The sequence below is a fragment of the Lygodium microphyllum genome, chromosome 23, assembly GCF_053477565.2.
Source record: "Lygodium microphyllum isolate KBCC chromosome 23, Lygodium_microphyllum_v1.1.10, whole genome shotgun sequence".
In the NCBI taxonomy this organism is placed as follows: domain Eukaryota; kingdom Viridiplantae; phylum Streptophyta; class Polypodiopsida; order Schizaeales; family Lygodiaceae; genus Lygodium; species Lygodium microphyllum.
The window spans coordinates 81,848,211-81,920,299 of NC_141157.1; the positions used below are offsets into that span (position 1 = coordinate 81,848,211).

Sequence of the window (72,089 nt, forward strand, 5' to 3'; positions counted from 1 at the left end):
TTAATGATGGTCTCATTGGCACATATTAACTTATCCTATCATGAGGAACATGTATGCATAGGACTCTCCATCATTGATTTCATACTTGAGTGTATATACTTGGAAAGAAAAAGTGGTGTATGTTTGTCAACATAACTGCATACACTATCATCACCATATCTTGGGAGGATTTCAGTTTATTTAGGCTATATATGATTTTGTCAAAAAAGAAGAAGAAGCAAAACAATATCTGTGACTCTAGTGCTAGCTCATGGGAATAGGCCTTAAGGAAATGAAAATTAATAAAAAAAATTAATCATGGAAATTATAAATTATATAATCCTTAATAGACAATGCCAAAAGCATAAAGATAAAGATGCTAAGCAAGACACCACCCATTGTATGACAATAGAAGTAGTGATGTCCAAAATGTAATGAAATTTGCCATAATGTCTTGAGTGCCTCAATTGTAGGTTGCCATGAAGAACAGTCTCTCTCTCTCTCTCTCTCTCTCTCTCTCTCTCAACCTCAAGGTCTCTACTTTCATGATGATAATATAATCTGAGAACCTTATACTTGTCTACCTTGAGAACATCAAGAGTTGTCTTTGTTTCATCCTTTTCAATCTCAACATCACCATACAGTCTACCATGAATTGGAAATTACTATCTCAAGCTGATCAAAACCGCCATTTCTACCTTGAGACCATACTTTGATGAAAGGCAACATGCCTAGCTGAGGTGAGATCCATGAGGCAATCTCTCTTATGAAAGGAGAGGTTAATAGCCTACCCATATACTACATACACCATACCCATACATTTTCCACACACTATCATCATCCATACTAATCATTATCATATCATATGTTATCATTATCATCTCATAATCACCTCTTTTGTCACTACACTATTGTTATCATCACTGATTGAATTCTCATTAACATCTATGTATTTGTGTGTGTGTGTGTGTGTGTGTGTGTGTGTGGAAGGGAGTACATTATGAAGGGAGAAGCTTGAGTGAGAGCACAAGCAAGCGAAAGCACTAGAGGTGTGAGCTATGGTAGATGGAGAGAGAGAGAGAGAGAGAGAGAGAGAGAGAGAGAGAGAGAGAGAGAGAGAGAGAGAGAGAGAGAGAGATGTGGGAACTCCAACACTCACAATGTGTGACTGGCCTTCCCTTATTGAAATGCCATTGAGAGAATAAAGAATGAAGTGACAGTGATGGGCATCCACCACCTGCAGTATACAGGTGTGTGAATACTGTGAGTGTAGTGAATAGACTGGCAATTAGGCATAGGTGCCTTAACCCCCAACAACCTCCCACTTAAAGGAAAATGTGCCCCTAGTGAGGAGAGAACTAGAAAAAAGTGACAAAGTACAAATGTACATAAAGTACAATGGGATGAGGAAAGATGTCATCTCATCCAACGCTCATCAACATCCTAACGAAAGCAAAATGCTCGCTGAGAGACTTTTAGTGAGTAGATTTGCATGATTTTGGTCAATTGAGATCTTGACAAGCTTGATGGACTATCCTCACAACAACCTCTCTAATAAAGTGGTAATGCACCTTAATGTGCTTTGTCTTCATATGGAAGACCAGATTCTTAGCCAACTGAGTAGTACTCATAGAACCCAAAAGCAATGCAAGGACCACATTAGTAATACCAAGGTATACGGCTAGACGGCCTAACTAGAGAGTCTCCTTGCAAGCCTCAGTTGCTACAACACACTTTGCCTCTGTAGTACATAGAGCCGTGCATTTTTGCACCCTGGACATCCAAGAAACAACACCTCCAACAAAGGTGAAGACATAGCCAAAGAGGTGGACTTCCTACTCTCTGCATGCCTTGCATAATTAGAGTTAGTGTACCCTATGACTCATGTATCATGGCCACCATAACATATGTACATATATGTAGTGCCCTAAAGGTACCTCATGCTACCCTTTATGGCACCCCAATGCCACTTGCTAGGTGTAGCCATATAGCCTGCCACAACTCCCACTACAAATGCTATGTCAGAATGAGTGGCTATCATAGCATACATCAAACTACCCACTACAGATGCATAAGAGATCTTGTCCATCTCAGATTTCTACTCATTAGATTGTGGACAATCGGCCTGATGAACCTTCACATGAGAAGTTAAAGGACATCCAATATGCTTAATATCCTGCATATGAAACCGCTCAAGGACCTATTGGATGTACTCCTTCTGCAACAAGTAAAGGAGCCCCTTAGAGCGATCGCAAGTGATGTGCATCCCAAGAATGCAGCAATGCATATTCCATGTCCTTCATCTCAAAGCTCTTCTTGAGTTGAATTTTCAAGGCATCGAGTTCATCTCATGAGAGCTCCCAGCAATCAACATATCATCCGCATAGACCAAATCGTAAGGCTGCCATCATGGGCCTTCTTCATGTATAAACATGGATCCAAATCACTATGGTATATCATTGTGAATACATGAAAGCATCAAACTTGTGGTACCATTCCCTAGGTGACTGTTTAAGTTCATGAAGGCTCTTTCTCAACTTGCACACTAGATGTTTCCTGCCTTTTTCCTTAAAGCATTTAGATTGTTACATATGAATCTCATCATGCAAGTCCCCATGTAAGAAAACCGTCTTGACATCCATCTAATAGAGGTCTCCAAAACCAAAACCAAGCATAGATTAGTCATCTTGAGACTACAAAAGAGAAGACTTCATTGAAGTCAACACCATGCTCCTACTTAAAACCCTTAGCAACCAATCTAGCATTATAGGCTTGGCTTGGGTGTCCAACAATGGTAGTCTTCAACTTGTACATCGACTTGCATGGCGAAGCACACTTTTTACTAGTGTAATGTCCTCATGGGTGCCTTACCTTCCATGAGCACAAAAGTTAGGAAAAGCTCAATTAACCTTCTTAGCCACCCAACATGGTAGCCTCTTTTAGCACCACATTATTGGTATCTTTAGGTAGATGCATGGACTATTTTTAGGTAGATCCATGGACTATTTTTTAAACCTTACTTTTAGTGAGTCTATTCAAACTAATTGCCTATCCTTTGACCCTTTGGTCCATATGCCCTTATGCCCTAATGTAGGCTATCTCTTGACCCCTTAACCTCATCAAATCCTTAGCATATTGGTCCATTACCTACTATTAGTGCTATGGTCAAGCTATCCTATGGACCATGTCTACTTAGGACCCTTGTCCTGACATTGCTCCCCCCTTTTGGAAGAGTTTTTATCCTCGAAAACAAAAGTGGAAAATCGCTTCTTGAGTACCATAATGTTTTCTTAAGTAGAACCTTCTTCAAGTCTATCTTTCCACTTAACCAAAACATGTTTTTGAATATAATGGTGTGTACAATGCTCATGAAAATCCAAGATTTGTTTTGATTCATGAGGTTGAACTAATGGTTCAATAATTTCTACTAACACTCCTTGGTCCACCAAACTATCATCATTACCAAGTTGCCTTCGCAATTGGCTAACATGGAAGATTAGATGGACTTTACTAAAGGAGGGTAGACCTTATTTATATGCAACTTCACCAATACTTTTAAGGATTTTAAATGGGCCACAATATTGTGGAGATAACTTAGGAACTGTTCTAGACTTCAAACTTCTTAAATATTTAGGAATGTGTAAGTAGACCTTATCACCTTTTTCAAAGGTGATAGTTAGCAAACTCTAATATGGGTAATAAATTTACCCAGTTAGATTGTTTTTTTATTGCATATGCTCATAGCATATCTTTGATAACTTGGTTTACCCATCCATTTGAGGGTGATCTGCACAACTTAAATTAAGCATTGTATCTAACCTTTTGAATACAACTCTCCAAAAATGGCTGTTAAACTTTTGATCACAATCACTTATGATATTGATTGGCAATCCACAGAGATGATAAATATTCTCCACAAATATCTATGCTTATTCAAGAGTTTTAACAGTTGTCTTTGTTGGAATGAATCTACACATCTTAATGAGTATATCCACTACTGATCAAATGGCATTATGGTCATAATAATTTGTAGTAGGAAGTCCAAAAATGAAATCCATAGAAAGATTTTTCCACTTGCCATTAGGAATTTCTAAAGAATGTAAAAGCCCATAGCCCTCGGTTTTTTTCACTTAACACTTTTTGCATTGAATAACATATTTCTCTATATCCTTATGCATTCCAAACCAATAAAAGTGTCTACTACATGGGTATAGGTATTTCGTATCCCCAGATGACCTACATTAGGACTATCATGACATTGATAAAGAATCTAGTGCCACATGTTTAAGTCCAAGGATACACATATTCAACCTTTGTGAACTAAGTATCCATCATTAATGGTAAAATTTTTCATCAATTCAGCTCATCATTGTGGTAAGAGAGGAGCAATGTGTGTGGAATTCATAACTTATGCATGAGTTGGTGAGGGATCCCTTCTTTTAACCACATTCTACACCTTTTCATAAGACTGATCATGCTCATATTCTCATCATAGAGATTCTAATATATCACTCTTCAACATTGTAAATGAGAGAGTGTTAGTCTCATGCATTCTACTTAGAGCATCAGCTACAACATTATATTGACACTTGTGATACTGTAAGGTGTAGTCAAACTCTTGGAGAAATTAAGCCCATTGAGCCTTTATTCCTTTCATATCTTTTTGGGTAGTAAAGCATTTGATACTCTCTTGATCAAAGACTACCTCAAATGGAGCTCCATACAAATAATGTTGCCATTTTTTCAAAGCATAGATAATTGCATAGAGCTCATGTTCATAATCATAATAATTCTGCATAGCCTTATCTAGATTTTTACTTTCAAAATCCATAGGTTGACCCTCTTAGAAGTGGATGGCTCCAATGGCTGTGGCACTAGCATCAGTTTCCTCCACAAATAGTTTGCATGGATCCACTATAGCTAGGTTTGGAGTAGTAGAAATAGCTACTGTAAGTTTATCAAAAGTGCATTGTTGTTTCTCACCCTAAGAGAAAGTGAGACCTTGATCTTTCAATTGATTTGTCATAGGAACAACTATCTTAGCATAATCTTTGATAAAACGATAAAATCCTACCAAACCAATGAATATTTGTAACTTTTCTAAATTTGTAAGATGAGGCAATTGTAGGATAGTTTGGACCTTTTCTAGATCCATTCTAATACCTTTTTCAAATATGATATGGCCAAGATAGTGAACTTCTATCTTGAAAAAATTACATTTAGTTTCCTTAGCATAAAGTTTATGCTATCTAAGCAACTCAAAGACTAAGTGAATATGTTCCCAATTTCAGAATGACTACAAATAAGAATATCATCAAGAAAAACAATAACAAATTTTCTGCGATATGGATGTAAGACATTGGCAAGAGCATTAGTTAGGCCAAAGGGCATAACCAAAAACTCATTATGGCTAAAATGGGTTTGAAAGGTAGTTTTCGATACATCGTTCATGCATATATAACACACTTGATGGTATCTTGACCTCAAGTCAATCTTTGTAAAGTATCATGCTCCTTTGAGTTTATCAAACAACTTATCCACTCGAGAAAGTAGATACATATTTGTAGTAGTGATTGCATTTAGACCATGATAGTTTATGCACATATGCATGGACCCATCCTTTTTTTTCACCAATAATATTGTTGAAGCCTATGGAGAATAACTAGGTTGAATAGATCCTCATTGGAGATAATCAATTAGTTGCTTCTCCACTTCGCTAGCTTCACTAGCACTAAATCGATAATGTGGTCAACTAATGGGTTTACTTCCTAGTAAAACATCAATACTATGTGTTACATTACATTCAAAGGGTAAAGCTGGAGGCAAATTTGGAGGAAATATGTCATTTCAGTCATTAAGCAATTGGCACATCTTATTATGCACATATGGTAGAGAATGAGAAGAAGAGTTTGCAAGAGAGTGTTGCAATGAGAAATTTTATGTTAAAAAGAGAGAGCATGCACTTAATTTATCATTGGATTCTAGTAAAGAAATATCCACAACATCATTAAGAGAAGACAAATATTTATGCGAAGAAATAAAGGAAGAAAATACATAACAAAAATAGACATATTCTATTTCGTTATGTATGGCCAAATAATTAAATTCAGGTGTACATATAAGAGGGGATGGTGGAACATTCTCCTCACCCTGTAGTAACAAAACATGCACACCATTGTCCTCAAATGTAATAGTATTATGTTGATAACTACCTTTTAATGAGTCACCCAAAAGTGTATAACCATTCCACATCTGCCCTAGTCATGTTAATAACTTGAAATTTTACTTTCATAGTATGTCCTTGCATTTCCAATGGAACATCATAGACTTTTGTATCCCACACATCCTTGTCATCTCCATTCATGAGGGAGATGACATAAATATGAGTACTATGTACTTGGGGCAAATGTAGCTTCTTAACCAACATATAGTTAATAATGTTGTGAGCCGACCCATCATCCACAAGAATACAACCTCATCATCCATTGATCGTACCATGCTGACCAAGTTGTGGGAACCAAACATGGGTTGCCATGGTGCAATAGTCAAACAACACTCATGCTCAATCAGTTTGATGGCTAACTTGTATGATAATGAAATATTTAGAACAAGCTTCCAAAGGAAGCATCTGCACCATGTGCATTCCCTTTTCTTTGTTCTTGTTTTTATTAGTCCCAATGCCTTTGAGTTTTGGACAATCCTTTTTTCCATGAGGGCCTATGCAATTGAAGCATAATTTCTCCTTACATGCTCTCGCAAGCTCGTCGCTTGAAAGTGGCCCTCTAGACCCTTTGGGCTTCTTAGTATTCTCTTCTTTGGATGTAGCATTGAACCTTCTCTTCCCTACTAATGTTGATGTAGTTTTTGAATTGTAGATGCATATGTAGATGCTTTCCTATCTAACATACCATAAAAAATATGTGCACTCTTGATGGCTTCTTCTAGTGTTTTAGGATATTGAGTTTTCACCTTGGCCTTGTACTTGTTGTGTAAGTCTCAAATGAATCCTCTAACCTTTTGGAAGTCATCTAAAGCCATCAAGTCTGAGAATGATTTCTCTATATTTGGAGATGTATTGTGTTAATATTAGACCCTTCATCTGACACTTATCCCAGGCATGCCAACTTCGATCCTTTTCATTCTTAGGAAGAAATTCCTTTCGGAACATTTTCTCAAACTTGGCCCATGTCATAGGATGAATAGTGGCATCAACTCATCCACCACTTGTAGGCCTTTCCCTCAAGTGTGAGGTTTTCCTCAAGGGTTCTAACAAAATTTGGGGTATGATGTAGCTGATGTAAGCCTGTCCACTTTTGTAAAAAAGTGTTGACTACATCCTTATTATGATCTCATTCCTCTCCTCGAAATACAGGTGGCTTCATGTTCTTTAACATATTATTAACCTCATGTGGACTAAGAGAGCCAAAGGCCTTGGTAAAATGTCAAAAGTCTACTAGGTTCATGGGGGACATGGAGTAATAAACTTAAGTGACCTGTCAATGACCTAAGTAGGTCAAAAAGTGAAGTGGAAGTTGAGTAGGATGTAGCCCGCATTTTTCGGCGCAAAATGTGGGCCTGGATACCTGCAACAACTGGAGAAGACTGTGAGCTATGGTGCATGCTTTGGAGAATGCAAATTGAAGGCAAACTGGAGCTGAAGATGAAGATGCAAACAAGAAAGGTGATAGCTCCTCTTACCCTAAGTGCTCTCTCGTTCTCCTAGCTCTGTTGTCTGGCCTGTAGGGTTGCCTCCTGGCAGATCCTGCTCGACTCGGCTAGGACCTCTGCGACCTCCTCTACGATCCGGTCCCTCTTGCCCCACTCCCTAGTCCAAATTTGCTCAATCTATCTCTTCGCCTCCTCCCTCCTATAGATCGAGCCAAGAATCCAACAAGATCATGTACCTGGGGAAGATGCTGGGGGATCCCACACTATCGATGCTCTGATTGATGAAGGAGTAGATTTTAATATCTTGACCTATGAAGCATGGACCCTACTAGGCTAGCCAAAGCTCACATCGACTGATGCAACTCTTAGCCCTTACGGGGGGACACCCACAAGCACTCATAGGGAAGTGCAAAATCCTTGCGATAATTGAAACTGAAAGCTTGCCTATCCTATTTCATGTTCCTCCAAATAGTGCTAATAGCAGAAAGAAAACCCTCCTAGGAAGACCCTTCAAAAGGGTGACCAAGTGTGAGGCCGACTATGTAGCACAAAGGATACACATGACACTACCGAGTGTGAGGATAGTCACAACCTTTATAGCCTTGTTGATGGAGTAGCACCACAAGTAAACTCTATCTTCAAGAGGCATAGCTAGGATGCCTGAAGCTCGTTGTTTTACCAATTAGGGGTAAGTGCCAGTGTCCAAAGCATGTAAATTAAATCAACTCACTAGTAGGTGTAAGGTTCAGGTCGATCCTTGTGGGATTGAGGTAGAGCTTCCCCTGCAAGGTAGATTCAAGTAGTTCAATATTATGAATGTCCAGTTATTCTAATGAGTTCCAGGTGACATTATAGCCTTGATTACTTCCTGATGGGCTACTAAAATATGTGCTATCAATTTTCATTCAGGTAGGCACGTCACACTTGGTAACATAGCGAAGATAAAGTATTGCTTGCAAATTATTAAGGTTAGATAAAGCCAAGCTAAGATGAAGCCTCATGATTTATTCTACCACTAATATCTAATTAAAATTTGTGAGAATGACAAAGCCTGGAATCATTTTCTTGTGTTTTGATCTATGTTCACATTAGCTATGCACTCCTCTGAGTTTGCATGGAGAGATTAGTTCCTGCATATTTTAGGTGAATTTCAGGAAGGCACATGAACCTATGAAGCCCACTTGTGCAATCAAGCCCATTCTAGTCTTTGGGCCGAAAGGATGTAACCTACATGGGGATATCAAAGTCATCAGTTGGCTATGCAATGAGTCAAGCATGATTAGAAGGAGGCTTCACCCTCCAGGTTATTACAAGTGGATCCAACACGTCATGGAGCAAGATATAAAGGAGAGGCAAAGTGTGAAGGCTTAGCTCTCATTGGTGCCATCCAAAAAGATTCAAGCATGCTAAGGCCAATGATGCAAACAAGGTGACATATTCTTCCCGAGTGTCTCAACTTTTTCAAGAGGCTTGGAGTCTACTTGTGTGATTTGGTCATTAAGGGCCATTTTAGAGTAATTATGGTCAAGGAGATGGCCCTCACAATGCAAGCCATGTGATTTGATGCTATGAATTTGATTGGCTTGGGCTTGTCATGGATCATAACATTTGATCTGGCCATTAAGGGCTTCAAAGTGCAAGTGGGTGTGAGCATGCAAGGATCTATTAGATGGCTCCCTTTCTTCTTGCACATCTCAAGTATGGATCTGGGCGACAAAGACCCGAAAGTGATTATTTCTTAGGGACATGGCCCTCACTCTACAACTGTGATGATTTGATGCCAACTATCAAGTCATGGCGTGTTGTCCAGGTGCTCTAGCCCACTAATCCAATTAGGGTTGATACTTTCATCATGTCTCTCCAAAGGTGTATGCCACAAAGAGGATGAGGGTACTTGATGCAAGAGACATGGATCTCACCTGATGGGTCAGACAACATGCACCTTCTAGGCATGCCACATGGCTCGTTCTTGCCCCACATGCTCCCCGTGCAATCCAGTCCAATAGAAGATTTCCCCACACTCGTTCAATCTAGTCCAACAGAAGATGACTCCACACTTTTTCCTAACCCACGTGGTCCCCATGCAATCTAGTCCAATAAAAGACTCCTCCACACTTGTTCAAAGTTCAGTGGTGTAAAACATGTTAAGATAATTGATGAAAGTGAAATGGACCTCGCAAGAAGGGCAAAGTGTCATGCTACGACGTATTGTGATGAGTAGTCAAAAATTGGGAACTCCTCAATATGGATCTATGCCACTCAGGGCACTAAGAAGAAAAAAAAGAGAAGCATGCCCCAATGAAGATCCATGCCTCTAAGGGCACCATTGAAAAGACTAGATCTTCAAGTCGGATCCGTGCCTTCAATGGAACTAAGGTAAAGATATAGGTGGGGGGTGCTACACTATGGGATTGCACCTTTCGTGCGAGGTGACACATGGCTTCACTTTGGAGATGTTATGCCACCTTCAACTCGTCCCTAGAAGACCTGTCAATTCTTTTCAAGGGAGGTGCTTCTCAACCAAAGTGCATCTCTTAGGTCAAGGAGCGTGTGACTGCATTGCAGTGGCCCCATGTTACTTTCTTCATTGGATCAAGATTAACAGATGTGGCTAGGAAAGGCCATTCATCACAAGGTGTCTCAGTATGGATCCTTACCTTCTGGGCTTGGCATGCTTATGTGAAAGCTTGGTGCCAAGTCCTAGTCCACATGAAGTTCTACATCCTCAAGGTGTTTGGCCCAACATTAGAGCATGGGTGCACAACATGCTCTAACAGGGTTGCCCTCCACTCTGTTAATAGTGTCAGCCCTCACCTGTGAACCTAGTCCCTTTGTGCCTTTAACTTGTCTTGTACATAGTCCCCTTTCATGAATATGAGCTTTGCCCTCAAGATGGGCCATTCTACAAACTTTAGTGCCTTTGCCTAATGAGTTTTGTGTTTTGAGTGTGTGTCAAGTTGGGAAGATATGACAATTTAGACCTTAGAATCCCCTACGGGGCACACCCATGACCCCTAGGAGGCTCCTCATTGTTTGCGAGCCTGCAACAACACATTGCATTCCATCATAGCTTTCCAACTTGATAATCATTTAAAACACACAACTCAACATGTGAAAAAACCAAAGTTTGGAGAATGGCCCATCTTAAGGGCATAGCTTATCTTCATGAAAGGGGACGATGTACAAGACAAGCTGAAGACATAGAGGGACTAGGTTTGTAGGTGAGGGTTGGTGCTATCAACACGCATCCAAGCACAACTCGGTGCTATAGTGTTGGAGCATTTGGGGTTGAAAGTCTACCATGGGGGTAAGAGACAGTAGGGTGAAGGGAGATTCAAGGAGAGAAGTAGACAGAAGAGAAGGGGTTTAAAGAAATAGAAGATGTAGAAGAATATTCACAGAGGTGAAGTATGTCAATTTATTTCTGCATCCTGAGAAGATAAATCTCTTATAGACAAAAATGTGCATAAAACAATGGCTTCCTCTGTGCTACTCAGACTGCCAATTTGATGCTTCCATTGGCTCCAAAAGGGGGATAAAATACCATGACACCTGGCCAGAATTCTCCTAGATCACTCCTTCTTCTCCTCCCATTTCTTCGGAGTGATGTTCACTGCTTGAAAATTGCAATTGTGCGATTTTGCCAATTCTTCTTTTAGCATAAAATCCCCAAAAATGGTTGAAAGATACTTGCTTTCTTTTACATGTCATCCTATTCTAGGAGTTGTCTACAACTTTTGGATATCTACAAGAAATAATATCTAAAATATAAAAATTTGGCTAAACTTGTCCAAAAATCTAGTAATTTTTAACCATCCACACTACGAATATCGACACTAATGACTAATATGGCATTGGCTCTCTAGATCAATAATAAAGCCAAATGACAATGCACTCTAGAGTTTTTCACACTATGTGCACATAGCGGCATGACATCCACCCCTCTTAACTTGCACGTCCTCCGGCATGTACCAAAGTCTTATGGATCTGCAGTGTTAGAAGAAGTATCCTCTGCCATGTCAATGTCTTCATCTTCTACCGCTTCTTCTTCCATATTTTTATGTTCATGCTCAGTATCCAACTCCTGCAACTCATATGTTGAAGACTCCCTATGTTTAAAGAGCTTGATACATTTTCCAGCCCTAGAATCCTTAGAGTTGTCCCATCCATATCATTTAATGCATAGGTAGCATTGTCAAAAACAAACCTTTCCACATGTGGATGAAGCCACCACTTTGCCATCTTCCGACCAGCACTATGCTAATTTTCCAAGCTGTTGTCATAAACTAGCACCTAGTCCCCTTCCTGTATAGCATGTGGTCGAAGTCTGTGTCGTTTGTCAAACCTCTTCTTATTATTGATCCTTGTAGTCTTTAGCTTTTTCATGGCTGTTAATTGCAAGACAAGAACTCATGTGCAAATTGTAAAGGTAGATGGGCAGTAGAAAGGAAGTTAGGAAGATAGGAGGACAATGGAAAAAGGGCCTAATTGGCTATGTAAAAAAAGGGGATAAGGGGATGTCCGCCCAAGAGGCATTTAGGGTTTTGTATATAAAGTTGAAAAGTGAATGAGGAGCTCATTCTTTGGTGTGTGGCAAAGTGGACTCTTCTTCTTCTCTCTTTCTCTTCTCTTGCTTGCTTGCTTGTGACTGCTTGAGGGAGGGAGTGTGAGTGAGTGAGGGAGTGAATGTATGAGGGTGAGGGATCTTGGGGGTGAAGCCCTCCACCATTTTCTCTCTTCGTCTTCTCTTCTCTTCTCTTCTCTCATCTCACACGTGGCTATGGAGGATGGATCTTGGAGGGAGAGGCTTGAGAATGCTTGAGCTTGCATCATGAATTGTGGAGCTATCGAAGTGCTTGAGAGAGAAAGCAACTCAATCGGGCATCAAGGTAAGCTCACTACACTCGTAGAGAGGGATAGCACGTTGACTATGTGAGAGGTAGCCATCAGTGCTTGCTTGAAACGCTTGAAGGAATAAGCCGCCCGTGTGTCTTGACGGTTGAGCAAGAGCATCCTTTACATTTTGGTTCCATTGTTAGGACCAACGAATTCAAGCTTGAGCGCTTGCACGCTTCAATTTGAGCATCAAAGTAAGGGTTTTATCCCCGAATCGAAGCTTAAGTTAGGTAGGAGATTTTGGATTTTAATCCATGCTACAAGTTACTATGTTTGGTTTTTGATGATTAGTTGAGTAGGAGAAACCATTTCGGTACTTTGCTTTTGATTTTTGTTGCATTTAGAGTAGGTTAGGATCAAGAAATTGAAGCAGAAAGCTTAGGGTTTGCTATTGTAAAGTAATCCCAAATAGGGCATAAACAAGAAAAAAATTGAAAAAATAAGTGATTAGATGTGTTGGAATAGCAAAGGTAGTGATCGATGAGATTAAGGTTGTGCCCACCAAAGGTTTAAGACCCTAGGAGGCAAGGGAAAGCCTCATTTGTGACCTGACATTGAGAGAGAGAGAGAGAGAGAGAGAGAGAGAGAGAGCTTGGAGGCTCCTACTTGCCAACGGATCGATCGAGCTGGGATCGGAGGTTTTCGTGACATCCAGGTATATGAGACCCTTCCTCCACTTCCCTAGTTGTGTTCTAGAAAATCTAGAGGGCTAGCATTGTTCATACCAGTGGTGTTTGATCGAATCGTGCTCAAGTTGTCGTTTTGACCGCCGGAATTGGACGGTCATAACATTGTCTGATTCTAAGAATCGGACGCTTGGACAAAGACCTTGTCTGATTCAAAAATCAGACCACTAGAATCAAACCCTACCATGTCAACACTTTGAGCACTTTGTTCGATTTTCAAAATCGGACACTTAGGATTGGACCTGCCACATCACCACTCGGATAACTCACCCCTGTCTAATTCTATGAGAATCAGACAAGTAATCAGACACACCATCATAATAATTGGACCATAGAATTAGACCCAGTGACCTGTCCAATCGGGCACCAACCAGAATTGAACCAAGCATCCCTGTTCGATTCCTAGAATCAGACATACCCTGTTTGATCGTGACAATCGGACTTGACCCTGCTCAATTCCTAGAATTGGACACACCCTTAATTAGACATTGGTAAATCAAACGTTTGATTCTCAAAATCAAACTCTAGTAAATCGGACATAGCTTGAGAGACAAAATCTAGAAAATTTACAAACCCCGATCGACGAAGAGTGTGATCCGCATTGGGAGAACTCACTGAACGCCTTACACACAATTACAGAGCTAGGAATCGTAACCAAATAGCTAGGAACCATGTTGATGCACATTTCAGCAAACTTGACATGCTTAGTGTTGTAGGCTAGTTGTAAGACCCTAAATTGACTCTGAACAAGCTTAATGACATAGTGTAGACCCTAACAAGTGGCAATGAAGACCAAGAACCGAGCTTAGAGCCCCATCAAGCCATGAGCACAAGCGGGAGTGTGGAAGCTAAATAGTCATCTTGTCTTCGCACTTGCAGTGTTTTCCAACACTTGAAGGGCACTTGATAAGTGCTGAAAAACCTGATTGTGCATAGTGCACAAAAAAGAGTACACACACAGACACACACATACACACACAGAGTGACTGTAAATTGAGAATTGCTTAAAAGTAACAAGGAACACACTCAGACACAATAACCTGAAGGAACCTGCCAGTAGGAGAAGCCCCTGGGACTTGGCTGGGTGATTGAAACCCTAAGTGTAGAACCCAACTGAAAACGCAATAGAGAAGCCAAGCACAGCAAGGATAGACCCCATCAGAGAAGTGGATCTACCCAACCTAATCAATCTCATCGACAACTTGGTGGAGCACAAGACCGCGGACATGGTAGAGACAAGCAGAAACCATGAGGAGCTTGACCTAGGATGTCAACTGAAATCCAATGGAGTTGGTCACCAATTATGATCTACAAGCCCAAACATACCACCATAGTAGGACTTCCGAGGATGCCATAGTAGACCTAGGAGAGGAGAGGAGGCTAGCATGCAAAGCTTTGTGAAGTCTAGTGACCTACACTCAAGAACAACAAGCCAAGAGTTTGTGGCATAAACATGAAAGTGCATGAAGTTCAGCGAGTGCTAGCGCTAGCAAGCAGAAATAGGACGGGTCCTGATGCCAAGAGGGAAAGAGTGCTAGAGAGAGATCTTACACTGAGTGAGCTTCTCATGAAGTGACTGTTAGACAATGCTTTCACCGAGTGAAGTGCCATTGCAATGGCAAACCTTGTTGCTTGCAGGATTAGGAGTTACTTAGGGCTCCAAGGGCCAGTCTAAAATCCCAATAGTAGTGAAGTAGCTAGACAAGTACCATCCTAATGATGACCCATATAGCTTCATGGAGCAGTTTGAGCAAGTCTGCGAGGCCAACGGCCTCACGGATCTTACTTTGCCCTCACAAGCTTTTGGTTTGTGCTTAGGAGATAAGGGTAGGACTTGGTACATGAGTCTAGATGCTACTAAGCGAAATGACTTTAACAACCTCAAGAGTCTCTTCATTAAGAGATTCTCTGAGCATGGGTACTCTAACAACCTGCTAGTGTTGCTGATGAATGTCAAGCAGAGGGATAAGGAGGATATCCGAGATTACGTGACCCATGTGAGGATTCTCTTCAAGAGAATCCCTCCTAGCTTGTGACCAACCAAGAGAGTAGTGTCCATAGTGTCATTAATGGAATACGAAGTGAAGAGCTCTATAAGGCCTTGGTCGGCAACTTGAGCTTACAACGAGATGCGCTAATGAGGGTCTTTGAAAAGGCCATTAGAGTAGACGACCAACTCAAGGAGAGAAATTCCAGCAGTTTGAATCAAGAAGAGACTACCTTTAGGAACTGCGAGAGAGCTTTGACGACAAATGAAACAGCATGCCCAAGTCTTCGGGATAAAGGCAAGGGCAACGGCTCAAGTTTGGAGCTAGTGAAGAGGAGGATGGAGCTAGCTAGATTACAAGAAATAATGAGATGATTGACATGCCTTCACATCCAATGCCCATATTGTGGCAGAAACCACCTACCAACTGAGTGTTAGGATCCTTGGTCCTAACCTTGTGCCAATTGTGGTAGGTTTGGCCATGATGCCATGCATTGCACACTACCGAGGAGACTCTCATACTCGCAACTATATAATCAACCATACCTAGCGAATAGGCCACCAAACTTATTCGAAAGAGGAGCCCCATTGGCTCTCTCCATACCCAATGACGCCAAGCTAGCCATTCCTAGGATGGAGATAAACCCTACGGGCATACCTAGACCACATGGACCCTACATGACCCATCCACCAAGTGACACTCCAATCCACTATGTGGAAGAGCCGAATGATGAAGAGCCTTACATACACCCTTACATCTCCTATGATAAAGAAGGCAATGCAATCCTTACTGACCAGTACCAATGATGGCGTTAGGTAGAGGGAGAGGTAGAGGCTTAGGAGGGCAGACCCCAGAACCAATCCCATGCTGATGGACTTGCGGTTACCTAGGACATATCTCTTCGCGCTACCCTAAACGGGAGCAAGAAAATTGAGACAAGACTGATTAGAGATGCATTGAATGCGGAATCACTCATCTCTTTGTTGATTGCCCTAGATGGAAGCCATCTTCTAGTTTGGCAAATGAGCCATCAGTTCCATTGGGTCTGTTCAGTGTCGAGACACTCGATGGGGAGGCCATGCCTATCCCTTTGCATGTCATGATCCATGCGCAGACCAAGCAGGTCGGCATATCATTGCTAGGGCCTAGCAACTTAGATGCAGCCTCAATAGGGAAAAAGAGCCAGAGATGAAGAAAGAAGAGACCTGACGCTGCCTGCTAGAAAGAATGTGATCAACATAGAGGCAGAAACATAAGCTCAAAAGACGGCTGAGAAATGAAGTGCGAGGGTCAAGGAGTACCCCAACCCAAGGCGCCAACTCAAAGCCATCAAAAAGGTGAAGAAGTTAGTGAAGGAAGCTCTGGAACACCTAAAAGATGCCGAGTCCATATTGGAGGACAAGATCGATGATCTCTCAAGCATAAGCACGTCAGTGTCATCTCCGTGACCAAAATCGAGAGATGCGGTGGCACCACAAACAATGCCGCATAAACAAAGCCTAAATGCTACGGGCTAACAGATCAGCCAATGCCATTGGCCAGGAAGCGCAAAGACAGGAGCGCGACAAGCAGCTAGCAATATCCTCACCTCATTAGTAACCATCCCTATGACACTAAGCTTAGGCAGCATTGGCCGTTGTGGCAGGAGCTGAAATAGTGGGTTGAAGAACCAATGGGACAAGGTGCTGCTGACTTGAATGAACATGACACAAAAACACAGATAATGAGTTTGACACTGCACTCAGTTCCAAAATCCTTACACATCAATGCTTTTTGCGAGGGTACTGAAACACATGCTGTCTTTTCGGTCTTAGCTCTAGGAAATACCACAAGGAAAGGGATCGTGGACACGGAAGTGGGAGTCAGCATGCTGAGCCATGCAGTACTCCAGACTTGGGTCAACCCACAAGTCGAGACGGCCATGTTTAATGCAACTCTAGCTAATGGAACAAAAGTGAAACCATTTGGCGTGTTAAAAAATTGGCCACTAAAAATTGAAGGAGTCCAATTCTTGGTTGATTTTATAGTTATGAAGGGAGTGGACTATGATATCCTACTAGGTCGACCCTGGATGCACAATGCGAGAGTCATAGAAGATTGGGGCAACGATCTAATCTTCCTAGGCAATCGAATGGAAGCCATAAGAATAGAGATGGACATGTGGAAGGCCATGCCAGTCGACCTAGATGCCATCTCCACTATGTTGAAGGGTGATGACCTAAATAGAAAATCTTACGGGCCATTGATTAAGTATATCCCTTGTCCTGAGGATGAGCAAGACTAGATGCATGTCCTTGCTACAATTGACCTACCATTCTCAGACAATGAGAAGTACAAACAAGCCATCAAGGAAATTGGCAAGGCCAATGACGCACCCTCAATGCCAATCTGTATGATGGCTGGAAGCTCACATAGAAAATCCAATCTTGTCACATTCCAAGTACTAAATAATAAGCGAGAGCTCCATGTGATCTTAGAGCACCTGACCAATAAGTTAGCTAGTAACTCATCAGCAAATCTTAAACCACTCAAAGATCTCTTGAACAAACGTAAGTGGTGATGGACCAAAGTGCACAACTTAAACTTGATATACAATTGGGCCTTAGTCACCAATGAGAAGAAGCCTGAGTATCAGGACTTAGGAAATGATGGGTAGCTAGATGAGGGCGATTCTAACGACGAGTATAAGGAATGCTGCTCCTTCAATAATGAGAGTGAAGGGGAGATTGATACGATAGAATACGAACTAAGGGACGCATAATTGAGCAAATACGAGCAGACTCCAAACCGCACAAGGGAAATGCCTTTAGAATTGAAAATGGAGTCATGCGCATGGATTGCGATCACACTTGGTTAGAGCACATGGGTGCAATGGACTATGAGCAAGTAGGACTAGTCCAACCAGGTGCTACTCCCATATATAGGACGGATTCACCTTTCGAGCTATGACCACCAAGAGAAACTCCCTCTTCTAGTGAAGACGGAGAGTTTGATTCTGAGTCGGAAGTGAGCTCAGAGAGTGATCCTGAGATACCTCAATTCACTAGCTAAGACTAGACACACCAAAGGGGACCTACCCGTTCACCTGAGGCACCGAAGGATAAAGGAGGAAATAGCCTAGGGACACATAGGTAGAAGAGCAAAGAAAAATGCAAGACCTACCAAAGAGGTTCACTAAGTTTAAAAAGGCAATAGGGCAGTGATCTTGCTAGGAGCCAAATGCCAGGTGCAAGCAAGTGAACCAATCAAAGAACCCGCCAAGGTCAAGAAGGTCAATTTAGCTAAGGAAGGGGAAACCCTCGGACCCGTCTTTATAGCCAATGACCTGACCAAGGAAGAGGAAGCAAATCTCATTGCTCTCTTGCGAGAGTATATAGACGTCTTTGCTTGGTCTCTCGAGGAACTTAAGGGGATAGATCCGAGTGTCATGACTCATAACATACCCGTGACACTTGATGCAATATTGGTCAAGCAGGGATTGTACCCTATGAATCCAAAGCATGCCCATGCTGTCAAGGAAGAAATTGATAAGCTAATGAGAGCAGGATTCATCTATGAGATTAAGCACATGGACTGGGTTTCACCCATAGTCATCATGCTAAAGAAGAATGGGAAGATCAGAGTGTGCATCAACTATAAGAAGGTAAACGCTGCTATGAAGAGAGATAATTATCCATTGCCATATATCGAATACATACTCAAAAGAGTAGATGGTAAAGAGGCCTACAACTTCCTGGATGGATTCTCAGGGTACAACCAAGTGCAAGTGCACCCTGATGATATGCACAAGACTGCCTTTGCCATTGAGTGGGGAATCTTTGCCTACGCAGTCATGCCGTTCGGATTGACTAGCACACTAGCCACCTTCTAGAGGCTCATGTGTGCTATATTCAAGGACATGATTAGGAAGGAGTTAGAGGTCTTTGTCGATGATCTGTGTGTTCACTCCAATTGGAAGGAGCATATAGATAAGCTCCGAGCTGTCTTTGAACAGTGTTGATTATATTGTCTCTCGTTGAACCCTGTAAAGTGCCAGTTCTGGGTGAAGCATGGATGCATCCCAGGGCATGTGATGTCGAAGAACAGCATTGCCACCAACTTCTTGAAATTCAAGGTCATCATTGATCTCTCACTACCAATTGATTACTGGGGAGTTCATACAGGGTATTATCGATGGTTTGTGTTAAACTATGCATTGATTGCTAGACCTTTATACAAGCTGCTAATCATATTCGAATGGACCGAGGAATGCTAACATGCATACGAGCAACTGAAAAAGTCTCTAACCACTACACTAATTCTACAGGCCCCAGATTGGACAATCACCTTTCATGTTCACATTGACACTTCTGTAGGAGTAGTGTTGTGCCAACCTGGTGAACACAACTTAGACTATCCTATGAGTTTTGCTAGCAGACAACTCACAAATACAGAAATGAACTATTTAACAACAAAGAGAGAGGGGTTAGCCATGGTATTTGTTGTAAAGAAGTTTTGGCACTATCTTTTGGCTATGTTATTTTACCTTCTTTGTTGACCATCAAGCCGCCTTGCTATATCTTGTTAACAAACCTTGTGCTACAAGATGCATCACTTGATGGCTACTTCTACTTTTAGAATTTTACCTCTCTATGGTTGTACGCAAGGGGAAACAACATTACATGATTGACCATATGTCTCGCGTTCCCATAGGAGAAGCCGCTAGACAAGGTATTACGGATGAACTACTTGATGCCCATCTCTTTAACCTATCCAAAAAAAGAGAAAAAATTAAAGATGATTTGATGCCATATTGGGCAGATGACATAGTTCGAGTGCTTGAGCACGGACTCCCTGAACGACCAATAGAAAAGACCCGACTTAGATGACTCATCCTAAAAATCCAACCCTATTAGCTAATAGCATGCCAACTTTTTCGGCTAGGGCAAGATGTATTGCTGCACCGATGTGTATGTGAATATGAAATGTGTGATGTGCTTACTGAAGCACACGGCAAAATCGTAGGAGGACACTTTAGTGGAGACATGACAGCCTGCAAGTAGCTACAATCTCAACTATGGTAGCCTACTCTCTTTCGAGATGCATCACGATTCATAAAGCAATATGACAAGTGCCAATGAACCAAGGTCCCAATTTGCAAGGATCAAATGGAGCTGACCCCAATCATTGCAAGACAACCATTTGAGAAATGGGGAATCGACTTCGTTGGACCAATAAGTCCCGTGGCATAGTATTCACATGCTAAGCATATCATTGTGGCCACAAACTATCTCACAAAGTGGGCGAAAGCACGAGCTATGAGAAAGAATGATGCTAGGACCACTACTAAGTTCTTATGGGAGCAGGTGATCTCACAATTCGGATGCCCCATCGAACTTGTTATAGCAACCAAGGCACACACTTCATCAATGAAGTGATCACTCATCTTCTATCCACCTTTCTCATCATCCATTAGAAATCCTCACTATACTATCCTCAGGCTAATGGCCAGGCTGAGTCTACAAATAAAATTCTAGTAAACATCCTGACCAAGGTGGTTGCTTCACATAGTGCCTAGGATAACAAACCCATGGCAGCCTTGTGGGCCTATTATACGGCTTATAAACGGCATTCGGTCAGACTCCCTTCAGGTTGAGCTACGAAACTAAGGCAATTCTACCTGTAGAGTTCTTTGTTCCTAGCTTGAGAGTCGCTCTTCAAGAGAGATGGGAAAGGAGGCATGGACGGAGTGCTTAGTCAAGCCGGAATGCATGTGAAAGAGAGTTGAAGAAGTAGTGAGGAAACTAGGCCATGCTCGACTGGGCTCTGATACCATGTGAAAGATGTGCGAGATCTAGGACATGGAAATGTAGCTATGGTGGATGAAAGAAGAAGAATGAACTCATGATGACAGAGACACTGGACTTGACTATTACACAAGTGAATTAGGTTCCAAGATTGAAGCTTGGACTCATAAACACAATCTTGCGTATTAGACTGACAAGTACAATACTAACACTAATTGATAAAGAAAAGCATCATCATGTATTCATTCATATGAAAAGTGGTAGTCAAGTACAATGCTTTATAGTTGTTGGATGGGTACAGTTTTCCCTCTCTATGCATATGGGATTCCTGTAGCTGCATGTCTTCAACCCGAATTGCCTCATACAAAGAGGCTACATTAGGTGTGATTGCAAATATCTCAACAGACCTCCCTCCTTAGTCTTGACAGTGGGTTCCTCTATCGGTGGCTTCGCAGTCTTGGAAAGAGTCATGCCACCCTTGCTGAAAGATGTAACAATGTGAAGGTTGCCCATGGCTAGGTGAATACACTATGACTGATAGTTGACATTGCAACAAGTTTTCTCCTAACAGTGATTCCATGCTTACATTCTTAGTGTTGGGCAACACATAGAAGATTATCGGCACGCTTTCAAACTTGATAGAAACTGCAACCTTGCACTTTCCTAACAGCGTGTAGGGTTGGCCTCCATAAGGGGTGAGATTAGCATTAGTGGGATACAACTAAGATTTGCCAATTTGGGTCCAATGGTCATGAGTCAAGATATTAAAACCGGCTCCCTCATCGATCAATGCTTTGATGGTGCATGTGCATTTAGCACTGACCATCATGCGTAGGTAAGTTGGTGGTACTCCTTCCTCATTCTCACCATCCACCTTAGTGATAGTGGCTACTTGTACATGGATAGAGGGTGCTAGCATTGGGGACTCATGCAATGGGTGTGTGGGAGGGAAATACTTCTTTATGTGGCTACCATTAAAGAAGCCTATGCCTCACCCTCTAGGGTTTCTAGTTCAGCGTTGCCAATTTAGCTGATGGTTCAAGCCTTAAAAGGTCCTAGCCCCCAAAACTTCAGCTTTTTCTTATGTCCTCTGACTGAGTATATCAGTACTAAATCACCATGTTCGAAGATGCACTGCTTGACATGCTTGTCAAACTAGCTTTTGCATCTTGCCTTCTTGCATATGAGCGCAAGGGTGGCTAGATGTCAGGTTTTCGTTAAGCGTTTGAGTTCAATAGTGTTCCGTCCATGCCTCCTTTCCATCTCTTATTTCTTGAAGGGTGATCCTAAGGCTTGTATGAAGAATTCCAAGGGAAGGATTGCCTCTATACCATATGTCAATCAGAAGGGGGTCTGTCTTATAAGCCGTGTGATAGGCCTACAAGGTCACCACCAATTTGTTATCCCAATCACTGCGTGAAGCAGAGACGACCTTGGTCAAGATGTTTACTAGGATTTTATTTGTTAATTCAGCTTGACCGTTTACCTATGGGTAATAAGGTGAGGATTTCCAATGCATGATTAGAAAGGAGGAGAGGAGGTGACTTATTACTTTGTTGATGAAGTGTGTGCTCTAGTCTCGCTGACTAGTTCGATGGGGCAGCTGAATCGTGAGATCACTTACTCCCATAGGAACTTAGCAATGGTCCTAGTATCATTCTTTCTTGTAGCTCGTGCTTTTGCCCATTTGGTTAGATAGTCGATGGCCACAATGATGTATTTAGCTTGTGAATATTGTCCCGTGGGACTAATGGATCTGATGAAGTCAATCCCCCATTTCTCGAAAGGTTGTCGTGCGACAATTGGAATTAGATCCATGAGATCTTTATGGATAGGGACTTTAGTTCGTTGGCACTCATCACAATGTTTCACGAATTATGTCACATCTCGGAAGAGGGTAGGCCACCACAATTGGGACTGCAGCACTTTGCGAGCTATCACGTCTCCGCTGAAATGTCCTCTTGCAATTATTTCATGTGCCTCTATCAATACATCATGCATCTCATGCTCACACATGCATCTACGCAGTAATCCATCTTGTCCCAACTTGTAAAATTGGCCAGCTATCAATTGATAGGGTTGGATGTTCAAGATAAGCTGCCTAAGTCAGGGGCCTTTTCTATCAGTCGTTTCGGTAATCCATGTTCAAGTACTTAGACCATGTCATCTATCCAATATGGTGTCATGTCAGCTCTAAACAAATCTTTTTTGCAAGATAAGTGGAATAGATGCGCTTCTGGTAGTTCACCCACAATGCCTTGTCCAGTCGGTTCTCCCGTGAGGATGTGAGATAGATGGTCAACCATATAATGATGTTTCCCCTTATGCACTGTCACGGAGAAATCAAACTCCAAAAGCAAAAGAATCCATCTAGTAATGCTTCCCGTAGTGCATGGTTTGTTAACTAGGGACAACCAAGCTTGATGGTCAACAAAGAAAGTAAAAGGTGTAGCCAGAAGGTAATGTCAAAAATTTCTTTACGAAAAACACCATGGCCAAGCCCTCTCGCTTCGTTGTCAAGTAATTCATTTCAATCTCAGTGGTTTGTCTGCTAGCAAAGCTCACCGAGTTAGTCCAGATTGTGTTCACCAGGTTGGCACAACACAACTCCTACAACGAATTTCAAAGCGTCGATGTGCACATAAAACGTGAGTGTCCAATCTAGGGCTCGTAGTATTGGTGCTCTGGTTAGAGCCTTTTTTAGTTTCTCATATGCGCGTTGGCATTCCTCGCTGCCATGGGTATGTTGTGAGTCACCACACTCGGGTCTATCCCTTTGAGTTCCTCTATGGACTAAGCAAAGACATCTATATATTCATGCAGGAGAGTAACGAGACTTGCTTCATCTTGCTCAGCTAAGTCATCCGTTATAAAGATAGGTTGTGTGTTCTCCCAATTCCTTAGCTAAATTGACCTCTTTGACCTTGGCGAGTCCCTCGATTGGTTTGCTTGCTTGCCCCTATCATTTGACTCCCAACAAGATCACCACCCTATCTCCCTTTTTGAACTTTGTGAATCATTTTGGCAGGTCTTGCAGTTTTCGTTGTTCATCTATGCATTTCTTTGCTTCGCCTTTGTCGTTCCTCCTTTAACTGTTGGCGTCGTAGATGGACATATAGGTCCCCCTTAGTGTCTTCGCTAGAAGAGGGGCTCTCTCCTAGTGATCGTAGCTCAAAAGGTGAGTCTGTTTGCAGTAGTGGTGCATCACTTGATTGGGCTAGGCATGCCTGCTCGTAGTCGATATTGCATCCGTGTGCTCCAACCAAGTTCAATTGCAGTCCTTGTGTCTAACTCCTTTCTCTACTCTAAGTGCACTCCGCTTGCGAGGTCTGGGGTCTACTCATATTTGTTTGATTATACACCCCCCAGTGTCGTACTCTAGGATATCGATTTCCCTTTCGCTCTCATCGTCACTGAAGGAACAATAGTCCTCATATTCATCGTATATTTGCCTGATTGCTCCTCATTCTCTTGGTTCTAACAATTCTCTTCTTGTTGGTCGATGATTAAATCCCAATTGTACTTCAAGTTTAAATCATGTACCTCAGACCATCTCCATTTAGGCTTATCCAAGAGATCTTGGAGTGGCTTAAGATTCATTGCTAGATTGCCAACCAACTTATTGGCTAGGTACCCTAGGATCTCCAGGAGCTCTCGTCTATTGTTCGGGACTTGGAATGCAATATGATTGGGTCTTCCACGTAGGCTCCTGATCATCATGCAGACTGGCACTCAAGGTATGTCCTTGAGCTTGCCAATTGCCTTGATGGCTTGTTTGTACTCTTCAATATCTAAGAAAGGTAGGTCGATGGTAGCAAGAACATGCATCTAGTCTTGCTCATCCTCAGGGCACATGATATACTTGGTAAGGGCCCCATAGGATCCCCTAGTCTGTCTGTCACCCTTCAACATGGTGGAGATGGCATCTAGGTTGACTGGCGTAGTCTTCCAAGTGTCCATCTCTACTCTTATAGCTTCTATTCAATTACCTAAGAAAATAAGACCGTTGCCCCAGTCTTCTATGACTCTCGCGTTGCACATCCAGGGTCATGGCCTAGCAGGATATTGTAGTCCGCTCCCTTCATGACTATGAAGTCAACAAAGAATTGGATTCCTGTAATCTTTAGTGGCCAATTTAGGCATGGAGTGCAGCATCAGACTCGGTATTTTGGTTTCTGCATTGTGCTCAGGCAAGTCTGTGGTAATTGGCTCATTTGGTTCTTCAACCCGCTGCTTTAGCTCCAACCATAGCATTGGGTGCTTCCTAAGCAGGTCGCCTAAGCTCAGAGTTACTAGGGTGGTCACCAATGTATTGAGGAGGTTTCTAGTCACTTGCCTCTCTCCTAGGTCTGCGGTTCTTAGCCAATGGCCTTGATTGTCTTGCTGGCCTGGAGCATCTAGGCTTTGTCTAGGTGACCCAACTTGTGGTGCCATCTCCTCCCTTAATCTTAGTCGTGGGAGGAAGATTTGCATGCTTATGCTTGAGAGATCATCGATCTCGTCTTCCAGTATGGGCTCAACGTCCTTCAGGTGCTCCTGGTCCGCCTTCACCCATTCTTTCACCTTCTTGATGGCTTCGAGTTGGTGCTTCAGGTTGGGGTACTCCCCGACCTTAGCACTTTCCTTTTCAATCGTTCGAGGAGCCAATGTTTCTTCTTCTACATCAATGACTTTCCCTCCAACCGACAGTGTCATGGCACTTTCGGTTTTAAGGGTGAACTTAGTGTCTGGTCTCTTCTTCTTTCGTCTCTAACTCTTCTTTCCAACTGAGGCTACATCAAGGTTGCTAGACCCTGGCAATGATATGTCGGCCTGCTTCATCTATGCATGGGTCATGACATGCAATGGGATAGGTGTGGCCTCCCCGTCAAGTGTCTCGACACCAAACAACCCCAATGGAACGGATGGCTCCTTTGTTGAACTAGAGGATGGCCTCCGCCTAGGGCAATCGACAAAGAGATGAGTGATTTCACATTCAATGCATCTCAGGTCCGCCTTATCTCTATTTGCTTACTTCCTCTCGAGGCAGTGTGAAGAAATATGTCCGGGGTGACCACAAGAACTGGCTCTTAGGTTTTCCCTCCTAGGCCTTTGCCTCTCCCTCTACCTAACGCCATCACCTGTACTGGTTGATAGTCCATGAGGATAGTGTTTCCTTCCTCATCATATGACACGTATGGGTTTACATAAGGCTCGTCCACATAGTGGACTGGAGTATCACTAGAGGTGGATGGGTCACGTAGGGTCCCTGCGGTCTAGGGATACCTGTAGGATTTATTTCCATCCTAGGGATGGTCGATTTAGTGTCATTAGGTGCCAGGAGAGCCAATGGGGCTCCCCTTCCAAAGAAGTTTGGTGGCTTGTTTGCAAGGTAGGATTGACCGTAAGGCTGCAGTTATGGGAGCCTCCAAGGTAATCAACAATGCATGGTGCCATGGCTGAACCTACCACAATTAGCACACAGTCAAGACCTAGGGTCTTGACACTCGACTAGCAAGTAGTTTCCGCCACAATGCACACATTGGGCATGTGGGCATGTTGGCCATCTCATCATCTCCTGCAGTTTGGATATGTCCATCCTAAACTCTACTAGCTCTTATCCCGAATCAATGCCCTTCCCTTTACCTACATGCTTGGGTCGACTCTCTCACTCGGCGTTGAGACCCTCTCAGAACTCCTTGTGCTAGACTTCTCTCGATCTGAGCCTGTGGAGTCTCTTTCCTTGAGTTGGTCGTCCACTCTAATAGCTTCTTCAAAGACCCTTGCCAGTGTATCTTACTATAAGCTCGAGTTTCCGACCAAGGCTTTGTAGAGCTCTTCACTCTTTTTTGCTACCACTGGGATTTTCAATTGGCTCCTAGAGCCTTGGTTAACTCCCCACCCTATCAATAGTGGTGTTGCCAATGCTACAGTGCTTTGTTCTACGGCCGTGTTATCTAGTAGTCACTTTATCAAGAGCTCACCAAGTGTGAGATCTCCTTCTAGTGCTCTCTCGCTTTTTGACCAATTTTTGAGATCTCCTTCTAGCCCTCTCTCGCTCTCTGACCAATTTTTGCTCGCTAAGGCTAGCACTCTCTAGATCTCTTGCATTTCTAAGCTCTGGCATAAGTTCCTGGTTTGATGATCCTAGTTATATGTGGTTATGCCTTGCAAAGCCCTACATGCCAGCTTCCTCTTCTCCTCGAGATCTGCTATGAGCCTTAAGAAAGTTTCCTAGGTTAAGCTCCTCGTTTCTTCTACAGCCTGAGCTGCCCTCTTCCATGTCTAGGACTTCTAGTTCTGCCAAGTTTTCGATCAAGTCAATAAGGCCAGGTAAATCCACTTATGCGGTATTATTTGTCATTGTTGCGTTTAGATTTTTGGTCGTATTCTTTGCTCGGTCTTACTTTTGGGGATCCGATCTCCCTTTTATGTCTTTGGGTCTTCTCTTACTGGTGGGTTCCTTCAAGTTCTTAAGTCCGGGTGTGTTCCTTGTTAATTACAACCAATTCTCAACTTACCCTCACTTTGTGCATGTATGCGTGTGTGTGTCTTTTCTATGCATTGTGTGAAATCAAGCTTTTAGCTTTTCTCAATTGTGCTTTGAGGGCTGGAATTCAAAGTGAGTGAGAAGACAAGTGCCTAGACAACTCTATCACTCTTGTCGTGGGTTTAGCCTGATAGGCTTATATGCCCAGTTTTTTGTCGTATGTGCTGGTTTATAAGGTTCTCTGCTATTCTCTCCACCTAGTCATGATTCATTAGTGCTCTAAGACTCCACTCGATGCTATTGTCAACCTGAATCGCTAGATGGTCGACTAGTGTCGCCTCTATGCCCAAGTCTCATTGATTCCTTTCTTCCTTGTGCCAGAAAGGCTTCTTGAGCATCTGTATGGTCTTCAGATGTTCGGACAACCGGTGTCTAGGTGGTCTTGTCCAATTTTCAAAAGTTCTGGGAAAATTGGACTCGACCCAATAGGTCCAAATTGCAGGGGCCGAATGACTGATTCGGATGGGGCCGAGTACAAGTTAGTCCAAGTGACTAATTCGAACAGCCCAAGCGGTGCGTGTTAGAGTCAAGAGGGCCAAATGGCCGAATGGGAGTGGGCTGAGGGCTGAATACGGGATGGGGGCTGAGGGCCAAACTTGGATGTGTCCAAGTCGAGTGGGCCGAGGGCCGAGTTTCCAACTGTCCGAGTTGATTGGGCTAAATGGCCGAATGGGAGTGGGCCGAGGGCCGATTCTAGGACTCGACCTAGAATCGTTGCCACTCAAACGCGCCGAATGAGACGCGTTTTCTCAGAGCCAATGCAAAATTCACCACGCCGAGCAATTGTGGCCTTCACACTAGTCGAGCACCTCTAGATCCTACCTACACATGAAGAAGAAGGTGTGGGTATACTTGCAGTGGGCAATGAACTTGTCAATGATGCTATTGAAGCTGGTCCATGCAATGAAGCTCTCTCTCTCTCTCTCTCTCTCTCTCTCTCTCTCTCTCAAGCAACCAGGGTTTCAAATGATCTCCCTCTTGGTCTCTTGGTTATTAAACCCCTCCTTCACAATGTTCTTGTCACTCTTGGCCCCTCGCTTGTCAGTCTCAACCCCCTTCAACTCTCCTTCCTCCCATTTTTCCCAGATCTGTTGGCCTGTTTTACAATAGTAAACCCTACAACTTTCCAACCGATTTTCTAACCTTAACCTACCCTAAATGCAACAAGAATTGAAAGCAAAGTACTGAACTAATTTCTCCTACTAAACTAACCATCAAAGACCAAAAATACTTACTTGTAGCACAGATTAAAGACCCAAAACCTCCTATCTATCTCAAGCTCCGATTTGGGGATGAAACCCTTACTTTGATGCTCGATTTGAAGCACTCAAGCACTCAAGTTTGAATCCGTTGGTCCTGGACGGAACCAAAATGTAGAGGTGAGCACAAGCTCAACCACCAAGACTCACAGACCACTTATTGTTCAAGCATTTCAAGCGAGCACTAATGGCTACCTCTCACATAATCGACGTGATATCCTTCTCTACGAGTGTAGTGAGCTTACCTTGATGCCCAATCGAGCTGCTTCCTCTCTCAAGCACTCCGATAGCTCCATGATTCCTAATGCAAGCTCAAGCATCCTCAAGCATCCACCTCCAAGCTCCATCCTCCATAGCCGCACACGAGACAAGAGAAGAGAAGAGGAGAGGAGAGAAGAAGAAGAGAGGAGATGATGGAGATCTTCACCTCCTTGATCCCTCACCCTCACATACTCACTCCCTCACACTCTCACACTCCCTCCCTCAAGCACACACAAGCAAGCAAAAAGAAGAGAAGAATAGAAGAAAGTGAGTCTTTTGTTGCCACACACCAAAAAAATATGCTCTCATTCATCTTTTGAACTTTATATATAAAGCCCTAAATCGCCTTTGGCCGGTCATCCCCTTTTTACATGGCTAGCCATAGCCTAGGCCCATTTTTTCATTATTCTCCTATCTTCCTATCTTCCTTCCTACTGCCCATCTACATTTACAATTTTCATGGGTCAGAGCCCAATGCTCTTAAAATAAATCATGGTGCGCCTTGCGCTCTTTTATAAAAGTATTGACTTGCACTTTTTCTTGTGCGTCTCTCCTTGATTTAGGACTTTTTCATACTTCTCGTGTTTCCCAATTTTTATTGGTGTGCCTTCATTCTCCATTCCACTTTTGCCTTGGCCCTATCTTCTGCTTTAGATTTTCTGAATTTTCCACCTTGTTCATCTGAGGGTTAACAGAGATTGTAGTATGCTTAACTAGGTAGGCTTACAATAGCACTTCTAGGCTGAGGCAATTAATTACTACTACTATACATTTGATTAGTAGATCCTCATGCATTGCTATTGGCTATTAGGTTCTAGACGTATAGTTTGGAAAACCTCCATCATATGCTCATTTGCATATCTTTTGTTGTGAGGCTTTATGTTGTGTTTCCAAGGGTTGTGATTAGTAGATCCCCATGCATTGTTATTAGCTATTAGGTTGCAGAGGTATGGTTTGGAAAACCTCCATCATATGCTCATTTACATATCTTTGGTTGTGAGGCTTTATGTCGTGTTTCCAAGGGCAACTGCAATAAACTAAATCCTAAGTCAGTGAAATGCATCTTTCTTGGTTATGGGGATGCAAGTGAGATGGGCTATCACATATGGGATCTACACACTCAAAAGAACATATGCAGCCATAGTGTTGTTTTCCATGAGAAGAAAACGTAGAAATAGCCAGAGTAGGTAGTTGAGATCCATAGGGTGATATTTTAGGAGGAGCCTTCTGCTCCCGTCCAGCTAGCTAGACAACCTGCAGCACTGATGCTCTAGTGGCCCATAACCATGATGTTAGATGGGATGTATATGCCCCACAACCCATTTGGCAACAATCTACTAGAGATAGATGTCAACTTGATTGATTTACATCCTCAATGGACTATGTTATAGTGGCAGATTTTAGTGAGCCTCTTACCTATGATGAGACCATGTGTGGAGATGATAGTCACTCTTGGAAGAGGGCTATGTAGTCAGAGTATGACTCGTTGCAAAAAAACCATACATGGGATTTGGTTCCATTACCTAGTGGAAAGTATGCTTTGCCATGTAAGCGGATGTACAAGTTGGAGAGTACCCCTAGATGCCTCAAACCGACAGATAAGGCCAAATTGGTTGCTCAATTAGGTTTTAAGCAAAACTATGGTGTTGACTTTGATGAGGTCTTTTCTTTTATAGTCAAGATGACTACGCTTGGTATTGGCTTTGGTTGCTCAATTAGATTTGGACCTTTATAAAAAAAATGGATGTAAAGATGGCTTTCTTACATAAGGACTTTCTTACGTGGGAATACCTAGTTTGCAAGTTGAGAAAGAGTCTTTATGGCCTCAAGTGAGCACCTAAGGAATAGTACCACAAGTTTTATGCTTTCATGCATTCACAAGGATTTACCCACATCCATATGGATCTATTTTTATACACAAAAAAGACCTGTGATGGCAGTTTTATAATTTTGGTACTCTATGTTGATGATATGTTGATTGTTGGGAGCACTCGTGATGAGTTGGATACCTTGAAAAGTCAGCTCAAGAAGAGCTTTGAGATAAAGGACATGGGATAGGCCTCACATATTTTGGGAATGCGTACTACACGTGTGATTGCTCTAATTATAGAATAATAATAGTAATAGTAATATATTGACTATTATATACATATCAATAATTATAATACATATATTATAATTATAATCAATTTAGATTATAAATGAATGATAATTATACATAACAATTAAGTGTGAATATGTAATATAAATATTAACTATACATATATGTATTGATTATAGGTTAAATATAATTTTTATAATAACATTTAGAAGTCAATGATTAATACATAATCAAGGGGTGTGTGTGCATGTCTGTGTGGCTAGGTGGGTAGAACACACACACACATTTTTTTGTTTTTGTATGTTTTTTTTTTTCCTATACTTTTTATATGTGCACACGTGTGTGTGTGTGTGTGTGTGTGTGTGTGTGTGTGTGTGTGTGTGTGTGTGTGTGTCTATTTATGTGGTCTAGTAAATGTGTGAAAAACCCATCTTTATTTCTTGAATACCAAACTCCTCCTTATGCCACATAGGCTTGGGAGCATTCTAGTTGGTTTGGGATCCCCAAAGCAAGGCTCTCATTAATATATAACAAAATAGACAAAAAAACACCCATACACACACACACACACACACTCTCTCTCTCTCTCTCTCTCTCTCTCTCTCTCTCTCTCTCTCTCTCTCTCTCTCTCTCTCTCTCTCTCTCTCTCTCTCTGCCTTAGAGCAAATTTTCAAGTCATGTTTCCCTAACCCACTTTTTATTAAGGACATGCAAACAACTCTCACCATGGATATGTACAAGAGGATTTATTGTGTAGAGATTTTTGTGCAATAGAGAGTTTCTTAAGAGCATTTATAAAAGATATGGCTTGTGCATTCCTCCTTAAAAGATGTCAAGTCAGCACGCCCCTCACACTATGGGCGACACACGTGCTACAATGGCCGGAACAAAGGGTTGCGACCCCATTCGTATAAGTTAATTTCATTGGTATGGATTTGTGAAATATCTTGCCTTTGTTCATCAAGCCTATTTCTTGTCAACACACTCATCTATGATTGTGATAGAGCTACTTCAAGAGGTGCCATGGACTTTATAAACCAAACTATAGGATGAATATTAAGATTACGTGTTGTGGAGATTTCCTTTTGTAAGCCAAGGTCTAGGGATTTGGGAGATATACCTTTATCTAAACAAAGAGTAAGTATACATTTCAAGAGTAACCAATATCAAGTCAAGGGTTAAGAGGTCACATGTTTTGTGGCTTAGGAGGGTATAACCTTTGTGGCTTAGGAGGGTATAACCTAAAGGCAAAACTTTGTTACTCAACTCCTTGTTCGACATATTACGCAGTGTACTAACTAATTGTGGTGTTCCTGTATAGATAAAACTATTTTAGATGCATGGTTTCGGGAGGAAGTTTCACAAGAAAGGAATTTAGATTTGTTAAATTAGACGAGAAAAGCCAAGCCCCCAGCGAGGGTATAACCTTTGTGGCTTAGGAGGGTATAACCTAAAGGCAAAACTTTGTTACTCAACTCCTTGTTCGACATATTACGCAGTGTACTAACTAATTGTGGTGTTCCTGTATAGATAAAACTATTTTAGATGCATGGTTTCGGGAGGAAGTTTCACAAGAAAGGAATTTAGATTTGTTAAATTAGACGAGAAAAGCCAAGCCCCCAGCGAGGTTCGAACTCGCGACCTTTCGCTTACGAAACGAACGCACTACCACTGTGCTATGGAGGCCTGTATGCTGTACACCTATGGACTGCTTTATCTTGTTGCCTTTCGGTGAGCCAACATTGTAAGCTTCAACTTCACGTCAAGCGGGTCCCAAAACACGGCAACGTAGCGACGAGCCAATCATGGTTTCGTTATAGTAGCCTGTTTGCCCTTTGTTGTGTTTTGCCACCTAATGTCAAGATATTTCTACCCACCTCTCAGTTTCACTAAGGAATCCACCTTTGTTTCATAATCTCAACGCATGATGTTCTCACCCTCTGCCACACATCTAATCCACAATAGACATGCAAGAATTGGGTGGTCAAGTAAGTCTGTGTATAATCACTGTATCAACTTCCAGATGCTCTCAAGTTACACGATTGAGAACCTTTACACCACTTCATACAAATCTTCTCCATCGATCCTACACAAATATGCTCTTATTGTTTTGCACTTCTTTTTCAAGGTTACACAGACACACTACAATGGGAGTCCCCTCTTGTACTTTTCAATCGTATTAGCCAAATACCGCACTTGAGAAGCTTAAAAGGTTAAAAGACTTGAGCGTTCATGCCATACATTTTTGGAACCTCGCAGTAAACTTGTAGATGTGTGCCTAGATTATTGCCAACTGTCAACCGAATGATCTTTTGATGGAATATTCCATGCATCATTTTGCCGCCTATTAAAACAAACAAAACCTCTAATTCCCCTACAAGGAGACACTTAGAGAGGATGATCTTGTCCTAGTCTAAAGAAGCAAGTCTATTACAAGGTTTGGGGATGATAAGTCGAGTAGAACACCAATAAACCCATACTAAGAACCGATGAATACATACTATGTTACTATTGCTAGAGAAGGTTTTGGAAAATTCCATTAGTGTTTTCATTTCTTGAGATAGACTTTGCTGGTCCTAATAGAACCCAGGATAACATATGGATAATGCATCTAAGGTCACGTAAGCAGACAATGCGATCTGTCTAAACAAGTGCTTGCTGCACCTCACACTCCTCTGTACGCTCTGCCATAATCAGAATCAAACTCAGTGTTGATCACAGCAGACTTGTCATGATGCGCATACACACATTTAGACCAATCAGATATTTGGCCATATTTGGGTCTTGAAGGATGTCGGTTTTACTACTAATATCTTGGCTATGATCAAAATCGGCACATTGCTCTACTTTTTGTTTTAAACAATAAAATTCTAGTGCCACATATAATTCGCACTAGGCATTTAAATGCTGCCGTCATAGTTAAAACGTTTTAATGGAAATATGGAAAAACTCCGCTCTTTGCTACTAGTCACACACTAGCATGTAGGATAGGTACATGACAAGGATACCTCATGTCTAAGGATCTCATCAACCTGTCCATGGGTGGCATACCAGCACAGGCTATGTGAACCATGAAGACAACACGTGACCAAAAACCCATTTCCACCACCTTGGTTAGTTACTGATTTGGTACCAACGTAGCTACAAAGCAGTCTGAATTAAATTTTTTGTTCACATGGTAAATTTTGCTGTTTGCTATTCTATAATACTCCTTAGAGCCTTGCTATTTCACACGTGAGTGCACAGTTCAAGAAACAAATGAGAGTTTGGACTAATTGAATAGAAAACACCAGCCTGCACAAAGCCTTTCATTAGGCTGCAGCAGTAAATCCTGCCTCCCACTACCTAGACCCAGCTACCTCGTCCAGGATTATTAGGATAGTGATCCAATCTCCCTAACCCGTGGGGTAATTCCTAAAATTGTTAAACAAATTTGTACAAGTGCACAATCATTGGCTTCAATTTGATACAACACCCAATCAAGGTTTCCAATTTGTAGTTTCATTACTCGACATGAAAATCACTTTACAGGTTGGGTGATTCTCTATAACATGTCACTATCTGAGGTAGATGCCGGCAATAATCTAGTTTTGCTTCCTTTCTCATCATATAAATTCTAATAAGTGAGGTATTTACAGCACTTCCTGAACAAAAATTGCCGATACACTCCCCTAGAATGTTGCTGTATTAAGGCCAATCTTTGGTAGTCATCAAAACCTTTGATGAAAGATTCTTGCCAGGATACTTCAGAAATTTTTGAAGTGCGTGCAGCTGTACTTTTAATCTCGAGTTACAAAAATGGCCTAGCTTTCAATCCTTCTGGTGCAACATGCCTGCTGAGACTATCACCATCTGCTGGACCATACGACAGTCCCACTGTGCAATATTAAAGGCAACTGTGGAGGTGAAGTCTGATCTCAACCAAAAAATTCAGGATTGTGCCCAAAAATTCCTGCATGCAAATTACAGACCAAAAATCAACATGTGATTCCCAAACAATGAAGTCAGTAAACACCTGATCAAGTTACTTCAGACCCATGGAGAGCCCGATGAGTAACCAACTTAAAACTAGAAGAGCAAGACAGGTAGTTCTCCCACTTTCACAATTTGTAAGACTTTCTGCAACTTCAGTGGACAAGAAACCATCAACCATCAATATGGTTACACCATCTTCCTGTGACCATACCTGGGATACCCTGCTGTAAATTTGGCAGTTAGATTCCTCTGCAACCTTGTAGCTGGCTGTTCAATGCTTGGACCACTTGAGGCTGAAATTTCATTAGTTGAGTCAACAGTTCCAAGAGCACTGGATATAGATTGCAGCTCCTGATAGAACAAAATCAAATCCAGCCAATTTCATCATCAAATTAAACACAAGAGCCTACTTCAAAACCTTCCTCCACCCCCCGACTTGAGTACACTGCCTAGCAATGCAAAAGACAGCATGATATGCATGCCATATGAATCCATCCGCATACACACCTTCAGTCCAAAACCCTTGGAGTTTGCTGGTCCCTGCTCAAGACGAGGCCTACTAGCACCCTGAATGGCGGAAAGCAAAATTATCAGACGCATAGGCATACAAAGCTTATTTGCAGATTCCATGTAAATCTCCATTTCTCATAAAATTATCGGACTCCTGTAAAAGTTGAGAAAAAATAGACACCTGTAGAGGTTCTGGTGATGGACTAGCCTGCATCTTCTCCACAAAATTGCAAAGATAAACAACTCCAGAGTTTGCAATGTCCTGATGATACATAATCATGTTATAAATTGATAAATACACTGCCTACATGAGTCGCAAAAAATAATAATCAAGGTACCTGCTTGCTCTCAATGGTATCAATCTTCATGCCCTGTCCACCCAGACTATGTTAAAAACATCATCACAAGCACCTAACTTACATTATTACTGCAGTAAGTGGGAAAAGCACAATATTACCAGTGACTGGACAAGTCTTTGCACAGTCTCTATCTCAAGGCCATAACGGCTAATATCTCCTCTCACTTCTAGAACCTGGTGAAAAAGTAAGGATCAATCCATGATTAAACAATGCTGAGATTTGATGCTTGCTCCGACAACAGTGACAGCTACATCAACCGCTTTTAGCATATTTTTCCTGATACTAGTGAGCTGGAAACAATGGCATATGAACTGCCCAATTAAAAAGCTTGAAGAAAAATGAAGATGCCTGGAATGCAGTAAATGTGCTCGCATTCAAGAGCCACTCCTATTAAGAGACTGACCTCGTTCTTCAACTCAATTTGCAGCTCATTGCTTTGATCCAAGTTAGTGGAGAGATGATCAAGTCTTGAAGTTAGATGCCGCTTTGTTGCCTGGGTGAACATTAAAAAGAAAGAAGATAAGCTGAAGTCTATGACTCAAGATGAAAAAATCAGTGATGGCATTAACTATCATATACACATACCGATAATGCTGCTGACACTTGTTCCATTTGCTTTGAAACGGTCGCAACAGCACTTGACATGCTACGCTTTGTCACATACATGAAATCTGAAAGAGAGAAGCCCTGAATTGTCCACATATGTTAGCACTGATACAATTACAGAAATGCCAAGATCCAAAGCTTGAGCATTTTCTCACTCACCTTCCACCGCAGGTAACCATAGCCAGTAGCACCAATCAGCAATGCAGGGAATGCAAAATAAAGCAGACCTGGAAAGTTCAACATGCAATAATGCACAAGATTCAGCAAATCATAGTTTAACACAGAAAACATGACTTTGTTTCAAACTCTTACAATCTTGCCTATAGTCTAAACTTGAAACACTAGCATCTAGTTAGTTGCTAAGAGGCCTCCAAACCATGAAAGTCCATCAAACAGATGTCTATTTTACACTCAGAGGAACTAAGAAATCGGGCTGAGGCTTATGAGTTAAACTGGGCACGGATCACTAGCAAAACTTTTAATCATTCCATGATGCACAGCATGCTATACAGTTGTCTAAACCACTTGTTTTGCTGATTCAAGTTTAATGCAACTGCCAACAACTTCAGATTGCACTAAGACTTTGTATTACAGGGAAGTGTTATCTGTTGCATTAAACAGCTGCTGTGGTATTCTTGCTTCTAAAACCATCAGACAGTGGAAGACAGTTCACCGCAGACACATGGGAAATTCGGATCACCAGAACAGGTAAATGCACGTAGATCACTCAAAAAAGCACATAATCAAAAAAAAAAAAAGGGCATTGATGATACCATTTGATCTGGAGCCCTCAGTGACAACCATGATTGATGATCTTTCAGAAACTAAAAGGCTCAGCTCCTGTTTCAACTTATTTAGCTGCATTTCAGTGTAAAAATTAAATAGGTTTAGTGAGCAATGTTATCGAATATAAACTGACATAACAAGATGTAGCATTCAATTGCAAGCTCAAACTCCAAAGAAGTAGCTGCCTCACAGCCAAAAAGTACAAAACTTGTTTTTATGCCACCACACCTGAGATACAAGACTTGCATCTGTATGACCATGTTCTGACGATTCTTTCTTATTTTTCAGATGCCTCACTAGAACCTGAGATGAGAATCAACATAAGCAGCTTGGCACCAACATTGTACAATGTAGAGCAAGAGAGCAATGGTTAAGAAAGAAGGCTAAACCTTGTAAGAATCATCCAAAAAATCTGATAAATTGCCATTTTTGACAAGTATGGAGCCTGCTAAACCTGGAAAAGAAGTAGTGGCATCACAACTTTACTCTATGAGATATTACTAAAACACGAGCACTCTCAAATTAAAAACCATAAGAAAGTTGAGTACATCTACAGTCTACATGTAACAGTCCAGAACATAACAGAATCAAACAGAAACATCCATCCATTGATATCCCTAGAAAGGTTGCAATAATCATGTGTATCTTTCAGCCAAGCCTGACTCCTGCCTTGTTGCAGCTCCCCACCCACAGCAAGAAGAGTATAGCTAGCAACATTGTTGGACAGCCCTACCCAATCTAATCGTGTCACACCCGACTGACACTTCCTCAAGATGTGATTGCTCTAGCCTCTCAAGTTCAAACCATGTGAAAGTCAAGTATTTCTACAGTCTACATGTAACAGTCAGAACATAACAACGAAAACATCCACCCCTAGAAAGGGTGCAATTGTCATGTGTATCTTTCAGCCAACTCTGACTCATGCCTTGTTGCAGCTCCCCACCCGCAGCAAGAAGAGTGAAGCTTGGGACATTGTTGGACTGTCCTACACAATCCTGTCACGCCCAACTCACACTTCCACGAAACATGATTGTTCTAGCCTCTCAAGTTCAAAACCATAGGACAGTTGAGTACATCTACAGTCTACATGTAACAATCCGAACATAACAGGATAAAACACAAGCATCTATCCCTAGAAAGGTTGCAATTGTCACGCATGTCTTCCAGCCAAGTCTGACTCGTGCCTTGTTGCAGCTACCCGCCCATGGCAAGAAAAGGGAAGCTTGCAACATTGTTAGACTGTCCTAAATCTAATCATGTCACACCCAATTCACACTTCCTCGAGGCATGATTGTCCTGAGCCTGTCAGCATAAACACTCCTGAAAGAGGAGTTCGGATGCCCAGTGTGGGCCCTCACAAGAAGTTTAAGACAAATTCCTGCAGAAGCTCATGCTTTTGATCACTGTAGGGAAAAACCAGGGAAAAGGACCCTTTTACCACATGGACAATGTCAAAAACTTCTTGTGCTTTGTGCAAGTACAGGACAAGTAGATCAATTTCGGCTTGTGCATACATGGCATTGTTCCCACTGAGTATAATCGAGTAACGAAGGTAAATTGTTGTCGATTATGTACGTGAAGTAAACCTCGAAGAATACGACCAAGAAAAATATCATGACTTACTTGCACCAACTATAATCAGAATTCTTGAGGCTGCTAGCCCGCTCTGGAGAGCCATCAAGAAGCTTGGCCTGGAAGTGTGCTAGACAAGAGTGCAGACGACTTGCGGAAAGATGTGAGCCTGCGATGACAATCGGAACATCTGTGAGAGGTGGCCTTGAAAAAAGAAGGATACAATTCCAAAAGCATTACGAGAAAAGCAGCTTTTTCGTTCTGATGAATGCATAGATGAATTTTCTTACCAAACAAAAGTCTGAATGACAGCTACCTTAATGTAACGGCATGTTAATGCTGTGCGGAAAGAGTGACCGACGCCTGCAAAGAGTAGTATCGCCTAAGAAAAACCTGCGCCAAACCGGACGATTGGCGCAAATCCTCGCAGGTGGACAGTGAAGAAGTATCCAGCGAGAGTGCGAGGAGAGGAAAGCAGCTATGGCGGCAATGTGGAAAAGCAATTGCCAATAACGATGATTCCTGGATACGCTGCGCTGTAGGAAGGCGGCAAAGTCAGAGGGAGCGGCAATGGCAGGTCTGGAGAGAGACAGAGAGAGAGAGTGAGTGTGTGTGTGTTACACAGTTAGGGTTTGGCCAAGCGTGCAATGCTTCGTTGATGATGATGTAACGAAAGCAGAATTTCGCTGTTCGTCTGACGCAGAAGACGAAGATGAAGAAGAAGATACCGGAGGTCGCTCTGTCGTCGTTCACACGCAGATGTTAAGACCAGCCTTAAAAAAACCTACATACACACAGCTTTTATTTTTTGGTTCGCTTTGGGCTATTTCGAGCTTTTTTATTTTTCTTTCTTTTGTAGTGTGTGACAAACAATAGATAAGGTATGGAGAAGATTCGAACTTAGAGAGACAACACAGATAACAGAGATAATCAATCCTTCATTCCTCAACTTTGTTCCAGCCCAAAAAGCCCTCTCTCTCTTCCTCGCCTCTTCTTCTTGTACCTCCCTCCTCTCTGTCAAGAACCTGCCCGTTCCATTCTATTACATCCCGTTATCAATCTGCCTACGTGGCTTATTAGCCAGTGTGGCCTGTGATCTCGATAGGCTGGCATGTGCCAACATGGCATACCTCTGTGATTCTAACAGCCAGTCTAGACCTAATATTATCGGAAAAACTTGTGTGGGTAAAATAAAAATTTATGTGTGTCTTTATATTGTCCTATTTCAATGTGTAACTGTGTGGCTTTTCTAGTGTGATACAAACTGCGATTATCTCCATATAGTACAGTGATTGGTCTTGTGTTTGTGACTTGTGCGTGTATTGTGTCAGCTAATTGTTGGCTTATGGATGATATTGTGCTTCCTATGTCGATCAATGCTTCTACTAGTTGACTTTGTATGGTGACCATGACCGTGCATACTTTTCTTGTGGAAGGCTTCTTATCCATGCTGCATTGCAAACGGTTGGCCTTTGTCATCCATTCGCTCATATGTTTTCCTGTATGGCTGCGAATTCGGCTGGCTCATTGGTAACGACTTGTAAGTTTTGCACTTGTTGTCATTGAAGTTTGCGACAATATTTCTTGATGTGTCCATAATTATTGCAGTAAAAGCACTTGGGCCTACCTTGACTATCGTTTGCTGGAAGAAGACGCCTGTTTTGCATGGATGGTTGGCTAGTTGACATACTTTGTGTTCGTCTCTACATCATTTGGGAATTTTGCACATCTATTTCCATGGGGGTGGGCTGATCCAGTTGGAATTTTGGTTGGATAGTAGTTATTGTTGTTATTGTTTCTGATTGACTGTCTGCTTCAATTCTCTGCGCTATTTGGAGAGCCTGATGAAAAGTTGTGGGGCCTTGGATCGCAGACTCTTCTGGAAATGTCATGTAGGAGTCTGGACCATAGAAAAAACAGTTTCAGCTCTTCTGGCATTGTTGGGTCTGCGCGTAGGAGCAGTTGGTTTAATCTTATTGCAAATTGTGCTACTGATTCATTTTGTTTTTGTTTCAGATTGTCCAGTTGTGGAAGAGCTGTTTGAGTTATGTTTTGCTGAGCTAAATCTCTTATGAGGGCTTCTTTCATGAATGACCAGTTGTTTTTTGTTTGTATAGGTTGTTGCATGAACCATGTCACTGCGACACCTTCAAGGAGTGTTCAGATCTCGAGTGATGTTCGCTCTTCCAACCATGCGTGGTATGTGGATACATTCTCGAAGTGATCAAGCTAGCTGAGTACATCTTTAGTAGGTAATCCATTGAAGGATCTGGATCTAACTTTTGGGTGTGTCTTATGTTGATGATGTGCTTGATTGTTTGCCAGGATGTTTGCCAATGTTTGATTAGAGTGGTTCATTTGCCGCATGAGTGAGGAGATGGCATGAAACAACTGTTCCATATTTGGCTATTGTGGTTCTTGGATAAATTCTGGGTGCATAGTGGCATCTTCGTAGTGTCGGGAGATTGGATGAGCTTGAGGTGATCCCATCCGACTCATGTTTGTTGATGTTATTTCTTGTTATGGTTTTGATTTTGTTGCTAGAAATGACAGCTGATTACTTGCAGATGCTCTGCTTCAGAACAAAAAATATACTTGTATCATTAATGAATTGAATTGATGTGATTTGTATATTGAAGGATCTTGAAGCAGAGAGGGCATTGTTTGAGATTTAGATTTTAGGAGGTGATTTCTAGATCATCTAGTTGAAGAGTGACATGCAGTTACGGCTTCGGGTGATGTGAAAGCTTCGATGACAAGCCTGCCATCTCCACCAATGTAGTGTATGTGATAGACAATAGATGAGGCATGCAGAAGATTCGAACTTAGAGAGACAACAGAGATAATAGAGATAATCAATCCTTCATTCCTCGACTCTATTCCAGCCCAAAAAGCCCCCTCTCTCTTCCTCGCCTCTTCTTCTTGTACCTCCCTCCTCCTCTCTGCCAAGAACTTGCCCGTTCCATTCTGTTACATCCTGTTATCAATCTGCCTGCGTGGCTTGTTAGCCAGCGTGGCCTATGATCTCGACAAGCTGGCGTGTGCCAGCGTGGCACTTTTGTGGAATATTGTTTACAAATCCATGCCATATATTTATTCTTCTATTCTATATCTATACTCATGTACCAAGCCTCTAGAGCAGTGTAGACCTGACATAATCTTAACATGGCATGCTTTCCAAGAGTGCCAAAGCAAAGAATACGACTTTGTCTTTAAAGCTTTTCATTAAATTCTTCCCTCTCTATTTTGCATTCAAAACGGAGTACATCAAAGCACTATGTATTGTCATGAGTTCATTTGAGGTTGGTAGGGTTGGTGAGCACTCAATCGAGTAACTAAGGATTCAATGCACTTTTACTTCATCAAGACATTGACCTACTTCTGCAACTCGAAGCTTGATCACCTTCATGACCTATAGGATCTTGTGGGTGACCTGCGCTACATGGAACGAATGAGCAAGGAGAGCTTGTATTTGCAATAATCATCATTCCATCTCTATGTTCTTTGTCAAAAGGCATTGGGTGCAACAACATCCATGTTGCCACTTTCAACATCCACCTTGCCACTTTCAACGCCACCAAGCTACATAAATTGCAACTAGTTGAATTCTACAAAGAGTTAGGGCCATGTGTAGGAAGGAGACTGGTATATAGCGGCCATGGATCCTTAGGTCATGAGTTAAAAGAGTTGCAACTTATGAGGCAGAGTATGTGGCTAATGAAGGGGGCCTTAAGGTTTAAGCTTCAAGCAAGCTAGGGACCATTAATTCTACAAGGCAGTTAGGGAGCTTGAGTTGGGTGGGAGCTTTTTCTTCTCCTCCTCTTCTTCTTCAAGTGTGCATAGTCACAACACTAAAGATAATAGTAATGATAATGAGCATCATCATCATCAATTGTTTGTGGATATTTTGGCAAGGCACCTAACAATGTATGTGGGGGAGTGTGAGGACCAACAATAGTATTATTGCTTTGTCATGATGACACTGTGCTTAACAACTCCAATTTGAAGTCCCCCCCCCCTGCTTGTGTTGAAGACGAGTTCAGCTTCTGCTTCATGGGCCATCCCTTGCAAACCCCTCTTCTTCCAGTACCTCTACATTATCAACCAATTTACTACATATAATCCTTATCATCATGACCACCTTCTCAACCGCCTCTTATGCCTCCATGAGTAGCAGCTTCAACCGCCCTTCGGTGTTATTGAGAGTTTCCTTCGTTGGCTTTCAACTCTGCTCATAATGTCTCCTTCAATGGTGAGTTGCCATGTCGAAATTGTCCTCTGCATCCTCCAGCATACTCTAATTGATCCCATCCTTTCCTAAGTTACCTCCCTCTTTTTCCCTCAGAATGGTTGTGGTGCACAGATCGGATGCTGTATGCTCGCGTAGTGAGTGCCGGAAGGTCCCCAAGAACAAAAGAACTCTACTTTTTGCACAAAACTCAAGGTATAAAGTATGCACGACATGAACAAGAGACCAATTGGGTGCAATCTCCCCCCATGCCTTGTGTGAGTGCTCCACAAAGCATGTATTTTATGTATTAATCATCTTCAAGCTCAAATAATAGCCCAAATTACAAAATAGCACGCTTTTGGCTTTTGAGTTTGCTTTAGCACAAAATAGAAATAAAGCTAATGGGCGGGCGCCCAAAGAATCAGGCATACCCAATACAATGTCCAAATACAAATATCATAATCGTGCGCCCATGCGCATACAAAAATAATAAATAAATATCCAACGCCTTAATAAATAGGCGCGACAAAATATAGGTGCCATGCCTAAGGTATATGCCCATCAAAATGTAAGTGATAACTCGAATACACGCTATCCTCCAATGCTTTCCTCCACCACTACTACTATCTCTATACATCAACTGAAGCATTCACAATCGTTAGTAAAATAATACAATTAAACCGACAAAAGTGAATACCTAGCAGTCTTCAGCTACATAAATAAATCAACTGGTTAGAAATCAATCCTAACCTTAATTTATCACGAGTGCGCACTCTAAACTCATAAACGTTTATTAATTTAATATGTATTTTGCGGAATCACCCGCTATGGAATCACCCATGTACACACTAAATTAATGAAATGCCCGAAAAGAATAGGCGTTCCCATCAACTTCTCGCACAAAGAATCTACTTTGTGTATGAGCCCCAGTTAACAAAGTTTACGGAATCCACCGTAAAACCTCACGGAATCCATCGTGGCACGGAATCCACCGTAAAATATGCCTCCTGGCATCATACCCGCAGCGGTTTGGCGACCAATGGTTGGTTTCTCGCTAAGCCCTTTTGATTGGGTTTTTGTGCGGCCCAAATACCCCACACCGGCATAGTCGCATATGAAGATCTTGTTTCACTTTCTTAGATACTGGGGCTATTGGCACAATTGGACCATTCGGAATGCTTTTCTTTTTGATTCAGCCTCTAATGTTCAGAGACATATTGGTAGGCTTAAAGGTCTCTTGCATTGGCAGATAGATCTCATTCGACACTCTGACTTACTCCCTCGGGAGGACTTACTTTCCTAGCATATGGCAATTTCCTCTGCATCTTATGTGAAAGGTGTTGTGAATTTTCCAGTGTGGTGGTAGTTCTAGCTTAAATGCATTGTCATTGATTTTGTGAATGATCTTGAATGGTCCATAGAATCTAGGTGCTAATTTCACAACTGGGTGTTTATCTACACTTTGTAATCTACGTTTTTCTATTCTTAACCAAACATAGTCATCAACTTTGAAATTCATGGCCTGTCTTTTCTTATTGGCTTGTTTTGTATATGATTGCTGGGCTTTGGCAATCATGTCTTTAACCTCATCAAAAATAGTAGCGTGCATGTTAGCAATATCATCAGCACTCTGAATTCTATTTGATAAAGATGCAACAGGTGTAGAAAATCTACAACCATAAATCACTTCAAACGGTGCTTTCTTTGTGGCTATGTGTGGTGTATTGTTATATGCAAACTGCAATAAATGTAAATGTGTATCCCATGTATGTGGTTTAGAAATAGTGTAAGCACGTAAAAGATCTAAAATAGTACTGTTAGTGGCTTCTGTTTGTCCATTAGTTTCAGGATGAAATGCAGATGAGAAATCAATTTTTGTTCCTAGGTTAGCAAACAAAGTAATCCAAAAGTTATTACAAAATTCTGAATCACGATCAGAAATAATAACTTTTGGTAATCCATGATTAGTGAAAACAGTTTTCAAAGACAATTATGCTGCCTGAGATGCTGTTAAATTTTTCTTACATGGAATGAAATATGATTGTTTACTAAACCTGTCTACAACAGTCCAAATCATATCGTGGTTAGCTTTAGTATTAGGTAAACCAGTAATAAAGTCCATAGAAACGTGTTCCCATGGTCTTGATGAAATAGATAAAGGCATAAGTAAACCATACTGTTTACCATGATGTCTCTTAACTCTTTGACAAACCAAACATTCAGAAACAAAATTAGATACATCAGTGTCCATATGTGGCCAATAAAAATCTTCAGTCAATGTACACAAAGTAGATATGATACCTCTATGACCTTGATATGGAGGACAATGAATTTCATTCAAAACAAAAGATCTAAATGGGACTGTAACACATAATCTCTTTTCATAAAACATGAATCCATCATTGTAAGACAATGAATCAATAGGAATCCAGTTATTTTCAAGTAATTTATTCCAATCAGATTGAAAAGTAATATCCTGATGATAAGTATCTTTCATAGGAATTAGAGAATCAAATAATATGACAGAAATATTATGCATGGTCGGTCTTCTACTTAAAGCATCGGCTACTACATTTTCTTTACCTGGTTGATATTGGATAAGGGGATGAAAACTCTGAATAAAAGCTGCCCATTTGATATGTCGGTCAGATATTTGGGGTTGACTAAGAAGATGTCTAATGCTTTGTTGGTCAGTCTTAATCATAAACTTAGAACCCATTAAGTAATGTTTCCATTGTCTTAAAGCTTGTACTACAGCTAACAATTCTTTATCATAAGTGGAATATTTAAGTTCAGATGGTTTCACTTTACAGTTAGAATAGGCTATGGGATGATTATCTTGCATAAGTACGGCTCCTATTCCAAATCCGCTAGCATCAGTAACTACTAAAAAGAATGGTCTATTAAAATTAGGTAGTTGTAATACAGGAGCATGGGTTAATGCATGTTTCAATAAATCAAAAGATTTCTGTTGATTATCAGACCAATGATAAACAATTCTTTTCTTTAAAAGTTTAGTCAAAGGCAAAGCAAGTAATGAAAAATTTCGCACAAACTTCTTGTAAAAACTAGCAAGAAATAGAAAAGAATGTAACTCATGTACATTTTTGGGTATAGGCCAGTTTAATATTGCTTCTATCTTCGTAGGGTCAACCTTAATACCTTCTGATGACACAATATGACCTAAATATTCAATTTCTGTTTGAAAGAACTCACTCTTTTCCGGATTAGCATACAATTGATTATCTTTCAACAACTTGAAAACCAAAGACAGATGTTCATAATGTTATTTCTCATTTTTACTGAATACCAAGATATCATCAAAGAATACTATAACACAATGCTGATATTTCAAAAATATGCGATTCATCATTCTACTAAATGTAGCAGGTGCGTTAGTCAATCCAAAAGGCATCACTAAAAATTCATAATGTCCAAATTGTGTTCTAAATGCAGTCTTGAATATATCAGATTTATCTAATCTCACCTGATGATAACCAGATTTAAGATCTATTTTACTAAATATGGCAGAACCTTGTAGTTTATCCATAAGATCATCTACCCTAGGAATTTGATATCTATTCTTTACAGTAATCTTATTTAGGGCACGATAATCAACGCACATGCGATATGTATTATTCTTCTTCTTTACCAACAAAACAGGTGCGCCAAATGGAGAACTACTAGGTCTAATCAATCCTCTGTTTAAAAATTCCTCAACTTGATTTTGAATTTCTTTCTGTTCAATCTGGTTATGCCTAGTATATGGTGCTTTACAAGGTGGTTGTGTACCAGGATTTAAATCTATTTTGTGGTCTTCAGGATATGAAGGAGGTAGTCCAGGTGGTAAATCTTCAGCAAAACAATCTTTAAATTGTGCAAGGAAGTCTTTATGCCTAGGGTGCATATGTTTTTCTTTAGCTTGAAGTTCATTCACCCAAATTAGATAAGATTTACTACTTTTGCATAATGCACGTTTAGCTTGAGTATGAGTAAGCAGTGGAAAATTATTAGATGCGTGCATACCATACAATGTAATGTGTTTTCCTTGAAAATGAATTTTAATTGAATGCGTGGAATAATCTATGTCAGGATTATGCTGATGACGCCAAGGCATACCTAAGATAATATCACTGGACTGTAATGGTACAACTAGAAAATTCCTTCTTTCAATGTATTCACCAATTTGAATTTCTAAATCATGGACCTCTTGTGTTCCATTATACCTTGTACCTAAGAATGCTACTTTAATGCGATAATGCATAGGAACAGTTTGTAATTTCAATTCTTTTACTAACTTTGCAGAAATAAAATCATGTGTACTACCATCATCATGCAAAATAATCTTTTCTTTTCCATGCACTAAACATTTCATTGTCAACAAAGAATGTGGAGTTGGCATACCTAGTAAAGTATCCGAAGGAGTAGTAATGTCGTCCTCATCTTCCATAAAGTCAGGCATTTCCTCATGTTCTTCATCTTCCATTGCTCCAAGATAGTTGATATGGACAGATGGCTTCTTCGATTGGCAATTGGCTGCTAGATGTCCAGGTTGATGGCATTTGTAACACACTATAGGTTTGGCTTTAGATACATTGTTTGCAATGGCAAGAAGTCTAGGAATATTAGGATTTGGCTGTGAAGATGGCTTAGGGTTTTGATTGGTATTTGATGGCAAAGGAGGTGGTTTTGTCCAAGACTTATGGAAAGATTATGAAGGAAATCGACTTTGATTGAATATTCTAAAATTTGAATTGAATTTGCTTAGAACCATAGTTACCATTTGCTTGAAATTGTTGTGGACGCTTGTCTCTTCCTCGAAGCTTGTCTTCAGTGTCATGAGCTAAAGAAATTGCATCTTCAAGGGTTGCAGGCTTGAACATATTGACTTTAGCGTAGTAATGCCCAAGTAATCCATATATAAACTTGCGCTTGTGAGTCACTTCAGGTACGTCTTCAAGCATGTGTAGCTACAGTAAGGCATTCGAAAAGCGTTCGGTGTACTGGGAAATAGGTTCACGATCTCTTTGCTGAAGAAGATCCCATTGCTTTATGGCTTTTTCATGGAATTGTGGAGGAATGAAATTCTGCATAAACTTCTTTTTGAAACTCTCCCAGGTAGTGGGACAATCTATGCTCTTATGAACCACGGTCCACCAAAGAGATGCTCGATCCACTAACTGATTAGTGACACACTTGATTTTATCTTTTTCAGCGTATGTCTTTTCATGAAAGTAATCATCAAACTGACTGATGAATGCAAGAACAGTGTTTCCATCTCGAGCTCCATTGAAAGTACGGAATTTGAAATTTCGTTTACTTATCTTTGTTTCTTTGCGGATGGATTGAGCTTCGCGAGTCGCATCGATGGTTCGTCGGATAAGATCTTCGGGTTGTGGTCCATCTTTGTCAGTAGTCGATCGTTGTAAATTGCCCAATTGAACTTGCACGGCTTGCCGAGCTCTTCGTTCTTCATCCAACTGCATCATAATTAAATCCAATTTTTGTTCCATCGTAGGTTCAAGAAGATCGCCTTCAGCCATTAAATCATCCATATTTTGTTCCGTCATCGTGTAAAAATTCAAAAGACCTCACACTCTCAAAATCTAATTAGCGGGATGAGCATAGCTCAAAGTTGGGTGTAAAAGGCTTATAAATTTTTGTTCTTTCACGGTCTTCGACTTTTGCGGTTGCGAGATTTAAAGTCTTCATAAAATCTGTGTATGGCCTTCTACGTGTGCTGAAACTGGTTCAGCAAGTCTGCGTATGCGAATAGAGTCTTCCAGGGAACAACTTTGCAGTTCAGTGCTTCTGTGCAGGAACAGTCCTTATGGGAGTTTTTGGCATAAGTCAGTTTTGACTTCTGGTGACTTGATGGACCTTCGTGACTTGCAAAGTAATATAACTTGGAGGATTTAAGTGATTGAAGCTTGTAAAGCTTATATGACTTAAGCTTTTGAATAGAATGAAACTGACGACGGATTTTAGGGGAGGGGCCGATTTTTCCGCCGCGACTCAGATCAGTACATGCCGAATTACTAAAACGTCGAATTCGTTGGCTTAAAGCTCTTAAGTAAGCTTCTTAAACTTACTTAAGATTTTAACTTAAGCTTAAGCTTTGATGATTATGAGAGCTTATTTGTTTCAGAGAAAAAAGAATGACTTGAGTAGGGAGATATTGACGTGGTCCTCCGCTTCCCCAGGCCGGTCCTTCGCGATCAGAGGCTGTAGACAGAGGTTCTTGACCGCCAGGAATCCACCCGTATCGACCGTTCGCGATGAAACTGACTGTAGAGCTCGATGTTCCAGGACCTCCACGTAGCGATTGGAAGCTCTCGATCTCAGCTTCGCTCTGATACCACTGGTGCATAGATTGGATGCTGTATGCTCGTGTAGTGAGCGCCGGAAGGTCCCCAAGAACAAAAGAACTCTATTTTTTGCACAATACTCAAGGTAGAAAGCATGCACGACATGAACAAGAGACCAATTGGGTGCAATCTCCCCCCATGCCTTGTGTGAGCGCTCCACAAAGCATGTATTTTATGTATTAATCATCTTCAAGCTCAAATAATAGCCCAAATTACAAAATAGCACGCTTTTGGCTTTTGAGTTTGCTTTAGCACAAAATAGAAATAAAGCTAATGGGCGGGCACCCAAAGAATCAGGCATCCCCAAAACAATGTCCAAATACAAATATCATAATCGTGCGCCCATGCGCATACAAAAATAATAAATAAATATCCAACGCCTTAATAAATAGGTGCGACAAAATATAGGCGCCATGCCTAAGGTATATGCCCATCAAAATATAAGTGATAACTTGAATACACGCTATCCTCCAATGCTTTCCTCCGCCACTGCTGCTATCTCTACACATCAACTGAAGCATTCACAATCGTTAGTAAAATAATACAATTAAACCGACAAAAGTGAATACCTAGCAGTCTTCAGCTACATAAATAAATCAGCTGGTTAGAAATAAATCCTAACCTTAATTTATCATAAGTGCACACTCTAAACTCATAAATGTTTATTAATTTAATATGAATTTTGCAGAATCACCTGCTATGGAATCACCCATGTACACACTAAATTAATGAAATGCCCGAAAAGGATAGGCGTCCCCATCAACTTCTCCCACAAAGAATCCACTTTGTGTATGAGCCCCGTGTCAAGATTGTGGGAGAGAAGGAAGGAGTCTCACTTGTAGCTTTCTTACTTGCACAATGGGGGAATACACACAAGGGTGGAGGCTGAAAACAGTTTTCCTCTTCTTAGTTGTGTAAGCCAAAAGAACTCTCATACAAAGAAATAGAAGAACCCTATATATGGGTCTCAAACCAAACTCAACTAACTAAGGTGGCATACTAACTGAGCCACGAACTAGAGTAGATAAGGATAGCTATCATGTAGCTATTATTCATGGGCGGTGTACCAACCGCGTCTGCAAGTCGGTGACATAAATACACAACGGTCACCCTGGCGTATCACGAGTGGAGCTCGATATCTCAACAATCCCCCGCGAGCTCAATCCCAATTCCTGCACACCAAGCAGGTCTCTGAACTTGCGCAGCTTCTCTACGCCCAATGCCTTCGTAAATATGTCAGCTACCTGATCCTCTGTGCTGACATAAACTAGATCAATAAGACCTAGTAAAACCCTCTCCCGCACATAGTGATAATGCACCTCAATGTGCTTTGTTCTAGCATGATAGACTGGGTTATTTGCCAAGTGTATACTACTCATGTTGTCACAATAAATGACAACTGGCCCATCTGTAGACTGATGCATATCATAAAGTAGCTTATGCAACCAAGCTACCTCACATGCAGCCATTGCTGCACCCCTGTACTCAGCCTCTGTGCTCGACAAGGCAACTGTAGGCTGTTTCTTGCTGCTCCAAGTGACTGTAGCACTCCCAAAAGAGAATACATATCCACTGGTAGATCATCTATCAGAAATACTACCAGCCTAATCAGCATCAGTATATCCATGCAGCTGTATCTGAACCCCAGTCTCATAAAATAGTCCATACTGCAATGTGGACTTCACATACCTGAGTATGCGTCTAGCCGCATCCAAATGCGATTTCCTTGGAGCCTGTATAAACTGACTTACCAATCCAACAGCATAGCTCAAATCTGGTCTGGTAATAGTCATATAAATCAAGCTTCCTACTATGCGTCTGTACATAGTAGGGTCTTCCAGAAGCTCACCTGCATCTGCGCTCAGCTTCACATTCTGCTCCAAAGGAACTCAAATAGGCTTATAGCCTGTCATCCCATATTTGGACAGCATTTCCAATCCATACTGCCTCTGCAAGAGCTGTATCCCACTTGGTGATCTAATCACCTCAATGCCCAAGAAATAACGCAGCTCTCCCAAATCCTTCATCTCAAACTTCTGCTTCAATAGCATTTTCACATGAAGGATATCTTCATCACTGTCACCTGTCATAATCAAATCATCAACATAAATGACAAGTAGCATAATACCTTTCTCTGTTTTTCTCACATAAAGTGAGAAATCTGCCTTGAAAATCTGAAAGCCAATAGTGACAAGATACTGTCCTATCTTGTCAGACCATGCTCTAGGTGCTTGCTTCAAGCCATACAAAGCTTTCTTCAACCTGCAAACAAACTCAGGATGAACATCATGCACATAACCTGGTGGCTGCTCCATATAGACCTCTTCTTGCAAATCACCATGTAAGAAGGCATTCTTTACATCCATCTGATGTAAAGACCATCCCTTTGATGCAGCCATAGCAATGACTTCTCTTACGATTGCCATCCTTGCAACCGGACTGAATGTTTCTTCATAGACAATGCCATATGTTTGTGCATACCCCTTGACTACTAATCTTGCCTTGTATCTGTTCACAGAACCATCTGCATTGTGCTTCACCTTATAAACCCACTTACAGCCAATTGCATTCTTACCTTTAGGCAAAGGTACCAATTCCCATGTAGCATTTGCTTCCAAGGCATCCATTTCTTCATCCATGGCTTTCTCCCATTTTTCTTTTCCCATGGCTTGCTCAAAAGAAGTGGGTTCTGGTTCCTGTATCACCTTGACCATATATGCATAGTAAATGGCTGTAAATCCATCATATTTCAGCCTATCCACAGGATACCTAACTCTGGTAGACCTGCGCAAAGTGGGTTCACTCCCAGGTGCTCTCAAAACATCCCTGGTCTTCCTTACTCCAGGTGTAACAATAGAAGGAATACCCAACTCATCATCAATGCTCTGTTCTGAGCCACTGGATTCACCATCCACATAAGAGTGACCTGCATTCACATCAAACATGGGCTGATCAACCTTCTCTTTTCCTTTTCGTGATACCTGCATACCACTATCTGCATTACTTTGAGAAGATTCTCCTGATCTCAATCTGCCTGTCCATGGCGAAGAATGTGAACCACTGCTAGAGGACGCTCCAGGTCCACTAATATTTTGTTACTGCTGCTGTGAATTCTGTGCAGCATTACCATTTTGTGCATCTATATTATCAATCACATTTACTGGTTTATACCAGCTACTTATCTCATCAAAAACAACATCTCTGCTCACTGTAAACTTACGAGTAGAAGGGTTATAGCATCTATACCCATTTTGCTGCAGAGAGTAACCAATAAAGATACACTTCTCAGCTTTTGGATCCAACTTGGATCTCAACTCATCTGGCACATGTACATAGGCAATGCAACAAAAAATTTTCAAATGAGAAATATCTGGTTTCCTACCAGTATACCTCTCCTCTGGAGTCATTCCATGTATTGCTGCAGTGGGAGTCCTGTTCATTATGTAGACTGCTGTAGCAACTGCTTCAGCCCAATAAAAATCTGGCAGGTCTTTTTCATTGAGCATGGCACGAGACACCTCTCCAATATGTTTGTTTTTTCTTTTTGCAATTCCATTTTGCTGTGGGGTATGACTACATGAATATTACTGCTTTATGCCATGCTCCTGCAAGAACCTTGCAAACTCATTTGAGAGGTACTCTCCCCCTCCATCTGACCTTAGGCATTTTATTTGCAGGCATGTTTCTTTTTCAACCATAGCTTTAAGAGTTTTGAAATGCCCAAAAACTTCACTTTTCTTTTTCATAAAATACACCCAAACTTTTCTGCTATAGTTATCAATAAAAGTAACAAAATAATGACAGCCTCCAAGAGATGCAGCTTTAGTAGTCCACACATCAGAGTGGATTAATTCCAATGGCTTCTTACTCTCTTGAACATGTCTAGGAAATGGTTTCCTTGCCTGTTTTCCAAACTGACAGGCTTCACATACCTTATGCATTTCTGCAACCTTGAATCTAGACAATCCTGCAACAATATTTTGGCCCTGCATTGATTTAAGTCGCTGTACATTAACATGACCAATGCGTTTATGCCAGATATCAATATCTGCAACTACACTGGTCCCATGTGCAAACATTGCTGCACTCAATTCAGACATGTCTGCATCCAACGTAAACATTCTGCCCTTCTTCTTTCCTTTTGCTATCAAGCGACCTTTATTTTTCATATCCTCAACAAAGCATCCATGAGGATTAAATCTGACCTGCAAGCCCTCTTCAATCATTTGACCAACAGAAACCAGATTCTTGGTGATATTCGGGACATGAAATACATCGGACAGGTATTTCTTTTTCCCATCCTGCATAGACAAAGGAATTTTTCCAATCTGTACAATCGGATGTGCAGTATCATCACCAGTCTCCACAAATCCTGGTTTTTCCATTTTCCTTGCATCCTCCATCCATTCTGCATGACCTGTCATGTGGTTTGATGCACCTGAGTCAACATACCACACATCGTTGCTTTCTTCTGCACTTGTCACAGAATTGTTCATGTGCTGCACCATAAACAAATGCTCATTTCTGTCATCACCCTGTCTACTAGAAGATGCATAATTTCCTTGTTGCAGTTTTCCATTCATGATGTCATTCTGCTTTTTATAGCAGTCTTTAGCCATATGACCCATTTTACCACAATAGTAGCATTCAACATTACTGTTTGCATTTTGGCCTCTTTGCCATCCACCACGACCTCTTTGGCTCCCCCTGCCTGTAGAGTTACCACGTCCTCCTCCATAGGACTGGTTTTCTTGAGTTTGCTGCATATTCTGATTTCTACCACGGCCTCCAAATCGGCCTCCTCTACCTCTGCCTCTACCTCTTCCAGCATTTGAGTAGAAGACAGTTTCTTTTGAAGTTCCTCCTGAAGAAGATGCATCACCATTTCTCTGCTCCTCAGAAATTAGAAGAGCAATCAACTCCTCAAAATCAGGAAATCTTTCACGAACTGAAATGGATGTCCGAAACTGTGCATAATCCTTTCCTAGACCATTCAAGGTCACAGAAACTAAATCATCATCTTCCACTGGCGACCCAATGAAAGCGAGTGCATCTGCAATCTTTTTCACCTTCATGTGGTAGTCATTGATGCTCATATTTTCTCTTTGCACATTGTGCAACTCTTGCTTGAGCTGCATTTTCCTGGCTTGCGTATTTGTGCTATACATCTTTGACAGAGTATCCCATGCCTCCTTTGGTGTACTTGCATCCTGAATATGCACAATCATAGAGTCTGAAATGCTGATAGACAGCCAGTACATAACTTTCCTGGCTCTCTCATGCCATGCTTTGAATGCCTGCATTTGCTGTTGATTGGGAACATCAGGAAGAACTGGTTCTTCTTCATTTCCTGCAACAAATTCCCAATATCCTTTTCCCATAAGGAAATTCGTCATTCTAAACTTCCATGCCTGGAAGTTGTTCTTGTCAAGCTTTTCAGTTACAATCTGTGAAAGAGAATCAGACGCCATTACAGAACACTGCGAAAAATTCTATCACTGCAAAAACTCAGCTTCACCCTCACAAGGGCAAATCTGCAAAACTGGCGAAATTGGTATTTGACCACACAGTCACTTCCTAGTGACGATTTTGCATAAACAGGAACCAAGGATGATTCTGAAACTCCCAATGTCTCTGCGCACAAGCATACGATGCAATTTCTACAATAACTTTTCACCGACATGTAGAACAGTGGTCGCACAGCATAAAACAGGGCCTTTTCCTGAGTGCGTGCAGAAAACTTCTGCCTCCAAAACAGGCCCGAAATGGCCTCAAATAAAAAAAACAGGGTCGCCAAGGGCTAAAGCCCTTACCCGCAGCATATACTGTCCTCTTGCTTCACCGCGAAGGGCGTCTCAACCTGAGACAATGCACTCCTGCAATTTTCGGCTGTGCTACCTGCAGAGATCTGCTCCCAAAACAGAAAATGAAAGCAACACTGCTCCTCTTACCAGACCATCGCGAGCTTGGCTTGCTTTCTTGAGCTCCTTACTACGAACAAGGCTCTGATACCATGTCAAGATTGTGGGAGAGAAGGAAGGAGTCTCACTTGTAGCTTTCTTGCTTGCACAATGGGGGAATACACACAAGGGTGGAGGCTGAAAACAGTTTTCCTCTTCTTAGTTGTGTAAGCCAAAAGAACTCTCATACAAAGAAATAGAAGAACCCTATATATGGGTCTCAAACCAAACTCAACTAACTAAGGTGGCATACTAACTGAGCCACGAACTAGAGTAGATAAGGATAGCTATCATGTAGCTATTATTCATGGGCGGTGTACCAACCACATCTGCAACTGACAAGTCGGTGACATAAATACACAACGGTCACCCTGGCGTATCACGAGTGGAGCTCGATATCTCAACACCCCGGTCAACAAAGTTTACGGAATCCACCGTGGCACGGAATCCACCATGAAATATGCCTCCTAGCATCAGGTTGCACCATAGTACACATACCAAAGCCATTTCACTTCAAGTTCATATGGTTAGGCTAAAGATGCAATTAAAGGGCCAAGCTATAATTGACAATGATGACGATGACATTGCACATGCAATCATTGTAGTCAATAGCATCTTATACATGGAAATCACTCTTAATGATTGCCATATGCAATATTAATGATGATTGGCAAACCTTATAATGAGCTACTTCTTGAAGGTGATAATTGGTCATCATGTAGTGCAAGTACAATTATCTCAACGATCATCATGTAGTGTGCATACAATTATCTCAGCGATGTTGGTAGATGTGGGTGCTTCCCATCTCTCTCTCTCTCTCTCTCTCTCTCTCTGTGTGTGTGTCTGTCTGTCTCTTTGTGGCACCCTAATAACCTATGCTTGTGCAAGCTCTAGCACGGAGCACTAGTTGTTATTACTAGGCATTTTTGATGCTTCAACAAAAGTGTTTAGAAAGAGAAAGGGGGGAAATAAAGAGAGTGATAGAGGGATAGACGGATAGAGGGGGAGGGGAGAGAAAGGTATACACTATCACTTTATAGGTGCCTTAATAGACTACACTTGTACTGGTCCTAGTGTAGAGTGATAGTTGTTATTACTAGGTGTTTCCAATGCTTCCCATCAATGTGGTTTATGAAGGAAGTGAACACTAAAGTGGAAGTATGGAGTAGAAGCATCGGTGTGGTTTATGGAGGGACTGAGCCTTGAAGTGGAAGCATGAGCTATGGTTGAAGGAGCAAGAGTAAGAGAGAGAGACACACAAGGTGTGGTAACTCCAACAATCACAATGTGTGCCCAGTTTTCCCTTTATTCAAATATCACTAAAAGAATAAGGAATGAAGTGACAATGATGAGCACCTGCCACCTGTAGTATATAGGTGTGCATGTAACTAATACATGGTGTGGGTACTATCATTGTAACTAATACATGGGTGGCTAGGCATAGGCGCCTTTGCCCCCAAAAACCTCTCACTTAAAGACGAATGTGCTCTTAGTGAGGAGAGAATGAGAAAAAAAAATTGACAAAGTACAAATATATATAAGTACAATAGGATAAGGAAAGACAACATCTCATCCAGTGCCCAATAAGGAAAGCAAAATGCTTCGCTAAGAGACTTTTAGTGAGCGGATCTACAAGATTTTGGTTAGTTGAGATCTTGACAAACTCAATGGACTTGTCCTCAATGACCTCTCGAATAAAGTGGTAATACACTTCAATGTGCTTCATCTTTGCATACAAGACTAGATTCTTGGCTAATTGAATAGCACCCATAGAATTCGAATATGGTATAGGGACCTCATCAGTAATGCCAAGGTCTCAGCCTAACCAGAGAGCCTCCTTGCAAGACTTAGTGGGGCTGCAACATATGTAGTAGATAGGACCATGCATTTCTACACCCTTTGGATATCCAAGAAACAACACCTTCAGCAAAGGTGAAGACATAGCCAGAGATGGACTTCCTGTTATCTGCATGTCCTGCATAATTAGAGTCAGTGTACTCCACAACTCCTATATCATGGCCATCAGAACATATGCATATAGCTATTGTGCCCTTCAAGTGTTGAGATATCGAGCTCTACTCGTGATATGCCAGGGTGACCGTTGTGCATTTATATCACCGACGTGTCAGTTTGCAGATGGGGTTGGTACACCACCCATGAATAATAGCTAGATGACAGCTATCCTTATCTACTCTAGTTCGTGGCTCAATTAGTATGCCACCTTAGTTAGTTGAGTTTGGTTTGAGACCCATATATAGGGTTCTTCTATTTCTTTGTATGAGAGTTTTTTTGGCTTACACAACTAAGAAGAGGAAAACTGTTTTCAGCCTCCACCCTTGTGTGTATTCCCCCATTGTGCAAGCAAGAAAGCTACAAGTGAGACTCCTTCCTTCTCTCCCACAATCTTGACATGGTATCAGAGCCTTGTTCGTGGTAAGGAACTCAAGAAAGCAAGCCAAGCTCGCGGTGTTCTGGTAAGAGGAGCAGTGTTGCTTTCATTTTTTCTGTTTTGGGAGCAGATCTCTGCAGATAGCATAGCCGAAAATTGCAAGAGTGCATTGTCTCAGGTTGAGACGCCCTTCGCGGTGAAGCAAGAGGGTAGTGTATGCTGTGGGATAGGGCTTTAGCCCTAGCCGACCATGTTTTTTTTATTTGAGGCCATTTCGGGGCCTGTTTTGGAGGCGGAAGTTTTCTGCACGCACTTAGGAAAGGCCCAGTTTTATGCTGTGCAACCACTGTTCTACAGGTTGGTGAAAAGTTACTGTAGAAATTGCATCGTATGCCTGTGCGCAGAGACATTGGGAGTTACAGAATCATCCTTGTTGCATGTTGATGCAAAATCGTCACTAGGAAGTGACTATGTGGTCAAATACCACTTTCGTCAGTTTTGCAGATTTGTCCTTGTGAGGCTGAAGCTGTGTTCTTTGCAGTGACAGAATTTTTTGCAGTGTTCTGTAATGGTGTCTGATTCTCTCTCACAGATTGTCACTGAAAAGCTTGACAAGAACGACCCAGCATGGAAGTTTAGAATGACGAATTTCCTTATGGAAAAAGGATATTGGGAATTTGTTGCAAGAAATGAAGAAGAACCAGTTCTTCCTGATGTTCCCAATCAATAGCAAATGCAGGCATTTAAAGCATGGCATGAGAGAGCCAGGAAAGTTATGTATTGGCTGTCTATCAGCATTTCAGACTCTATGATTGTGCATATTCAGGATGCAAGTACGCCAAAGGAGGCATGGGATACTTTGTCAAAAATGTATAGCACAAATACGCAATCCAGGAAAATGCAGCTCAAGCAAGAGTTGCATAATATGCAAAGAGAAAATATGAGCATCAATGACTACCACATGAAGGTGAAGAAGATTGCAGATGCACTTGCTTCCATTGGGTCGCCAGTGGAAGATTATGATTTAGTTTCTGTGACCTTGAATGGTCTAGGAAAGGATTATGCACAGTTCCGAACATCTATTTTCGTCCGTGAAAGATTTCTTGATTTTGAGGAGTTGATTGCTCTTCTAATTTTTGAGGAGCAGAGAAATGGTGGTGCATCTTCTTCAGGAGGAACTTCAAAAGAAGCTGTCTTCTACTCAAATACTGGAAGAGGTAGAGGCAAAGGTAGAGGAGGCCGATTTGGAGGCCGTGGTAGAAATCAGAATATACAGCAAACTCAAGAAAACCAGTCCTATGGAGGAGGACGTGGTAACTCTAGAGACAGGGGGAGCCAAAGAGGTCGTGGTGGATGGCAAAGAGGTCAAAATGCAAACAGCAATGTTGAATGCTACTACTGTGGTAAAATGGGTCATATGGCTAAAGACTGCTATAAAAAGCAGAATGACATCATGAATGGGAAATTGCAACAAGGGAATTATCCATCTTCTAGTAGACAAGGTGATGATAGAAATGAGCATTTATTTATGGTGCAGCACATGAACAATTCTGTGACAAGTACAGAAGAAAGCAACGATGTGTGGTATGTTGACTCAGGTGCATCAAACCACATGACAGGTCATGCAGAATGGATGGAGGATGCAAGAAAAATGGAAAAACCAGGATTTGTGGAGACTGGTGATGATACTGCACATCCTATTGTGCAGATTGGAAAAATTCCTTTGTCTACGCAGGATGGGAAAAAGAAATACCTGTCTGATTTATTTTATGTCCCGAATATCACCAAGAATCTGGTTTTTGTTGGTCAAATGGTTGAGCAGGGCTTGCAGGTCGGATTTAATCCTCATGGATGCTTTGTTGAGGATATGAAAAATAAAGGTCGCTTGATAGCAAAAGGAAAGAAGAAGGGTATAATGTTTATGTTGGATGCAGACATGTCTGAATTGAGTGCAACAATGTTTGCACATGGGACCGGTATAGTTGTAGATATTGATATCTAGCATAAACGCATTGGTCATGTTAATGTACAACGACTTAAATCAATGCAGGGCCAAAATATTATTGCAGGATTGCCTAAATTCAAGGTTACAGAAATGCATAAGGTATGTGAAGCCTGTCAGTTTGGAAAACAGGCAAGGAAACCATTTCCTAGACATGTTCAAGAGAGTAAGAAGCCATTGGAATTAATCCACTCTGATGTGTGGACTACTAAAGCTGCATCTCTTGGAGGCTGTCATTATTTTGTCACTTTTATTGATGACTATAGCAGAAAAGTTTGGGTGTATTTTATGAAAAAGAAAAGTGAAGTTTTTGGGCATTTCAAAAATCTTAAAGCTATGGTTGAAAAAGAAACAGGCCTGCAAATAAAATGCCTAAGGTCAGATGGAGGGGGAGAGTACCTCTCAAATGAGTTTTCAAGGTTCCTGCAAGAGCATGGCATAAAGTAGCAATATTCATGCAGTCATACCCCACAACAAAATGGAATTGCAGAAAGGAAAAACATGCATATTGGAGAGGTGTCTCGTGCCATGCTCAACGAAAAAGACTTGCCAGATTTTTATTGGGCTGAAGCAGTTGCTACAGCAGTCTACATAATGAACATGACTCCCACTGCAGCAATACATGGGATGACTCCAGAGGAGAGGTATACTGGTAGGAAACCATATATTTCTCATTTGAAAATTTTTGGTTGCATTGCCTATGTTCATGTGCCAGATGAGTTGAGATCCAAGTTGGATCCAAAAGCTGAGAAGTGCATCTTTATTGGTTACTCTCTATAGCAGAAAGGGTATAGATGCTATAATCCTTCTACTCGTAAGTTTACAGTGAGCAGAGATGTTGTTTTTTATGAGATGAGTAGTTGGTATAAACCAGTAAATGTGATTGATGATGTAGATGCACAAAGTGGTAATGCTGCACAGAATTCACAGCAGCAGTCACAAAATATTAGTGGACCTGGAGCATCCTCTAGCAGTGGTTCACATTCTTCGCCATGGACAGGCAGATTGAGATCAGGAGAATCTTCTCAAAGCAATGTAGATAGTGGTATGCAGGTATCACGAAAAGGAAAAGAGAAGGTAGATTAGCCCATGTTTGATGTGAATGCAGGTCACTCTTATGTGGATGGTGAATCCAGTGGCTCAGAACATAGCATTAATGATGAGTTGGGTATTCCTTCTATTGTTACACCTGGAGTAAGGAAGACCAGGGATGTTTTGAGAGCACCTAGGAGTGAACCTACTTTGCGCAGGTCTACCAGAGCTAGGTATCCTGTGGATAGGCTGAAATATGATGGATTTACAGCCATTCACTATGCCTATATGGTCAAAGTGATACAGGAACCAGAACCCACTTCTTTTGAGCAAGCCATGGGAAAAGAAAAATGGGAGAAAGCCATGGATGAAGAAATGGATGCCTTGGAAGCAAATGCTACATGGGAATTGGTATCTTTGCCTAAAGGTAAGAATGCAATTGGCTGTAAGTGGGTTTATAAGGTGAAGCACAATGCAGATGGTTCTGTGAACAGATACAAGGCAAGATTAGTAGTCAAGGGGTATGTACAAACATATGGCATTGACTATGAAGAAACATTCAGTCCGGTTGCAAGGATGGCAACCGTAAGAGCAGTCATTGCTATGGCTGCATCAAAGGAATGGTCTTTACATCAGATGGATGTAAAGAATGCCTTCTTGCATGGTGATTTGCAAGAAGAGGTCTATAGGGAGCAGCCTCCAGGTTATGTGCATGCTGTTCATCCTGAGTTTGTTTGCAGGTTGAAGAAAGCATTGTATGGCTTGAAGCAAGCACCTAGAGCATGGTATGACAAGATATGACAATATCTTGTCACTATTGGCTTTCAGATTTCCAAGGCATACTTCTCACTTTATGTGAGAAAAACAGAGAAAGATATTATGCTACTTGTCATTTATGTTGATGATTTGATTATGACAGGTGACAGTGATGAAGATATCCTTCATGTGAAAATGCTATTGAAGCAGAAGTTTGAGATGAAGGATTTGGGAGAGCTGCGTTATTTCTTGGGCATTGAGGTGATTAGATCACCAAGTGGGATACAGCTCTTGCAGAGGTAGTATGGATTGGACATGATGTCCAAATATGGGATGACAGGCTGTAAGCCTATTTCAGTTCCTTTGGAGCAGAATGTGAAGCTGAGCGCAGATGTATGTGAGCTTCTGGAAGACTCTACTATGTACAGATGCATAGTAGGAAGCTTGATTTATATGACTATTACCAGGCCAGATTTGAGCTATGCTATTGGATTGGTAAGTCAGTTTATGCAGGCTCCAAGGAAACCGCATTTGGATGCGGCTAGACGCATACTCAGGTATGTGAAGTCCACATTGCAGTATGGACTACTTTATGAGACTGGGGTTTAGATACAGTTGCATGGATACACTGATGCTGATTGGGCTGGTAGTATTTTTGATAGACGATCTACCAGTGGATATGTGTTCTCTTTTGGGAGTGCTACAGTCACTTGGAGCAGCAAGAAACAGCCTACAGTTGCCTTGTTGAGCACAGAGGCTGAGTACAGGGGCGCAGCAATGGCTGCATGTGAGGTAGCTTGGTTGCATAAGCTACTTTATGATATGCATCAGCCTACAAATGGGCCAGTTGTCATTTATTGTGACAACATGAGTAGTATACACTTGGTAAATAACCCAGTCTATCATGCTAGAACAAAGCACATTGAGGTGCATTATCACTATGTGCGGGAGAGGGTTTTACTAGGTCTTATTGATCTAGTTTATGTCAGCACAGAGGATCAGGTAGCTGACATATTCACGAAGGCATTGGGCGCAGAGAAGCTGCACAAGTTCAAAGACTTGCTTGGTGTGCAGGAATTGGATTGAGCTCGAGGGGGAGTGTTGAGATATTGAGCTCCACTCATGATATGCCAGGGTGACCGTTGTGTATTTATGTCACCGACGTGTCAGTTGCAGATGAGGTTGGTACACCGCCCATGAATAATAGCTAGATGACAGCTATCCTTATCTACTCTAGTTCGTGGCTTAGTTAGTATGCCACCTTAGTTAGTTGAGTTTGGTTTGAGACCCATATATAGGGGTTCTTCTATTTCTTTGTATGAGAGTTCTTTTGGCTTACACAACTAAGAAGAGGAAAACTGTTTTCAGCCTCCACCCTTGTGTGTATTCCCCCATTGTGCAAGCAAGAAAGCTACAAGTGAGACTCCTTCCTTCTCTCCCACAATCTTGACATCAAGTACCTCATGATACCCTTGATAGCATCCCAATGCCATTGGTGAGATATAGCCATAAAGTCTGTCACAACTCCCACTGCAAATGCTATGTCAGGATGAGTGGCTATCATGGTATACATTAGAGTGCTCACTATAAATGTATAAGGAATCTTGGCCATCTTGGCATTTTTCTCATCAGATCGTAGACAATCGGCCTAACTAACCTTCACATGAGAAGGTAAAGGATAGCCAATAGGCTTAATATTATGTAGATGAAACTGCTCTAGGACCTTCTGAATATACTCCTGTGACAAGTAAAGGAGCCCCTTAGAGTGATCAAGTGTAATACACATCCTAAGAATATGTGAGGCATGTCCCATGTCCTTTGTCTCAAAGCTCTTTTTGAGCTAACCTTTCAAGGCATCTAGCTCATCATGAGCACTCCTAGTAATCAACATATCATCCACATAAGGATCAAAATCATAATCACAAGCTTTCTTCGTGTATAAACATGAGCATTCCTAGCAATCAACATTTCATCCACATAGAGAATCAAAATCATAATCATGAGTCTTCTTCGTGTATAAACACAGATCCATATCACTACGGGAATATCCCTATGAATACATAAAAGCATCAAACTTGTGGTACCATTCCCTAGGTGCCTACTTAAGGCTATAAAGGCTCTTTCTCAATCTGCATACTAGGTGGTCCCTGCCAGGTTTTGCAAAGCCCTTAGGTTGCTCCATGTAAATCTCATCATGCAAGTCCCCATGAAGAAGAGCCGTCTTGACATCCATCTGATAAAGATCCAAGTCAAGCAAAGCAACCAAAGCCAATACCAAGCATAGAGTAGTCATCTTCACGACAGGAGAAAAGACTTCATCAAAGTCCACACCATGATCCTGCTTGAAATCCGTAGCAACCAATCTGGTCTTGTATACTGGCTTGGGATATTCAAGGGTGCTTTTCAACTTATACACCCACTTACATGGCAAAGCATGCTTTTCACTAAGCAAAGGAACCAAGTCCCATGTTTGATATTTCTGTAGAGTGAGTCATAATCTGACTATATGGTCCTCTCCCAAGAGTGACTATAACCTTTTGCACATGGTCTCACCATAAGTAAGAGACTCACCAGCATCTCTCTAGGGATACTTTTCAACTTGTACATCTGCTTGCATGGCAAAGCACGCTTTCCACTAGGCAAAGGAGTCAAATTCCATGTATGATTTTTCTACAATGAGTCATACTCCAACTACATGGCCCTCTTCTAAGAGTGACTATCACCATTGTGCATGGTCTCATCATAAGTAAGAGGTTCACCAGCATCATCTGTCACCATAACACAATCCATAAAGGACTCAAACCATGCAGGCTATTGTCTATCTCTAGTAGACCACCTCAAAATAGGTTATGGGGCATGTACATCCTTTGGAGCATCATGGAATTGGGCCACTGAAGCATCAACCTGTCGCTGCTACAGGCTATCTAGTGGCTTGTATAGTAGCAGGAGACTCCTCCTGAAATATCACCCTGTATACATCAACAACATGCTTAGGCTGCTTATGCATTTTCTCTTCATGGAAAACAATGTCATGGCTGCAGGATAACCTTCCGAGCATGCGGATCCCATAGGTAATAGCCCATCTCACCTGCATCTCCATAACCAAGAAAGATGCATTTCCTAGACTTGGGATCCAACTTATTGCACTTGTCCTTGGGAATATGGCAGATAGCCTCACAACTAAAGACACGCAAATGAGCATATGAGGAGGTTTTCCATACTATACCTCCTCTGCAACTTGATAGTCAAGAGTAGTACATGTGGACCGATTAATCAAGTGTACTCACATGAAGGGAAAATTCATTCACATGAAATTCATAGTAGGGTTGCCTCCAATTCAAGGAGGATGCAACTCTATCATGGTGATTATAGATATGCTAACAAAGGTTTCTCATCTTAGTCCAATCAAGACAAACTATAAGGCTTCTGACATTGCAAGGTTGTTTGTCAAGGAAATCTTCAGAATTCATAGTCTACCAAAAAGTATAGTTAGTGAGATCTAGATTCTCTCTTTACTTCTTGATTCTAGAAGAGCTTATTTGAAGCTATTGGCACATATCTATACTTTAGTATAGCACACATTGATGGCCAAATAGAGTGAGTTAATCAAGTTATAGAGAATATTATAAGGGCATATTATTGTAGAGAACCTAAGCAATGGATGTAATATCTGCCCTTTGAGAAATTTGCCTACAATGCCTCTTATCACCAAAGCATTAGGATGGATTCCATTCCAAGACAATACTCTCTTACTCTACTCAAATTCTTTAATACAACACTATGAATAGAAGCCTCCAAGAAGATGTTGGAGTAAATAGATGAGCAGTTAAATCCATAAGATAGGATACCCAAGCTAGCAAGGACCTTAGGGATTACTTTATGATGGATAAGGTAGAGGAGGTGTGATCGCAGCATTATGCGAAAACAATCCGGACTAAGCCTATGCAAGACTTGGAAGAGAATAGATAATTTTCAAAGAAAAATACATAGTGTTTCTTTGTGTCGAAGAGCTCATTATCATTAGGTGAATGCAATTAGCTAAGCTCAAGATATTGTGAACCCTATAAGACCCTCAAGTACCTAGGTACCAATGTCTACAGGTTACAACTTTCCAAGCACTTACAGAATTAATAATGATCCACAATGTTTTCTATGTTAGCCTACTAAAAGCTTATGTATCCAATCCCAATCATGTATTAGATTATCAACAAATTGTAATGTCGAGCCAAGGAATCCTTGAGGTCCAACTTGAGAGAATCTTTGATGTAAAGGAGAGAGTCAATAGAGAAGTAGAACTTTAGTAGAGTAAGGAGGAGAGGATGTAACAACCTTAATAACTTTTTTAAAAACTTTAAAGGAAAATTTATCAACAATTGTGCATGTCATCCAGGGAGTCGTTACCTCCATCATCAATGACACCATCATCTCTGTTTGAAAGTTGCTCCGCACAAGCATTTTGATACTCACACTCACAAGCCAAAAAGCCATGATTTTAATCCCTAAATCCTGCATCAAATCAATCACAAAGCTAAGACAAGCAAAGCCTTCACGTGGTATGACAAAGCTCATTGAGCAAAGAGATGATTGAAGGCCATATAAAGCCTTACCTATGAGGTCCATATCAAATTTTAAATTATTTTTTTAAATTTATATATGTTGCTAGAGAGAGAGAGAGAGAGAGGAGGAGGAGGAGGAGAAAGAAGAAGAAGAAGAAGAAGAAGAAGAAGAAGAAGAAGAAGAAGAAGAAGAGAGGGATGGTGTGAGAAGAGAATATATATATATATATATATATATAAAGGTATAATAGAGGGAGTAAGAGAGAGAGAGAGCCAAAGAGAGGGATAGTGAGAGAGATAGAGAAGTAGTATAAGAAAGGGGGTAGTGATAGAGATAAAGGGTGAAGCTTGAGTGGAAGCACAAGCAAGCAGAAGTAAGAGAGATGTGAGCTATGGTGGATGGAGCAAGAGAACAAGAGAGATGCAAGATGTGGGAACTCCAATTATCACAATGTTTGACCACTCTTCCCTTATCCAATAATCACTAAAAGAATAAATAATAAAGTGAAGTGATGGACTTCTAATACTTGCAATGTATAGGTGTGTGGTCATAGTGTGCGTAGTAAATACATGGCCATGTTACCCCCAATAACCTCCCATTTAAAGGTAAATATACCTCGAGTGAGGAAAGAATAAGAAAAGTGACAAAGCATAAATGCACATAAAGTATAATAGGATGAGGAATAGATATCATATCATCCTACATGCATCGTCTTCCTAAAGAAGTCAAAATATTCCATGAAGAGATTTTTAGTGAGCAGATATATAGGATTCTCATCAGTGAGATTTTGATAAGCTCAACAAACTCGTCCTCTACCACCTCCTTAATGAAGTGATAGCACATCTCAATGTTCTTTGTCTTCATATGGAAGACCATATTCTTGGCCAACTAAATATCACTTATAGGATCCAAATGTGGTATAGGAGTAACAATAATACCAAGGTCTGCCCCACCAAACAACCTAACCATAGGGCCTCCTTACAAGCCTTAGTTGGTTGCAATATATTTTGCCTTAGTAGTAGATAAGACCATGCATTTTTGCACCTTAGACATCCAAGAAACAACACCTCTAGCAAAAGTAAAGACATACCAAAGGGTGGACTTTCTACAATCTACATGTCCTATATAATCAAAGTAAATATAACCTATGACCATAATATCTTGACCACCATAGCAAATACACAGATCTATAGTTCCTTTCAGGTACCTCATATACCCTTCATGATGTCCTAATGTTGCCATCCAAGTGTAGCCATATAGCATGCGACAACTCCCACTGCAAATGCTATGTCAGCTCAAGTGACTATCATAGCATACATAAAACCACCCATTACAGATGCATAAGGGATCTTGGTGATCTCATCATTCTGCTTATATGACTAGGGATAATAAACTTGGCTAACCTTCACATGGGAAAGTAAAGGATAACCAATCAGCTTAATGTCCTACACACGAAATTTCTCAAGCACCTTTTGTATGTATACCTGCTATGAGATAAAAAGAGCCCCTTAGAGTGATTGTGCATGATATATATATCAAGAACATGTAAGGCCTACCCCATGTCCTTCATCTCAAATCTCTTCTTGATTTGAGTCTTCAAAGCCTCTAGCTTATCATGAACTCTCCCAACAATCAACATATCATCAACATAAAGTACCAAGATAATAAGGCTATCATCATGGGCCTTCTTCGTGTATAAACACAAACCCATATCACTACGAGCATATCCCTATGAATGCATAAAAGTTTCGAACTTATGGTACCATTCCCTAGGTGTCTACTTAAGGCCATAAAGGCTCTTTCTCAACTCGTACACTAGGTGTTCTTTGCTCTTTTTCATAAAGCCCTTAAGTTACAACATATAGATATTCTCGTGCAAGTCCTAATGCAAAAAAGTCATTTTCATATCCATCTGATAAAGGTCCAGATCTAACTATGTAACCAAGATCAAAACCAAGTGTAGGGAGAGTCATTTTGGCTACATGAGAAAAGAATTCATCAAAGTCAATACCATATTCCTACTTAAAATCCTTAGTAAGCAATCTAGCCTTATATATTGGCTTGGGGTGTCTAGGGATACTCTTAAATTTGTTAACCCTGGTGCAAAGAAAGTGAAAAGAAAATTAAAAAAGACATAAGACAAAGTGAAAAAAGGCAGCCCAATGGAAAAATAGGAGAAAAAGAGCCAAAAGGGCAAGAAGAAAATTTAAAAATACAAGGCAAGTGAAAAATGGAAAATGTGCATCTTAAATATAAAAGTGCACCCTACATCCTTGTAAAAGAGCACAAAACTCCCTTTTTTGTGCAATTTGTAAATGTAGGCGGGCATGGGTGAAGGAACAATGTAAATAGGAAGGGAATAGGAAATGATGACCTAGGCTAAAATGGCCGGTCATGTAAAAAAGGGATGAGAATCCAAGAGGAGTAGGGCATGTATAAAAGACAAAAAGTGAATGAAGAAGCTCATTCTTGTGTGTGGCCAAAACTAGCTCTCTTCTTCTCTTCTTCTTCTTGTTCTTACTTGTGTTTATGCTTGAGAGAGGGAGTGTGAGGGAGTGAGTGTGTGAGGGTGAGGGATTGTGGTGGAGAAGCTCTCTACCTTCTCCTCTCTTCTTCCTCTCTTCTCTTCTCTTCTCTTATCTCACACGCGGCAATGGAGCTTGGAGCTTGGAGCTTGGAGCTTGAGGATTGAGCTTGCACCTTGGATCATGGAGCTATCGGAGAGCTTGTGAGAGGAGGCAACTCGATCAAGCATGAAGGTAAGCTCACTACACTTGTAGGTGTGAGAGTGCATATGGCTATGTGAGAGGTAGCCATTGCACTTGGCTTGAAATGCTTGAAACCAATAAGTGGTCTGTGGGCCTTGGTGGTCAAGTGGGAGCTCTCACATTTTGGTTCTGTTTTGCTGGGATGACAGATTCTAGCTTTGAGTGCTTGCATACTCCGAATCGAGCATTGAAGGTAGAGTTTGCCCCAAATTAGTGCTTGCATACTCCAAATCGAGCATTGAAGGTAGGAAGTAAGGGATTTGAAGATGTATCCAATCTCTTTTGCAAATAAGTTTTTTTGGTTTTTTAGATTTAGGTAAGTAGGTTGAATTAGTGTAAGTAGTTGCTTATGATTTGGATACACTTAAGTGAGGAAAAAACAAGAAAAACTAAGAAACACAGAGTAGGGTTTCTATTGTAATAACATGCTCAAAATAGGGAAAAGGGAACTTTAAGGCATTAAGACAACGAAGAGAGAGAAGGGGGAAGTAACAAAGCAAGAGAGGCCAAGAAGAGGGAGAGAGAGCTCATTTCTGTGCATTCAATCGAGAGAGAGAGAGAGAGAGAGAGAGAGAGAGAGAGAGAGAGAGAGAGAGAGAGAGAGAGAGAGAGAGAGAGAGAGAGAGAGAGAGAGAGAGAGAGAGAGAGCTACATGGCAGGAGCACAAATTCATTCATCGATTCAAATTCTTGCATCTTCGAGCCCTATAGGTATGCTCTGAGTGTCAATTAATGCTTGTTGATCCTAGTTAGGACCCTAGTGGCAATGTTAGAATATGCATGATGGGTATTTAAGGGTTTTTTCATCGTTGTGAACCCCCAATCGGTCACACTCAAATGTCGTCTATGATCTCAGATGGCTTCCACCAACTCGGATAGCTCGAGTCACAAGTCCACTCGAGCAACCACAAAACTGTCCAAGTACAAGACTTGAACTTGGACCATGAACCTAATTTGGCCTTGGACAACCATCAACACAAACTTGGACAATCGAAGCACCAGACCACTTAGACTCGAACAAGTTGGACTCGTTGACTCAAACGTTTAAGTCTGCAATACTTGGACACTGCAACTCAATGACGCTACCACTCGAGGGGTTTACAAAATGACAATTTTGGCACATCTAACCCACCCTAGGATAGGTAGAGCCTAAGCCCAAGCTAGCCGATATCCCAATAGACCTCTAGACATGTAGAACGACTCACAGAGGCAATAGACTCAAGAATCACAACCAGTCGAGGAATGATTGTGATAATCATCCATTAGTTGCTTACCCCTTTGAAAGGTGAGAAGGATCGAAGCTTGCTTGGAAGTGAGCTATGGCGGAGAGCAAGAGCAAGAAGAGAGAGACACACAAATGGGAACTTTAATAGTCACAATGTGTGACCAGGCCTTCCTTTATTCAAATTGCCACTAAAAGAATAAAGAATAAAGTGACAGTGATGGGCGCCCGCTACCTGCAGTGTGCACTGGCGGGTACTGTCAGTGCAATAATACATGGGCGGCTAGGCAAAAGCGCCTTTACCCCCAACAACCTCCCACTTGAAGGCGAATATGACCTAGTGAGGAGTGACAAGAAAAAAAAAAGACAATACAATATACACATGTGCAACAGGATGAGGAAAAACGTCATCCCATCAATCTCCTGGTCAAAACACAAGAAAATGATTCCATGCTTTGTCATTCTCACAAATTTTAATTAGATATTAGTGGTAGAATAAATCATGAGGCTTCATCTTAACTAATTGGCTTTATCTAACCTTAATAATTTGCAAGCAATACTTTATCTTTGCTATGTTACCAAGTGTGACATGCCTACCTAAATGAAAATCGATAGCACATATTTTAGTAGCACATCAGGAAGTAATCAAGGCTATAATGTCACCTGGAACTCATTAGAATAACTGGGCATTCATAATATTGAAGTACTTGAATCTACCTTGCAGGGGAAGCTCTACCTCAAGCCCACAAGGATCAACCTGAACCTTACACCACTAGTGAGTTGATTTAATTTACATGCTTTGGACACCGGCACTTACCCCTAATTGGTAAAACAACAAGCTTCAGGCATCCTAGCTATGCCTCTTGAAGATAGAGTTTACTCGTGGTGCTACTCCATCAACAAGGAATGTAAAGCGCTCATTAGTGAGGCTTTTCGTGAGCAGATATGTAGGATTTTCGTCAATGGGGATCTTGACAAGGTCAATGGACTTGTTTTTCATGACCCCACATGTGAAGTGATACCTCACCTCAATGTGTTTTGTCTTCGCATGGAAGATTGGATTCTTGGCTAGCTGAATAGCACTCATAAAATCTGAATGCAACATACATATAGTATCAATCCCAAGGTCATGAACCAAATGGCCCAACCATATGGCCTCCTTGCAAACCTCAATGGTGGCCGCAACATACTTGGCCTCAGTGGTAGAGAGAGTCGTACACTTCTGAACCGTGGACATCCAAGAAACAACACCTCCAACATAGGTAAAGACATAGCTAGAAGTGGACTTCCTACTATCTGCATGTCCTGCATAATCGGAGTCCGTGTAGCCCACAACTCCTGTATCCTAGCTGCCATAGCAAATACGCATATCTGATGTGCCCTTCAAGTATCTCATGGTACCTTTTACGGCATCCCAATGCTTTTTGTCAGGTAACCATATAGCGTGCCACAACACCAACTGCAAAGGCAATATTTGGATGAGTGGCTATCATGGCATACATCAAACTGCCACGGCTGATGCATAAGGGATCTTGGCTATCTCGGCCCTCTGCTCATCCATTTGTGGACAATCGGCCTATGAAACCTTCACATAAGAAGGTAATGGACAACCAATAGGCTTTACGTCCTACATGCAGAAACACTCAAGGACTTTATGAATGTACTCCCTCTGTGAGAGGTAGAGTAGTCCCTAATGCCTGTCGCGCTTAATGCAAATACCAAGAATGTGAAAGGCATGTCCCAAATCCTTCATCTCAAAGCTCTTCTTCAGCTGAGATTTAAGAGCATCTAGCTCATCATGAGCTTTTCCCGCTATCACATAAAGTACCAAAATAAGCAAGGAG

General features: G+C 41.4%; 1 protein-coding gene and 1 non-coding gene across 2 annotated transcripts; both read right to left on the reverse strand.

Annotated features, from left to right (window-relative positions):
- Window positions 1-32,767: 32,767 nt before the first annotated feature.
- Window positions 32,768-32,839, reverse strand: TRNAT-CGU (transfer RNA threonine (anticodon CGU)). The gene has a single exon. It is a non-coding gene; the product is annotated as a tRNA-Thr (tRNA).
- A 1,796-nt stretch (window positions 32,840-34,635) lies between these two features.
- On the reverse strand, window positions 34,636-39,740 carry LOC148016398 (uncharacterized). The gene is made up of 14 exons (XM_087664577.1): window positions 39,278-39,740; window positions 39,013-39,130; window positions 37,779-37,843; window positions 37,618-37,692; window positions 37,377-37,461; window positions 36,763-36,830; window positions 36,583-36,684; window positions 36,401-36,490; window positions 36,096-36,170; window positions 35,977-36,009; window positions 35,820-35,900; window positions 35,636-35,695; window positions 35,340-35,479; window positions 34,636-35,105 (listed from the first exon to the last, which is right to left on the reverse strand). Exons 2-14 carry the CDS (start codon window positions 39,065-39,067, stop codon window positions 35,084-35,086), a joined length of 951 nt encoding a protein of 316 aa, XP_087520703.1. The 5' UTR covers window positions 39,068-39,130; window positions 39,278-39,740; the 3' UTR covers window positions 34,636-35,083.
- Between the last annotated feature and the right edge of the window lie 32,349 nt (window positions 39,741-72,089).

Excerpts from the sequence above, each read along its gene's own strand:
- LOC148016398 (XM_087664577.1), bottom strand. The coding sequence starts at position 39,067 with ATGGCTCTCCAGAGCGGGCTAGCAGCCTCAAGAATTCTGATTATAGTT. Across the intron at positions 37,693-37,778 it reads TTTTGGATGATTCTTACAAG|GTTCTAGTGAGGCATCTGAA; the intron begins GTTTAGCCTTCT and ends TTCTCATCTCAG. Across the intron at positions 36,010-36,095 it reads AAAGACTTGTCCAGTCACTG|GGCATGAAGATTGATACCAT; the intron begins GTAATATTGTGC and ends CTGGGTGGACAG.